The following is a 61,368-nucleotide window of genomic DNA, read 5'->3' as shown; positions in this document are numbered from 1 at the left end:
ACAGGCAGACAGTATTGCCTGCGCTCACTACAACACAATAGCAATAAAAAATGGAACTTCCAGAAATATCCACTGACAGGAAAATGTATACACATATTAACCTGGATTCCGGTATGGCATCTAAAAGGAAGCAAGTTCATCTGTATCAACAGGGTTAGGTCTCAAAGGGTAATGTTGAGAAAAGAAGGAAGTTAAGAAAGATGTGATGATAGCTTTATACAGTCCACAGGATAAACAATGTTTTATAGAGACGGTATAGTATAATGCCATCTATGGACATTTTTACAGACACAAAACCATATTAAGTCTTAAGAGTATGTAGAAAATTTTTTTAATTGACTACAATGATATAGGCTGAATTCGAGGCTGTTGTTTCGAGAGGCAGTAGGGAGTGGTGTGATGGGAATAGGCAGAATGGTCAAAGAAGGCTATCAAGGTTCCCTTTCTTCTGTTAAAAGAAGGTAATTGAAGCAAATAGGACAACATATTAGCCGCTGTAAAACTCTAGGATGGTGAGAACACCAGTGTTTCTACCTTTTGGCATTTTTGAAAATACTTCTTCCCGCAAGAAAAGCCAAGTTGAACCAAGGGTATCCGTTGTTCTCACATAGCGTTCCAGGAGCTCCTGGTGGTTTGGTTTCTTTTCTTTCTTTCTTTCTTTCTTTTTTTTTTTTTTAAGATTTTATTTATTTATTTGACAGAGGTCACAAGTAGGCAGAGAGGCAGGCAGAGAAAGGGGGAAGGAAGCAGGCTCCCTGCAGAGCAGAGAGCCTGACGTGGGGCTCGATCCCAGGACCCTGGGACCATGACTCAGGGACCATGACCCTGGGACCATGACCTGAGCTGAAGGCAGAGGCTTTAACCCACTGAGCCACCCAGGCGCCCCTCCTGGTGGTTTGGTTTCTTTACGTTAGTTGCAGATGGCTTTCCCTGGCCCTGTCCCAGAACTTCCGAAGAGGATCATCTCAAAGAACACAGACTGAAAATGGGAAAACGTACCCTGGTTGGCACAGATAACACATTTCCCCAGTGAGACTGCCCAAGCTCTTCCATTCACCACTGGCTTTGCAGGGTACGGGGGTAGTTACTTGTCTTCCCCACCCAGCATGGATTGCAAACCCATGCTTGCCCTGTGGTTTCAAACATGGCAATCACATGCTCAGAGAGGCAACAGAATTACAAAAAGGTTGCAGCAACAGTACAAGGAATTTCAGCAGTTGCCTCTAATTTCCTCAAACATCAGCACTCCTCATTTCATAGGTCCTCCTCTCCTTCCCTCAGTGTCGATCTCACCGTATATATGATTTTAACATATATATATAGGATTTTTGTCCTCTGGGATGTTTGAGAATAAGCAGCAAGCGGGATGTCCCTTGGTATGTATTTCTTAAAACCAAGGACATTCTGTTACGTAACCACGGCTCAGTTATCAGGAAATGAACCCGGCTGCAGTCCGATGGTCTCATCTACAGACCAGAATGCCGTCTCACCGCCGTCCTACAGCTAGTGCAGGATCTGTTCAGGATGACATGTTACCTTCAGCTGTTTGGTCTGTGTAGTCACACTCCTAGATCCAGAGCAGTAACTTCAGATTCCATGACCTTGATGCTTGTGCAGCAGACTCTGCAGGACCGGTCTTCTGTGGATTTGTCTGATATTTCCTCTGGATGGGTTTTGGGTTACACAGTTTGGGTTGGGATACCTCAGAAATGGTGATGTCCTTCTCAGTGCATCTTTTTTTTAGGAGTATAAACTGACCTTCATAGAATACTTCAGACCCTCCTTGGGCTATCTAACACTGCAGTGGTTTGCCAGCTCACTTACATACATGACACCTGTGGCTGGCCAGGCCCCACGTGAGCTAAGTTGTGTCTCCTTTTCCACCCCATCTCCAGCTTCTTTCCCTGTAACTGTGTAGCCACATGAGCCTTTCTGAATTGTACCTCTGCCAAATTTGTCCCTGCCTGAGGGCCTTTGCACTTACTGGTCCCTTTGCCTAAAATGCTTTTCTCCACATTCTTGCCTGACTGCCTCCTTCTCACCCTTCAGATCGCAGCTCAAATGTCACCTCCTCAGGAAAGCCCACCCTGACTGCCCTCTCTACAATGGTGTCACTGTACCAGCCCATTTTCCATCTCAGCCCCCACTTGATTTTCTCCAAAACACTTACCTCTAACTGAATATAGCTTGCTTAATAATCCATATGTTTACCTTTCTGTTTTTCTTTCTCTCACTAGAATAAAGAAAGCACATTGCCTGGCATGAGTGCCTGGCTTGTAATGGGTGCTCAGTAAATACATGTTGAATCATTGAGTGAATTACTCTTAACACCATCTGAATACAGTAACAGCACCATCATATGCTAATAAAATAACAGTGACTTACATACAGAAGCTTATTAGAATTTTAATATGCTATTTCTCGTCAAAAACTAATCATTAGGGCACCTGGGTGGCTCAGTGGGTTAAAGCCTCTGCTTTTGGTTCAGGTCATGATCCCAGGGTCCTGGGATCGAGTCCCGCATCAGGCTCTCTGCTCAGCAGGGAGCCTGCTTTCCTTCCTCTCTCTCTGCCTGCCTCTCTGCCTACTTGTGATCTCTGTCAAATAAATTAAAAAACAAAACTAATCATTAAGCAAATAACAAACATTTAGCAAAAACATTGCCGATCTTTCCTATTTGTGCACTTTCCATCAACTTCCTTGACTTTGCAAACCAATAAGGAAGGAATTCTTCAAGATTCCATGATCTACTTCATTCATCAATCCAGCTGGATATCAATAATTTGTCAAATGAAATATTTCCTTTATTAGACACTCAGTTTTGTACACCGGGAGCACGCTGATGCACAGATTACATGTTTCTCCTTAGCATTAGCGTGGAAATTATTTTCCCTGACTGCAAAATCAAGAGCCTCGTCATATTCTCATGCCAGAGACCCATCCACTCCTCCACGCAATGATCAGGCAGTGAATGAACTCAGTCCCACCCTCCGTGGTATTTGTCCTCTCCTGGGGTGGGTCACCATGTGATTTGTATCTAAACTAGTTTCAGCCCTTCAAAATGTGATGGCTTTTAAAGTGAGCCCACCGATTCCTTGAAACTTCTCTCTTGAAAAAGGCTGAGCCTCCTTCTTGTGTGTGGGCGGGGCGGAGCGACTCACTTCCAGCAATGGGAGTGTGTTGGAAAGGACAGCATGTGATTTTGGAGACTGAAGTCCTGGAGGTTCCGGTGACTTCCACCATGCTCTCTCTGGGCACTCACTGGGAGAGTCAGCGTACTGCAGGGACGAGCGCAGCCCCATGGACAGGTTCTAGTGAGGAGAAGTTGAGAGGCCTGTAAAGAGCCCAGGGGGACTTGCTGGCCTGCGAGGGAGCCTTCTAGAAAGTCATCTCGCAGCACCCGTGCCTCTTCCCTGGCTGCGGTCTCCTGCACACATCTTACCTGCAGTTTCCGGAGACTGAGTCACAGCCTCCCAGTGAAGCCAGTCCTGGATCCCGACTCCTGGAAAGCACATGAGATTTATTGTTTGCTGCTGTTTCAAAACTAACTTTTGACGTGATCTGTCCTGCAGAGTGGTAAGGTCTACAGCACAAAGAACAAGGGTAGTTCACGTAAAAATCCAGGCGTCTGGTTTCTTTTGAGAATCAAGATGGGCAGTCACTGAGCCTGCTTTCTTGTGTGGCCACCAGCACCTGGATTCGCCCCTGTCTCCCAGGGACGGGCGAACCCTGCTATTGGTCTAAGGCTCTGCCAGTCCCTACTGTGTCTCAGTCCCAAGGCCTGCCGTTGGCCCTTGTCACCTGGCACTGATCCTGCTCTACTCACTCACCCCCCTGAGCCCTGCAGGACCTGCGCTCAAAGCCTCTGGTTTCGTGAGTCTGAGATGAAAAAATATACCATTCATTCATTCATTCAGCGAATACTTAGTGAACATCTACCGTGTACCAGCCATTCCCTAAGGACTGGAGTAGTTAACGAAATAGACTCCAGAGGTCTTGGACTCCTAGAGCTTCCATCGTAGAAAGAAGAAACAGGGGAAAGACTTGGTAAGGAAGTAATACATATATAACATAGTGATGATTGCTAAGTGAAAAACGAAGCAGGTAAAGAAGATATGGAATGTCAGAGGAAAGGGAGAGGGACCAACAGGCCTTCCCTAAGATAGTGACATGTGAGTAAAGGCCTGTAGAAGGTGAGGGAAAAAGTCACACAGATATTGGAGGAAAGATAATTCTGGGGACAGGGAATGGCCAGTGCAAAGGCCCTGAGGTGGAAGGCTGCCTGGAGCTGTCAGGGACAGCATGGAGGCATGTGTCTGGAACGGAGGAGCAGCGGTGACGTGGGATCCCCGTGATGACCATGTTTCTGCGTGAACTCAGATCTCAGAACTCGAGCAAGGAGCCTCTTGTCTTAAGAACAATGATTGCTTCTTTATTGCAAAAGGAACCTTCAAAATAGGCCGTTGACAGTCCACGGTAGGACAGAATGCTCTCTGTGAAAGAAACTTTCATTCTGTGTCCCATGTCACTTTAGGGGAGTCTGTTCCAAGAAAGAGGCTAAAAAAGGCTTTAAAAAAGCACAGACATGGGGCACCTGGGTGGCCCAGTCATTAAGTGTTTGCCTTCAGCTCCAATCATGATCCCAGCTTCCTGGGAGCGAGCCCCGTATCGAGCTCTGCTCAGCGGGAAGCCTGCTTCTCCCTCTGCCTGGGGTTCCCCCTGCTTGTGTTCCCTCTCTCGCGGTGTCTCTCTGTCATAATAAATAAAATCTTGGAAACAACAACAACAACAACACAGGTATATAACAGAAGAAAACAGTTCTCAGAGGCTGACACAGGCCTGGGACCCTCCAGCCCACCATAGACCTACACATCTGCATCTCTATCTAGACATCAGGCATCTACACTCCACATGTTGTCATGTGCTTTCAGATGGTGAGACTGAGATCTAGCATCTACATACCTGGTGGCCTAGTAGCTAGGCAGCATCTCTGTCCATATAGAGACAGTACCTGGTACCTATATCCGTAAGATATATCAGTATTTATATATGGATACCTATATCTGCACCTTTTAAAGTATATACATGAAAAATTCTAGTATAGATTTGTCACAGTGTTATCTTTAAATGCGTACCTCTATTTAAATTTTCAGTATATATGTTTTTCAGGGTTTCAAAAATTGTGGCACTTTTTTTTTAAAAGATTTTATTTATTTATTTGACAGAAATCACAAGTAGGCAGAGAAGCAGGCAGAGAGAGAGGAGGAAGCAGGCTCCCTGCTGAGCAGAGAGCCCAATGCGGGGCTCAATCCCAGGACCCTGAGATCATGACCCTAGCCACCCAGCCACCCCTGTGGCACATTTTAAATGCTGATTCTGAACTAACCAGCTCTTCTAAGATGTGGAAATCTCTGACACATAACGGTACTATTTATAAGGTAATGACAGGGTGTACTGGGTTCTGGGGCTCCCATAACAAAAGACCAGAAACGAGGTGCCTTGAAATCACAGAATCAGACTCTCTCACACTTATGGAAGCTTGAAATCGAGGTGTGGGTTGGGCCACGCTCTCTTTGAAGGCTCTAGGGGCGAGTTTATTCCAGTCTTTTCTCTTAGCTTCTGATATTGGTGGCAATCCCTGGCCATCCTTGGCTTTTGATGCCATCAGCCTGCGGTCCCCAGGGCTATCACACAGCTTCCTACAGTCTTCCCTCTGTGGGTCTGTGTCTTATTCCCTCCTCCTCCTCCTCCTTCTCCTCCTCCTCCTTCTTCTTTTAGAGATTACTTATTTACTTATTAGAGAGAGAGAGAGAGAGCATGAGCAGGGAGGGGATGAAGCTGGCTCTGGGACCCTGACCAGAGCTGCAGGCGGTCCCCTAATCAATTGAGCCACTCAGGCTCTTCCTCCTAATCTCTTCTGATGCCTCCCCCTCCCGCCCCATCAAAACACCCCTTCACTTGCTGATGTCTATAAAGACCGGTTTCCAAATAAGTTCCCAGGTATGGGGGTGAGGACTTCAGAGTATTTTTCTGGGGGACACAATTCAACCCTAACGCAGGGCTTATAAAAATTTTGTAGAATCACAGTCTGTTTCAGTAGAATGCTCAGAACTGGGGCACAAGCCTCGGTTGCATGATGTTTTCTTCGCTGGAGTCTTGAGACCGTGTCTAAGAGCTGCCCGGGTGTATCAGGTCACTCACACGGAGGCCGGGGAAGTGGTGGGACTAGGTGTCTTCCCGAATTAGTGTCTGATTCACATAATAAGTAACCTTCCAGCCTTAAGAGATGTTGAGGTGTGTTTTAGCTTTTTTATTTTTATTTTTTTAAAGATTTTATTTATTTATCTGACCGGCAGAGATCACAAGTAGGCAGAGACGCCACTTTCCTTCTTTTTTAAAAGATTTTATGTATTTATTTGACAAAGATCACAAGTTGACGGAGAGGCAGGCAGAGAGAGAGGGGGAAGCAGGCTCCCTGCTGAGCAGAGAACCCGACATGGGGCTCCATCCCAGGACCCTGGGATCATGACCTGAGTGAAAGGCAGAGACTTTAACCCACTGAGCCACCCAGGTACCCCATGTGTTTTAGCTTTTTTTGCCACTAAAACCATGCGGCAGTTACTATCACTCTATTCATCTATGCATCCTGGGGCTTTTATAGCAAGTTTAGATTTCTCAAGAGGGATCAGTGGGTCAGGGATGCCTGGGTGGCTCAGTTGTTAAGCATCTACCTTTGATTCAGCTTAAGATGCCGGAGTCCTGGCTCAGGTCATGTCCCGGGGTTCCAGGATTGAGCCCCGCGTCAGGCTCCTTGCTCATAGGGGAGCCTGCTTCTCCCTCACCCACTCCCCCTGCTTGTGTTTTCTCTCTCTGTCAAATAAATAAATAAAAATCTTTTAAAAAAAAAAGAGGAGTTAGTAGGTCAAACGGATGTGTACGTCTGTTTCTGCTTTCCCTAGGCACTGGGAAAATAGTGTCACACAGTAGTTTTTTTTTTTTTTTTGGTTCGGTTTTCTTTAAAAGATTTTATTTTTCAGTCGTCTCTCCCTGCAAGGTGGGGCTTAAACTCACAACCCCGAGATCAAGAGTTGTTGGCTCTTCCGACCCGGCCCGCCAGGCACCCGTTGCACTGCAGTTTTAATCAGCGTTTCCTGATGATCAGGGATATGTGCATCTTTTCCTCCCTGCGGACTGGTGTTTCAGCCCACAGGTCAGAAGGGACTGGTCTGGTGATAGTAGCCCTTCTCTCGGAAGACATCAGTACCAAACAAAGTCATTAGTCATCAGCTAGGAGGCATTTCATCCTGTTTCCTTTCCATTCACAGAAAGGAATGCATCAAATAGTTCTCTGAAAAACAGGCCAAGTGTAAGTCATGACGGGCACTGTCACGTCCCCCAGGGATGTCTGCACTCCAGCCCCCTCACCTGTGACTCAGAGTCCCCGAAAGGGACCTTGCAGAGGTGACCAGCATCACAGACTCAGAGGGACACGAGGGGGATAACTGACCGTGGGCAAAACGTGGAAGGTGGGAGAGGCGTGATTGCCACGTGGAAGGGGAAAGAGCCGCCCCCCCGCCTCGGGCTAGTGGTGACCCTAGTAGGCGGGAAAGGGGCTGAAACAGACCCTCTCCCAGAGCCCCCAGGAATGTCCAAATTGAGCCCAGAGAGACATCTGGCCCTGCAAAAGTAAGATAATATATGTGTTTTTTTTTTTTTAAGATTTTGTTTATTTGATAGACAGAGATCACAAGCAGACAGAGAGGCAGGCAGAGAGAGGGAGGAGCAGGCTCCCTGCCGAGCAGAGAGCCCGATGTGGGGCTTGATCCCAGAACCCTGAGATCATGACCTGAGCCAAAGGCAGAGGACCAACCCACTGAGCCACCAAGGCACCCAAGGATAGCCTATTCTAAGTTTAGTATAATGATCAATTAAACAAGGCAACTGCATTTCCAAATACCTAAAAGCCTATCCTCTTTTCCAGTGACATTGCATTTGTAGGATCAAGCAGAGACAGTGAATTCTTCAACATATGACCAGAGCAAGCACTCTAGGGTCAACGGACAGCCCTTCTTCAGGAATCTGACTTGGAATCGTTTTTTAAATTTCCCCTCGTAGGTCATTAAGTCCAATAAGGCACATTAATTTAGAATCACAGAATTTTAAAACAGGCAGGAACCTTGCTGGTTCAAATCCAGACTCTTTGGCCTGAAGTTAGGTACCCCCCTGTACTTTGCCATAACTTGCCCACCACAGTAATGAAGTTTATAATGGGTATGTGCACTAAGCAAATTTTGTGGCATAATTTTTTCATTCACTTAACAAATATTCATTTAACAACTCATATGCTGGGCCCCATTCTTGGTGTTGGAGATAATTAGGGGGTAGCAGACAAAAATCCCTGACCTCAGTGGAGTGGACATTCCAGAGGAAAGAGACAGTTAATAAATAGCAAACAAAATACATATACACAAGATGTACCTCATTAGAGGGTTGTAGATGTTATGGTGGGGGGGGAGAAAGAGTAAGGGGGTTTGGAGTGTGAGATGGGGGGGTGTAGTTTTTAACAGGGTCATTGAAAAGACGTCATTGGATCAAAGTCTTGAAGGAAGTGAGGGACCAAGCTCCACAGATACCTAGGGAGAGAGCATTCAGATGGGAACAGGCAGTGCAAAGGTCCTGAGGTAAATGGGACTTGCTGGGAGTGAGTGGAGGGAAAGGCACTGGAAAAGGAGACCCTGGAGGTACTGCGGATGGTCAGATGGTGCAGGGCTTCCCAGGCCACTGGGAGGACTCTGGCTTTTACTCCAAGTGAGTCGATAATTTACATATAAAAATTATAAACTGTCCCATGAATCTGTTGTTACTGATGTACTGATGTACTGTAACCTTCTGAGTGTTGGCTTACATTTCAGTGTACTGAAAAATCAGACATGCTGCAAGCAACTTTTTTTTTTTTAAGATTTTTATTTATTTATTTGACAGACAGAGACCACAAGTAGGCAGAGAGGCAGGCAGAGAGAGAGGAAGGGAAGCAGTTTTCCCGCTGAGGAGACAGCTCAATGCGGGGCTCGGGACCTCGGGACAACGACCTGAGCCCAAGACAGAGGCTTTAACCCACTGAGATACCCAGGCGCCTCCAAGCAACCATTTCTAACGGAGGAGTGAGTCATGAAAAATAAAAGCAGTGGCTTAGAGGAAATTTCTAGGCTACAGAGAAGAAAGTTGGAGACTGTGTGTTAGGCTGTATTATATTGCCCTTACTGGGAGTCTGTGGTCTCTAGGATTCCTACCTTGATTTCAGGAGGCACTGAGTTCTGTTCTGGCTCTACAAAGACACTTCTCACTCCCTGGGGACTAAGCAGATTGATTCACTCAGTTCCCGTAAACCAGAGACATGTGGGTAGGGGAGGGAGGATACGAAGAACAGCAGTCTGCAAAGTTGTCCTACTCATTCTTTCATTCATTACCCATGACATTCCTTGAAAAGGGACACATGATACAGCATAGATGCCCCATCCAACAGGGACTAAAGTTCTGATTTTAGTCAATGACTATTAGATTCCTACTGTTGCCATGACAAATTATAAAAATCTAGAGCTTCTTTAAACAACACGTATTTATTGGCTTGCAGTTCTGGGGGTCAGAGGTCTGGGCTGCATTCTCTGCTTTGGGGTTCAGAAGGCTGAGACCAAAGTGTCAGGGGGTCACCTGTCATTGGGAGGCACCAGGAAGAATCTGCCGCTAACCTCAAGCAGCGTGTTGACACAGCACAGGTCCCTGTAGTTCAAGACCGAAGTCCCCATTTGCTTGATGGCTGTCAGGGGGCAGCTGGCATCCTCCCTTAGCTCCTAGAAGTCTGTCTTCAGTCCTTATATGTGAACCCAACATTTCAGAGCCAGCGATGGAGTAAAGACTCCATCCCACAGTGGGGGACTCTCTGTCGTCCTCTCTTCCCGCTGGAGAAAAGCCCTTCACTTGCAAGCGGTCAGGTGGTGAGACTAGGTCCACCGCCATAATCTGGTAAAGTCCATAACCTGTCACCATGGCCACGCTGCCTATCTTTGTACATGACAGAGACAACGATGACAGAGTATGTACTGTCCACACTTCATTCTTTCCCAGGTGGGGAAAAAAAGCTCTGCTTGACAATTCAACATTATCACATGAGTTGCTGCCCATGTTATGTGTTTAGGAGTAACAGAGGGCGGGGAGGAGACAGCAGGCAGGGCCAGCACTGGCTGGAGAGAGCGGTTAGCCCCCGGAGCCTGAGAGAGTACTGCTGACTCACCTGCAGGCCCAGGAGGCGGTGGTCCTGGAGGGGTGCAGAAACCACGGGGTTCTGGGAACCGCAGTGCATGAGACACCGAGCATGGGAAACCATACAAAGAGGATTTTAAGACTGATGATGTGAACACCTTTTATGGTCCTTTGGGATGCCTTGATCAGGATTGACCGTGGGCCTGCCTGTTTCTGAGGCAGCGCGCACGCCGGACGCTCCGGTGCCATACTGGGGATCCAGGGGCACTCGTTGTGGACATCCGCAGGTTTCCATGGAGGAGGTGCTTCCAGAAGAGTCTTTGTTAGGGTCATTCGGTGCCCCGGGCATGTGCGCATCACCGCCCCACAGGGCCCTCCTCCAGCGCCTTGTACATCCCCAGTGTGCGTCCTGGAGGAGACAGCCCCTCCAGGGTGCGCGCGTCCAAAGCTGCACCCAGCCCTCTTCCACAGCCTGGCTGAAATGCTCGACAAAATGTTCGCGATCTTTAAAAATAATGAGTGTGACGGGCGCCTGGGTGGCTCAGTGGGTTAAGCCGCTGCCTTCGGCTCAGGTCATGATCTCAGGGTCCTGGGATCGAGTCCTGCGAGCAGGGAGCCTGCTTCCTCCTCTCTCTCTCTGCCTGCCTCTCTGCCTATTTGTGATCTCTCTCTGTCAAATAAATAAATAAAATCTTTAAAAAAAAAATAATGAGTGTGAAAGCACAGAAACAAAGAAGCAAATCAAGAGGGGACAAAAGGCACATCTGGCTGACCGAAGACACGTCGGTGTACAACTCTGCCGGTCCCCAGGCCCCTGCCCCCCACAGACCCCCGCCCCGCCTCCCCAGGCCCCGGGCCCCCCTCCAGGCCCCCACCCCGCCCGCCCCCAGACCCCCGCCCTGCCCGCCCCCAGGCCCCACCGCTTCCTCACGCAGGCCGCGACCTCCCCTCAGGCCCGCCCCCTCCCCGCCAGGCCCAGTCTGTTCCCCACCATGCAGGCCCCGCCTTCCCCTCATGCCCCGCCCCCCACCCAGGCTCCGTCCCTCGCGGCCAGGCACCGTCAGCTCCCCGTTCCGCAGGCCCCGCCTTCTCTCCATGCCCCGCCCCTCGCGGCCCGGCCCCGCCCCTCCGGCTGCTGTCTCACCGCCAAGACTCCCGCAGGCTGCGTGGGCCAGGGTGCGGCGCGGCCGGGCATGCGCAGAGCGTGCAGGCGCGGTTGCCGTGGCAGCGCAGGCCGGTGGGGAGAGCAGTGGGAGGGCGCGGCGCGAAGCCGGCGACCCGCGGGCTGAGGCGGCGCGGCCACTGATAGTCCGCGGCTGCGGGAGGCGGCGCCGGACAGGCGTAGGCGGCGGGGCGAGGCGCCCGCCGGGCCCGTGGGGATGCGGGACCGGCTGCCGGACCTGAGGGCGGTGAGCGGCGGACGGGCGGCGGATAGCGGTTCGGGCCGGGCGGGGCGGGGAGGCGCGGGGCCCTGCGGGGCGGGTGGGGGTGGGGGCGCCGGGGAGGACCGGACTGCGCGGGGTGCCCCGGGGGAGCTCGGGACTGGCGGGAGGCGGGCGGGGGTCGCTGTCCCCACCGAGTCCTGGACGCTGCCCAGCGAGAGGCGGGAGCGCTTGTCCCCTCGCGGACAGATGGGGAAACTGAGTCTTTGAGAGCGCGGTTTGCCCCGGGGGCGCGGGGCAGTGGCCGGGCCTCGAAGCCGCTTTTCCGAGCCGCTCGCTGCTCGCCGAGGCTGAAGGCGCTTCAGGGCATCCAGCGTAGCACTTGGGACGACCAGAGCCCACCGAGCTGTAGTCGGTGCCCCCTCCGCGCCCCGTGGGTGGGTGTGAGCGCCCGAGAGCAGGGGCTTGTGCCCGTGCCCACTGTCTGAGACCCGGGGTCTAACACGGGACCTCGCCCGTGGAAGGAGGAAGGCACACGAGGCCACCTGCCTGCGGGCGCCTGGCAGCCCCGGACCCGGGGTGAGCCCAGGGACGGGTACTGAGTCCGCGGCTCCCCAGGGAGGAGCCGGCCTTCTGAGAACCAGGACCGGTGCTTGCCGTCTCTTAGCCACCGGCCTCCCAGCTCGGGGCAGTGTGGCGCCCCCAGCCAGGGGCCCTTGACTGAGTGAGACAGGGGAGCTCCCTCGGGAGCCGGGCGAGTTTTGATGCGTGTGTTCAGGACGATAGCTCGACTGCTCTGGGACTGAGAGGGCGGCAGTGGGACCAGATTGGGTGTTTGTAGAATGTGGGAGGCCAACAGTTAATTATGACCTTTTCTTCTTTAAAAATGCAAGTCATCAATGCCGAGTGGCTTATGTCTTGTATCCCACTGCACAGGGAGAGCCTCTGCCTTGTGCTGGGCCCCCTGCCCAAGACATCCATTGCACGCAGGGAATGAACTTCTCTCCTTTGCTTCTAGAGTGCTCCTGGTTATAGGTCGTGCCTAGGAAAGATCAGGGGATAGTCCCTTGAATCATTACCTATGTTCTGTGCATCCGATGAGGAAGCCTGGTTCGGGAAGGCAAAGGATGACTCTCCCTTGGGGTCATAGAAGTTACGCTTTATGTTGGTTCCTGGAGCCTTTCTTCATAGTGGTTTTCTCCTTCCCGATTCGTTAATGGCGGAATATTCTGATCTCTGCAATATTCTGATCTCTGCAGTCGAACATCCTGTTAAAAGTAGCAAATTACCACTATCTCACCGGGTAGAATGCCTTTTCTGTGCCATAAGGAGCTCAAATATTTGTTGAGTGAAGAAATGCTGAGTGCCTCTGAACAGGAAAATTGTAACAGTTTTAGCAAACAGAAGATCTCCGAATAAATGTAATACTGGGGAACAGTAAGAAAAATCTGTCAGTAGGCTATATATAAACAGCTTTTCTTGGCTTGATTAACCAAAAAATAATTCGGGCAATTATTTACCACTGTTGAAGCTTATGTATACACAGCTGTCTCTGCTGTAGGGTGTGGAACACACATGACCCGTTTTGATCTAGAATTTGAGCTAGCAGTGGCCTTCTCTAGTTCAGTACCATCCTGCTCCAGATCAAGACACTGAGTAATTGTAGAACAGATTGTTGGAAGTTTCTACTGGTGGAGTTGTCTAATCTTGGGCAAATTATTTTTAAAACTCTGAAAACCTTAATTTTCCTGTATATAAAATAGGGATAATAATATCTGTCTTGCTTACTAGTAGAAGGAGTTATGAAACATGAAATTATCTCCTGCGTGTGACACTCTGGGAGAAGATGGGAGAAAATGCCATGTAATTATAAGTGCTATTAATATTTATTAGCTTTTTAATGGTTATAGGAAGTTATAAAAAGCAATTTTTATATATTTAAAATTTAGTATAAAATATTAATTTAAAATCGTCATATTTAAAGTTTAATAACTTTTAATATTTAAGAGCTCATCTGAAAATTATCAGATCTAAAAGTCACACTTTTATTTTTCCTTAAGGAAATGTATCCTTTCCAAGTAGTTCTTGAAAGAAGACTTGAATGTCCATACATGACCGTGTTTCTAAACAGTTGGTGTTTTTTCCCTACCTAGGTGAATTTTAATTTGGTGGTTAACAATGCCTCATCAATGCTGTTCAAGCTGGTAAAATAGTTTTTTTGGGAAACCTCCAAAAAGTTTCCTTTATGAGCTGTTAGTGCTTTCCCTTGAGAAGATTATCACTGAAAACCCCTTGGAAAAGACTTAAATATTAGTGTGTTCAGTACAGTTCATCCAATTCAGGTTTAGCTGCTTCTAACCAATGTTTCTCTTCTTGAGCAGCCAATCTCTTTGGGTGCAGAAAGTTTAAGTGACTTATTCAGGATATCCTAGACTCTGACTCCAGAATGATGCGGTTTCTGATTTCTAGAAAGTAAAAGAACCATGTGTCCAAGAGACCCGTGAGTGCCGGGTCTCAGGGGGGGATGTGCAGGATGCAGAGAGGCGGGAGCACACAGGAGGGCAAGGCAGAGGCGGGAGGAACACCTGTTCTAGGAGACAGGGACCCCACATGTGTTATGATTGCCTTTTCAAAAAAGTTTGTGTACGCAAATGGACGCATTCTAGTGAAGAGTAGAGAAACTGTGATTTTAACTGTGGGTATTGTTTACAGGATAATAAACAAAAACACATGGTCATTCTGTGTCTTCATTAGTAGACCTAAGGGAAATGACAAAATGAGTATTTTTAATCCCTGATTTAGGGTGCAAATATAGTTTATTAAAGGGCAGGAAAAACTGCGCAGATATTTTGAAAGTTATTTTTGACAGCTCCGCTTGCACGTTATAAAAATTCAGATTCCCATTTGTAAAATAAAACATTTTTTCTTAAATACTTCACTGACACTTAAAATGCTAAGAATTTTATAGTGTATTTATATATATATATATAAACTATGTGTATGTTTATAGTTTAGAATTTTATGGCTCATTTAGTTCTGCTAACTTTTTGTATTTCATTTGTCAAAACCGTTCCCTCAGTTGAAATCTATGGGTTCTCTGTACTTAACTGTCATAAATATGTTCATTTGTAGGCATGATGTGTCCTTTTAAGCCAACAAAACTTCGATGTTTCCACGGGTTCATTCTTGTTTTTGACCTCAAGTATCTTGTGAATTTAAGGAATAGAAAACCTAAGAGAACCAGTTCATGAAAGCCAGTTCATAAAAGGGTTTCCTCTTTTGGTGCACGCTTTCCCTGGGCCGCCTTGGTCCGGTCACTGTCTGCAGGTGCCGAGGTGGCCTCCCTCTTCCCTACCTTTATGTGCGCTGCTCCCCACATCCCCCTTCTCTGCCTGCCTGTCCCGTCCTCGTAGTCTCAGCACATGCAGGCATCACCCCTGGGAAGTCTTCCTGCCCTGCTCTCTTCTTATGTCCCCAGAGGTGGCTGTCCTCCTGTCTCTGAGCACCGACAGTCCTGTTTTCTTCCAGACTTTTCACCCTTTCCAGGGCCGACTGATGTGGGCAGTTGTGCTGGGAACTGTCAGGTTGAACTGGTGTATTTCCGTTTCAAGATCCCACGGTGAGGAAAATGGAGATGACAGAGGAATGTGTTGTCCTCAAGGCTCTTTGGGGTGCAAAGGACAGAAACCCATTAGCTGCAGCAGAGAAGGGAGGAGATTTGCTCAAGGTAGGATGGTGGTGCCTGAGGACTGGAGGGCAGAACGTGCCGCCTGATCTCCGGCTGGGGGCCGGACCCGGGACCATGGGTAATGCCTCCGCCCAGGTTATACCTGCTTTGTCTCAGCGCTGTGTGCATCTCTGCCGCTTGTGGCCTCTGTCCTCCCCATCTGCCCCTCAGTCTCCTCCGTCTTCTGTTCGTTTGCTCAGCTGATCCCTCTGAATGGGACCCTGGTGCAGGAGCTGTGAGAAGGCAGGTGGTGTCCTTGCTGCCAGGCCACTTGTGGGGGACAGGCAGGAATGAGTGAATTCCTGCTCTGAGGGAAATAGAGCAGGAAGGATGGCTGTGGCTGGGCTCCCTGGGGCTGGAATGAGAAGGAGAAGCCCCCGGGGTGCGGGCCAGCCGAAGGCACAGCAGGCCCCGAGGCTTCAAGGTGGGGACAAGTTAGTGTGAAGGACAGAAGGAGGGCTAGTTTGTCAGAGTTGAGGTGAGAGATAAGGAGAAACCTTTAAACGGGTGATGGGGAGAAAAGAGTCAAATTGCAGAAACGTCTCTGCAGTAGGGTTCTGTTGATGTCAAGTCTAAGTACCTGTGAAAGGTCTGTGTAGTATTCAGAGTGGAGACAAGCGCTCAAGCAAATACACCAACGTGAACCGCGGTGACATTCTGCTGCAGGGCGTCAGCCCCGGTCATGTAAACGCAGCAGGAAGGCATGTCTCATACAGACACCAGTAGACGGCTTTCCCTGTATTCAGTTACAGGCGTTCTTTGCTTGTACTTAAGTGATCTGAGTTAATGTTTTCTAGCATCAAAGGTACCACTGTTGTATGTGTTTCAAGAAAATGTAACTTACGTGACCACAGTTACTATCTATGCAAGGCCCTCGTGTCTCTGCACTGGAGAAAGGAGCCAGTGTTTAATCCAAGTCCGGATTCTGCTAACTTGGGATAGTTCAGCTTCTGTTGAAATCTAAACAGCATTCAGTGGCGGATTATTCGTGTCTGTTGAGGAGCCCTTGAGCGTGGGCACTGCTCCGTGTCTGCTCCTGACAGTGGCCACTCATGGAGAATTTTTTTTTTTTAAAGATTTTATTTATTTGACAGAGAGAGAGAAATCACAAGTAGGCAGAGAGGCAGGCAGAGAGAGAGAGAGGAGGAAGCAGGCTCCTCGCGAAGCAGAGAGCCCGACGTGGGGCTCGATCCCAGGACCCCGGGATCATGACCTGAGCCACCCAGGCGCCCCGAGAATTTTGTTTTTTATACGCCGCTTTGAGGGAGGCCTCTTTTAAAATTTAACAGAAATGGAATGTTGATGTTTGAGTGTTTATCTTGCACTTTGACACTTTGGAAATCAAGCCTGTCACACTGGAGAGTATTCCCACTGCTTTTATTTTTATTTATTTATTTATTTTTAAAGATTTTATTTATTTATTTGACAGAGAGACATCACAAGTAGGCAGAGAGGCAGGCAGAGAGAGAGGAGGAAGCAGGCTCCTCGCTGAGCAGAGAGCCTGATGCGGGACTCGATCCCAGGACCCTGAGATCATGACCTGAGCCAAAGGCAGCGGCTTAACCCACTGAGCCACCCAGGCACCCCTCCCACTGCTTTTAGTAAGTGCTTTGCCACGATTTGTTTCGTTATTCAGGGTAAAGCTGTGGCCAGGGCTGGATCAGGGCTCGGACTCCACTGTCCTGGCGGGAGGGACTAGAGGAGGCCCTCCAGTGAGTAGCAGTGTTCTGTCTGCGGGGTCTCGCTTTCCCCTTTCCCTTCCTTAGGAATGGAGGACCTAAGGCAGCAATGGAGCCCATCTCCAACTACCTGATAGCTTTGTGAATTCCCCTTAGAGATAAGAAGTAGAGGTAAAGGTTGTAAATTAAGGATAAAGAAAAGAGACGGTAGAGAAAATGCATTCCAAGTCCTCTGGCTCTTTTGTGGTTGCAGGCAGAGAGAGCATCCCCTTGCCTATAGGGCTGGCCAGAGATCAAGGATGCGGCGCGGGTCGGAGGGTGGAGGCAGCATTGGGCTTCCTCCATCTGGTTTGCTGGTGGGCGCTGTGCATGGGGTGCAGTCAGCACCCAGCGTGGAAGTGTGGTGGCAATGTGACGTGCTCCCCACAGCGGCGTGAGGTCGGGAACTGTGTCCCTGAGCACCACAGTGGGCTGCTGTGTCTTCTGGAGTGGCAGCTGGAGTTTTCTGCAGCGTGGAGCCACTGGCAGGCATGTTCTCTGTGGGATTCACCTGGGGTGACCTAGTGCCGTGGGGGTGGGGGGTGCAGGTGAAGCAGGACCGGTTTCAGGGAGGTGGTGGTTGAACCATGTGGTGGATGCACCCAAGGCTCATTGTCGCATTCCTTCTCCTTGCCCGGCTTTGCAGCCTTCCCCAGCAGTCCCCAGCGTTCCCCAGCATTCCCCAGCGTTCCCCAGCGTTCCCCAACGTTCCCCAGCAGGCAAAACCAAAGCGCCCTGTGTGAGTCTGCAGTGACTTTCAGAGCCGAGAGATGGGAGCGGCCCTGTGAGAGTCGGGTTTGGCGGACGCCTTTCTCATCTCTCTGGCCCCGGGCCACAGTTGGAACCGCTGCGCTCACTCCTAAGTCAAGTTCATGTCCGTTCACAGGAAGCCAGCTGCTTGCGTGATGCTGTTTCACTCTTGCTCCTGACTCGAGGGGGACGTGACATAACTGTTTCCTGCTGAGACCCCGCCTTGGAGAAGGGAAGACGGATAGCCACCGTAGGGCGGTATAGGGCCAAGTCAGGATGAGTGGGGTGCGGAGTACACTCTAGGAAGCCAGGGGCAAGGCTGCCACCAGGAGTCTGGAGGAGGGCCTGGTAGCTGACAGAGGACCTCTGGGGAAGCTCCTTCCTCTGAGGCGTGGATGGAGAATTTTTAAGAGCGAGGGTATTTGGAGTCAAATCGACAAGGGCAGCCCCTCTGTCCTTGGCGCCTCGGCCTCTTCCTGGTAGCATGGGGACAGCAGAGTGAATGGGACCATTGGCCAAGTGTTGGAGCTGGCGGTGAAGGACAGCTCTTTGTGGCCAGAGTTAGCGTGGGGGAATTGTTGATGGTGAGCTTTGTAAAGTGGGACAGATGGGGGCACATGCTGGCCCAGGACTGCTCAGCTCTGAGGACCTGAGCACAGCCCTTCACCGTGTGGTTTGTGTTCCAGTGTGTGACGCAGCGATGCGGACCCGGGCCGTGGGTGGTGGTTGGTGAGGGTGCTTCCCGCAGCCCTGGGTGCCCCCGCAGCAGCGCTCTGTCTCCGCGAGCCGGGCCCGCCTGGTGGGGTTGAAGTACCCGTGGCTGCCCTTGACATCCGTTGCGGTGGCGTGCTTGCCGGTGCCCGGCTCAAGTGCGGCTCTGCTCACAGCTGAGACTAGAATGAACTGATGGCACAGCCCTGTGACACAGAGACCCCTTCGGTCACACAGGGGGACGGAGGTGCTTACAACCTGTCTCTGAAGGAGGTGGGGCCAGGGGAGCCCATGGTTCACAGACCAGGAGGCAGACCTCAGAGGTTCAGATGCTGATGGGGAGCAGTCTGGAGCCCACATCTGGGGGACACTGCTTTCCTGCTGTGTCCCTCATTCCCACCAAGGTTCACAGGCAGAGGTCTGGGGTTAGGCCTTCTATGTCTGCTTTCCTAGGGACACATTTCAACTCGTAACATTTGTCCTGTTAATGCAGACGAACCCAGCATTGTCAGCAGCCATCATCCAGGTGTCTTTCTCAACAGCTGTCGTCATGTGAGAGCAAGGTGGTGGTTCAGTGTGACTCAGGACACTAAGGGGAGTCAAGGCACAGGGAACAAATAGGGTCATCAGAGTGTGTGGCCACGCCTGTCTGAGAGGTGCCAGTGGGTTCCTCCAGTGAGAGAGTATGTGCAGGCTTGTGCTGGTGGTGCTTCTGCTTCCCCTTGCCCACTACCCCCTGGTCCTGTCATGCTGGTCCTGCCCCACTCCTCTGGTCCCCAGCACTGTGTCATCCTGCGATTAGGGCTTCCTCCCATTCTCCTCCTGCAAGCTGCTGCTCTGAGCGAGCTCTTCCTCTCTATCGTAGAGAAACCTCTCTTTTCCTTTTGCCTCTGCCAACAGATGTGGCTTATCTTTGCCCAGAAGAGGCCCCAGGCTGAGCTAGGTGACCTCCAGAGATCTCCTCAGGGCGGTGGGAGAGTATTGGTGACTGTTAGGCCAAATCTCCTGGCTTTTGTGAGGGCTCCAGATGGTGCAGAGGGAAGGCCTCCTATGTTTTCTTAAACATTTATGAACTTTTCAGATGTTTCTTAGCTAAATTCTAGTAGAATTTTGTCTGCAAGTTATTCGTAGGCTGTAGATCAGTAAAGCTGCAGTGCAGACTTGGAGTGGATAATGACTTCCACTTTGCTAAGGTTCTGAGAATTCCCGAAACCCACGCCTCCTTGGCTTCTGCAGGGCTCATCTGCTGTGTCCTCAGGCACATGGTTCAGAGCTGTTCCCCCCCACCGTGGACTTCCTGGCTGGTTTTCTTTCCTTGTCCTGCAGTCCCGCCAGCCCCACTAGGGGATGCTGCAGACATGACTTTGATGCCCGCAGTGAGCCACGGAGCAGTCTCCTGGGCTGGCGGTGCTCTGCGCATGTGCCGTGCACGGCTGCCTTTCCAGGGCTGGCTTCCGCTGTACAGGCTTCGCCTCCCTGAAAAGTGGTTCTTCACACAGGGTCCCGGGTCCAGCAGCAGCAGGAAACCGTGTCTGACATACTAGAGTGCTCAGAATGCTTCACCCTGAGCTGCCGAGTCAGAGACACAGCCTTCCCATGACTCTTCTGCACCTCAAGTTTGAGAACTGCCCTAGAATGTTCTTGGATGGGATTTAAACATTCAGAGCCTGGTTGCTGGTGTAGCATCCCCAGCTCTTTCCAGTGGTCAGGACAGTTGCTTTCCTTCTTTGTAGTAAGTGTTTTCTTATTAGAGTGCCCACTGAGTGTTTGTGGGCGCCCCTGGGAGTCACTCACGTAGGGAACAGTGAGGACCGCTGGCTGCTACAGGTGCAAGTTCCTTGAAAACTGTGTGCTTTAGAAAAGTTAGCCCGTGCTGTCAGCATTTTTCATCTTTATAGAAAATACGCGGTACGAGGGGTTTGCTTCTTGAGGATAAAACTTGGGGTGTCATGTTGACTTCCGTGGTGCATGAGCAGCTACTTGTCGCCAAGTTCTGGGAAGCCCCGCCATTGCTTCCAGGAGTGGCCGTGCTGCCCCCAGGGCTGTCCGCTGCCTCCGCCCCGTCCCAACAGCCAGTCCTCAGTCCGTTGCAGACAGCGCGGGCTTGTGAGACCTCGCGCTCCAGCCGGTCGCTTTTCTCTTTGACCTTGTGGGCCTACATGAACATCTCTAAAATCTGAATTTTCCTTTTTATATTTTCTATTTTAGTGTAGAAAAGATGACGATGGGGACACAAGTGTTGTTGTTGAAAAGGACCATTTCATGGATGATTTCTTCCACCAGGTAAGAGCCATTCGATGAAGCCCAGCTAGACTTTCTTCTTTAGACACAGTTAGTGTAACTGTGTGTGTGTGATACTTGAAATAATACTAAATGTAACGTTTGCAAAAGTTGTTTCTGTTGACGTAGGTTCCCTAGAATTTTTCATGCCCTGAACATACCTGGTTGTATTGAGCCATTCTTCCTGGTAAGAGGCTTGGGGAGGGGCTGCTGGGAGTGGTGGTTTGCAGCCGTGGAGCCCCAGGTCCCCTGTCCTCCCCAAGGAGGAGCTCTACACTCCCGCCTTGGGTGGCGCTTCTCTCAGTGTGGAGCTGGGGCCGGGAGATAGCTCCTCTGTGGCTAGGCTGCCTCTGGGAGACCTGCCACGCCCTGTGGTAGGCCTGTGTCTCACAGGTCCTCACCCCAGGACCGCTGGTGCTCTCCAGACTGAGGGCCCTCTCGTCCTTAGAGAATGGCATGCCAGACCTGGGGGCAGGGGTGCCCCTTGGCTGACACACGCACAGGATGCTACTTCTCTTGTTTCTCCCAGAACAGCAGTGGGTCCCTGGATGATGACCGTATGTGTCCAAGAGCTCATAACTCAGAAATATTTCTGAGATCGTTGAATGCATCTTCAGTTCCTCTTCTGAAAAGTGTAACGTGTGAACAGGCATATAACTGTGGGAACAACTGCCGTCCATCAGCTTGGCCTTTCTTCGAGGTGTCTGCCCTGGCCCAGCAGCCTGGGACTGTGTTCCCTGGGGCTGACGGCGACCCTTGTCTGCTCTCACGGGCTTGCTGCAGGATCTTTCCTCTCCCTCGTAGCTCCTCAAGGCTGGTTCTGGGCTTAAACCTAAGTCATATTTGACCAAATTTTCCATGATTTCACGTTTTTGAATTTGAGTCACAGAACAAATATTTTGACTTTGTTAAACATGAAGAAACATGTCCATTATCGTTATTTAATGATAAAAACTGCCCTTTCATGGTTTGTTGTGGTTGTGTGAACCTGGTCTAATAGTGTCATTGACTCTTGAATGCACGGACAGTCTGAACGGGCCTATAAATGTGCAGATTTGATTTAAAAAAAAGGTAATATATTGGGGTGCTTATGTGGCTCACTCAGTGAAGTGTCTGCCTTTGGCTCAGGTCCTGATCCCAGGGTCCTGGGATCCCGTCCCGCTTCGGGTTCTTTGCTCAGCGGGGAGCCTGCTTCTCCCTCTGCCTCTGCTCCTGCTCACACGCATGCTTTTGTGCTCGTTTTCTCTCAAATAAATATGAATAAAGTCCTAAGAGTGTACTGTTTTAATACAAATATATGAAAAGTTAGCAGTTTTGAGAGTTTGCTGAATACTCGGGATTAGCGTAGCCATGGGGTTTCCGGTATTTATGATGTTAGCTCCTGATGGTACCTAGTGGGAAGAGCATGGAAGTCATTGTTTGATACAGGGACTCACTTGAGAGTGCGAAGCAGTTACGATATTGCATGTCCTGGTTTCCCTTTGGAAATAAGATCCTCTGTATTGTCTTGACTTTACCTACTCACTCTGTGAAATTATTTTTTTTTATATTTTACCCCTTTATCTGCTTAATTTTTCCATGCCAGTTTCTTGTGAAAATGTAGTTCTTAAAGACTCTCCTGGTGTTAATGAAATGCTGCTGTTATGTCTGACAGAAGACTCGTGTATCGCAGACCCGGCTCTTGGTTTCTGGGAGCCGTGTGCTGACCCAGCTTGGCTGTGGCACCCCAGAAGTGTGAGAATGGTGTGTGGGCTCGGGGGCAGCAGAACCCAGCGGAAGTCAGGTTCTCACTTGTTAAATAGTTGTTTCATTTCACAGTTAAGCTTTGTGGAGTGACTTCTTAGACATATAGACAACGATATTGTTAATACAAACTTGTTTTTAGAGAACGGCATTCAGATCTTAAACATCATACAGAATGTTGTAAAAGATAGGATTTCGCACCTGGCTGGTGTTTGGTGAAGGACTTAGGATGGTGCCCTACTGGGTGGCCAGGAAACATCCCCTTTGTGAAGGTGATTTGTAAGGGACAGAAAGAGACCCCACGCTGTGTCCTTCCTGGCTGTCGGTGGGAGTGGGCACCACAGTGACTGCGGTGCTGCCCCCTGGCACTGTGCGGGGAGCATCACAGCCTCCTTTCCTTTCTGGGCTACACTAGAGCCGCTGTTGGAGAGGCTGAGGGGGTGTCTACTGCAGAACTCTGTGGGGGGGCCAAACGGTGTTTTTTCTCCTGATGACTGTAGTTTCTGGCAGAAACGGCACTTTCAGGGCTGCTGGTGGGGCTGCCAGCCTGTGCACTGAACCCAGAGCATCGCCGCATGTGTTTACACCTTCATGATGAACTAGCAGACGTTTAAAAGAATCAGCTTTTATTTTATTAATTGCTTTCACGCATGAAGTCCGTAAAGTCCTACAGAAATTATGTGTGGCTGGAAATCACCTCCAGGCCCCACAGTATGGCCATTCACCCTTCTCAGGAGGCAACGTTCTGTGTTACCCTCTCCTCCAACACTTGGGTTTTCCAGATGTGCTTTGCAGCTGGGCCCTGGGGCCTCTGGGGAAGCCAAGACCCCTTCACGGAGTCCATGTGGTCAAGACCATCTTTATAGTGATACAAAGTCCTCCTTTCCTCTTACTCTCTCATCAGTATGTGTGCGGACTTAGTCTCTCTCCGCTGCTGTCACAAATTAGCATGACCGAGTGGCTTCCCCACATGCATTCATCATCCAGCGGTCCCTGCCGGACCTGAAACGAGTCTGCCGGCGGGGCTGGCTTCTTCCGGAGGCTCTAGGGAAGAGGCCGCTCAAGTTGGTACACCCTCGTCTTCTAGATTTGACCCTCCGCCTCCTTTTTTTGAGGAGTCCTGTGGCTGCTTGGGGGCGACTCAGACAGTCCAGGATAATTTCCCATCTTAGACTCTTGGCCCCATCTGCAGAGTCCCCTGTAAGGGGACACTCACGGGACTGGGATGTGGGCTACTGCCACAACATGGAGTGGTTTTGTAATTACTGTTTTAAAAGAATCAGTAAACATGTAAGCTATTTTTCCGGTGTGCTAATTATGGATGCGTGGATCCATTGGGATAAATCTCACCGGTGAGTACCTTACATTTTGAAATAAGCGTTGACTAGTTGAGATCATGAGGGGTGAAAACGTGACTATGAAGGCTTGGCCCTGTCGACCACAAACACCTCCCCACACGGAGGCGTGGCTGCCTCCTCCTCTGCTGCTCGGAGCGCTGGGCGCGTGGCCGTGTGCCTCCAGTGACTGGCACCTGTGCAGATGCTTGGCTGTTGATCGTTGAGGTTTTTCCCACCTGGTAGTTATGTTAGTGAATGTTAGTTGATATCGCCTTAGTCATGGGAGTATGGATCTTAACACAGTAATTTTCTTTATCTTTAAAATAAATAATTATCAATGTGAGAATTGAAAAAGGCTGGTATTTCTTGATGTGATTGTTCATTATCTTCCTTCTTTTTTCCTTCCCTTTCTAGGTAATAGGAAGGGGTAGCAAGTTGGAATTGGCCACAACAGTGACAGCTGCTTTTATCTGTCCTAGGTTGAGGAGATCAGGAACAGTACAGCTAAAATAGCTCAGTATGTTGAAGAAGTAAAGAAAAACCACAGCATCATACTTTCTGCACCAAACCCAGAAGGAAGTAAGTCACTGGCTTTAAAAACTGTGCCCCCCTCTCTCTCACTGCCTGTGAACCAGGCCTCAGCCCTGACTGCACGTGCGGTGGCGCAGGGAACTTGTCCGGATCCTGGAAGTTGGCAGGCCGCCCCTCCATTCGGACGCACTTTCTCGCCCTCTGCTCTTCTCCCTGCTCACGCTCACTCTCTCTAAGATAAAGTAGATCTTTAAACAAAATAAAAGAAAGTTAATAAGAGACTGAGCTGGAAAACAGCATTTGTTAGGGCAGGTTTACGGGTGATCTTAAGTGTTCAGGAAAGGCTTTTTTGTATGGAGTATGCTGTTCTGGATGTCTGTTAAGAAATGATTTTAAGTTAACCTGGAATGAGGACCTTGGTAATTATAAGGGAGTGTTTGCTTGATCTGGAGAGATAAATCCTGAAAACTTTAAAGGTACAATGGATGGGGCACCTGGGTGTTTCAGTTGGTTAAGCATCTGCTGTTGGCTCGGGTCATGATCCCGGGGTCCTAGCGGAGTTTCCGTAGTGTAGTGGTTATCACGTTCGCCTAACATGATCCCGGGGTCCTGGGATCGAGCCCTGCATCGGACTGCCTGTTCAGCTGGGGGTCTGCTGCTCCCTCTACCTCTGCTGCTCCTCCTGTTTGTGTGCGCGCTCTCTCTGACAAATAAATAAGATCTTAAAAAAAAATAAAGGTAAGATGGATTGGAATAAGCCAGAGATTGTGACTTGAAATCCATCCATCATTTTGGGGAAGAAGTGGTATTTTTACAATATTATATCTTTTAATCCGTAAAAGGGTCTGTCCCTCTACAATTTTCATTTCTTTGATCTCGCTCAGTCGTGCTCACAGGGTGTGGTGTAGGGACCGCACACAGCCTGCACTGTTTCTTACGAGGCGACTAGTGTGAACATGTGACCGTACCTGCCGCAGGTTGTGTTCGCTGTTTCTTTTTTTTTTTTTTTTTAAAGATTTTATTTATTTATTTGACAGATAGAGACCACAAGTAGGCAGAGAGGCAGGCAGAGAGAGAGGAGGAAGCAGGCTTCCTGCTGAGCAGAGAGCCTGATGCAGGGCTCGATCCCAGGACCCCGAGATCATGACCCGAGCCGAAGGCAGCGGCTCAACCCACTGAGCCACCCAGGCTGTTTGTTTCTGTGCCTAGAAGTATGGTGGGTTCTTAGACATTGACCATTATCTCGCCTAATTACCTATTAACGCCGTTAATTTCTGTGTAGATTGTGTTGGGTTGGCTCTGCGCCCCGTCATGTGATCTGCAAATAATGACACTTTTCCCTTTGCTTTGTGTGATTTTTAGTGGACTTACTTCAGTGACCTCTGATACGGGTGGACTTATTTCAGTGACCTCTGATATGGGGTTAAGTATCCAATACGGGGTTAAGTGGAAGTGGTGGTCCCCACTTGTTCTCAACCTTGGAGGAAAGCTCAAAGCAACTTTTTGTTAGAGAATTATTTGGTATATAGCCTTATGTTGACAAAATAAAGATATTACACAGTAAATGAACATGTTCTTAATTTTTTTTTTAATTTTTTCATTTATTTATTTGACAGACAGAGATCACAAGTAGAGAGGCAGGCAGAGAGAGAGAGAGAGAGATCACAAGTAGGCAGAGAGGCAGGCAGAGGGACGGGAAAGCAGGCTCCCGGCCAAGCAGAGAGCCTGATTCGGGGCTCGATCCTAGAACCCTGAGATCAGGACCTGAGCCAAAGGCAGAGGCTTTAACCCACTGAGCCACCCAGGAACCCCAACATGTTCTTAATTTTAAGATTTTGCATGTCTTGTAAAATAATTATTTGATCCTCAGTAGGTGCCTTACCTTATGGTTTAGAAGGCCGTTTCCCGAATGTCATCACTAGCCTGTGAAACAGGAGCTATGGCACCTTGTCATGCCAGATACCCTCTTGGGAAGTTGATGTCCTCAATAATAAAGACCCTGACCAGTGTGGCTTAAATAAAGTCCTGTTTACCTTACTGTTGTGTTCCACACACTTATTTGCCCACAGAACTTTTTATGTAACATCTATTAATATCTTGATTCTTGGGGAAAATTAAATTTGAATGAATATTAGCATTTTTTTTTCTTTTTCTTTTGGATAATTTACCTCCAAAGAACTTACGCGGATAACACTACCCTTTGAATGCAGGCAGAGCTCTTTTTTTTTTTTTTATAATTTTATTTATTTATTTGATAGGCAGAGATCACAAGTAGGAAGAGAGGCAGGTAGAGAGAGGGTGGGGGAAGCAGGCTCTCCGCTGAGTAGAGATCAGCGATGCGGGGCTCGATCCCAGGCGCCCCACAGGCAGAACTCTTAATGCTTCCCAGTAGTTCCTACTGGGCTCTGAATAAAACTATCGCTCTGGTCTTTTATCTGTTTCATGACAGAGTGTGAACCAAAATGTGGGAGGCACTGTCCTAGTGCCTACTTAGTTGACCCTTGAAAAGAGAAGTACAGTTCATGTCCTGTGGAACTGGGCCCTGGGAGGGGGGAGCCTGGGGCGATGCATAGGCTGCCGGCCCCTGGCAGGCGGGGGTGCCTCGGCGCTCTCCCTGCCTGGCTCTGGGGTGGGTTACATGATGGGTGGACGGGCTGTCCAGGCCCACCAGGCCACACCCTTTTGTCCTGTTCCTGGGTCTGTTTCTGCTGGATCAAGGGACTGGCACCATTAGACATGTTCTCCACAGTTTCAGTGTGAACATTTTCAAATCGACGGGAAGGTTGCAGTGACGGTCTATGGGCCTCAGCGGTTGTCCACATTGGCCACGCTGACCCGCGTGTGTGCCTGTACGGACACACAGTGTACGTGCTGTCGCATTCGATACCTGTGTTCCGTGTGTGCTGTGTTATTTGTGCTGACTCCTTTCAGAGTGACCTTTTTGGGGCTCATCTCCGAAGGACACTCTTGCTCGCTGGCACTATTCATCTGGCAGGGGACAGTAACGCCGACTCAGTGCTGTTGCCTGACGGGCAGCCCTGTTCCTGCCCCAAGCCTGGTCCCGTGTCACCCTCTGTAGCCAGCCGTTTCCCTCCTTCCAGGTCTGGGCCAGACGCATGTGTGCAGAAAGCTGGGGATTAAGGCCTTCACAACCGGAGGAGGGTCTGATGCTGCACTGGGCCTTTCATCATGGGGGGCGTCCCTCCCACTGCCACTAACGGACGCTCTCTGTGCCCTTGCAGCCACGTTGCCTGCGTGAACAGAGCTCCATGGTTTGCCCTGATTCGTGGCTGTGGGATCGCTTTCCCCACCACTTTCTTTCTTTCTTTTTAAAAAGATTTTATGTATTTATTTGACAAAGATCACAAGTAGGCGGAGAGGCAGGCAGAGAGAGAGGAGGAAGCAGGCTCCCTGCTGAGCAGAGAGCCCGATGTGGGGCTCCATCCCAGGACCCTGGGATCATGACCTGAGCCGAAGGCAGAGGTTTTAACCCACTGAGCCATCCAGGCACCCCTCCCCACCACTTTCTGATGACCTTCCCATAGCCGTGTGCCTAATGTGTTTCTCTCGTCTTTTATACGTACAGTATTATGGGGTTTGTCACTTTTCCAGTCTGGTCATTTTTGATCTCTACGTGCTTGTAGGCTGTTACTGAGCATTACTGACATATTGGGGTGGACATTCACAATCATGTTTGTTTTTCATTTTTCTTGCTTGTTCTCCATTACTTCTCTCTCTTTTCAGGCTTTCTTTTGGCTTAGGTTTTAAGAATTTTATCCCCTCCACCGCTGGCTTGTTTATGAGTCCCACTTTCTGTTGTTGCAGTGCTGTCCTCTGGAGTACGGCGTGCATTCTTGACTTAAGGTCCAACAGGAATCTGTGTTTTTACTACTTCCAGACACAGGGACCTCAGAAACTTTAACCACATCTGTTCTTGTACGCACATGTCATCGTATATACGTGATGCGTAAAAGTAATGTAAACGTTTGTACCATGAACGCCCATTCGGATCCCCCACGTGCATACCCCTACCAGTGCTCCTTATTTTTTCTTGAGTCTCACAACTTCCATCTGAGATCGTTTCTTTCTAAAAAGCACTCTTAGGGGCGCCTGGGTGGCTCAGTTGTTAAGTGTCTGCCTTCGGCTCAGTTCATGATCTCAGGGTCCTGGGACTGAATTCCGCATGTGGCTGTCTGCTCAGCCTGCATCTCCCTCTCCCACCCTCCCACTTGTGTTCCCTCTCTTGCTGTTTCTCTCTGTCAAATAAATAAAAATAAAAAATCTTTAAGAAAAAAAAAAGCACTCTTTGTTACTGCTTTTAGTAGGGAACATGCAGTTATCTGCAATTTTCCAACTATAATCTTGTTCTTGAAGGATGTTTTCACTGAGTGGTGAAAGTAATTTTCTTTGACCATCTTGAAGATTCTGAAGTAATCTTTACAGTGCCCTTTTTTTTTTTTTTTAAGTCAGCTGTTGAATTGTAGCTTTTAAGACACTTGGTCTTTGGTCTTTGGTTTAGCGATTTTGCTCTGCTGTTTCTGGATGCGGTTTTCTCTTGTTTGCGCTGCTTTTCCTGAGTTAGCCTCCTGGGCCCCTGGGTCTGCACCCCTGGCTGCCCGGGCCACTTTGTCCTCATGATCCGTCCCTGCTCTGTTTCCTGCGTTCCCTCTTTGGGAGACCTGCAGTCTGCGTGTTCAGGGTCTTTTCCCTGGGCCCGTGGTTCCCCTACCCCCCGTTCTGTTCTCGCCCCCGTCTCACCATCCCGTTGGGGAGTCTGTCTGTGGTTCATCTGCAGACCTCTCTTTACCCATTGAGAGATTTCTGGGTGAGAGATTTTCAGTCCTGGAATTTCACTTGTTTCCTTTCTTTACTGATTTTCTGACAAAATTCCTAATCTTGCATTTCACCCCTTTGGGCGTAATGATCCCACCGTGTCTGATGATCCACTCCCTGCTGCTCCTGGGGTCTGTGTGCCTCCACTGTGGTTCTTTGTGTGCCTGGCTCTTTGGGATTGGGCCCGGGTTTTGTGCATAAGAGCTGGTGGCAGTAATTTGAGTCCTCCTTTTCTAGAAGATGATTTTTAAACATTTCTGACAGACGGCCAGGGGCAGCAGCAGTTCTGGGTGTAGTTTGGGAGGCTTAGATGAGCTGCGTCACGGTTCCTCCTCCGGAGCTTTGCAGCTCTCCTCTCCTCTCCCCTGCCTCCAGCTTCAGGCTGCTCCAGTCGCTGGCTCCCCCTCCGGGTGTCTTCCTGGATCTCCTTACCTGCCTTGTTAGCTTTAAATGCCTTCAAGCAGATTAAAACACATTTTGTCCAGCTTTCCTGATGGTTCTCAGCAGGAGTGTTTATCGTGCCACATCCTTTCCCCAGCGGTTTGAAATGCCATCTTTGCCACGGATAAGCTTATGGCTCTTCTCTGTCCCTTGAAGGGATCATATCTGGTCATGCCTCTTCTATTTCCCTCACAAACACCTGAGCCCCTGACTGCCTGTATGAGCGGGGAGTCCGGGATCCGTCCTGGAACAGCCCAGGGCTTTTGTATCCAGAGTGGGGTGCTCCTGGGGAGTACCAGCTGGGGGATGGGGCTCTGATCCATCTGAGGCTCCAGGCTCCGTTCTCAGTTACAAAGGCTTTGGTGCCCCCTTTCCTCCCCCAGCGCGGCTCATAGCTGTTCCCCAAGTCTGCCATGCCGTGTCCTCAGCTGGGCTGTACGCCTGCACATGTTCTGCCCCGAGTGCATTTTCCTGTCGACTCCTGCACTGCTCTCCCTCTCCAGACACAGGGGCTATGTCTGGGGGCTTAACCGTAGCCTTCCCAGTGCAGGGACTGGCACTTCCGTGAGGAACCTGCTTCAATCAGGCAGGGATGAGCACAAAGGAAATCAAACACATGGGAGAACTTCTTTCCAGAATATGGTTAAATTTCTGCTTCCTTCCTTAGGTCTAGGTGTTAGCAACAGAGTCCGTTTCAGCAGTTAATTGCTATCACCCAGTTCTTCCCAAATGTTCACCCAGTTCCTCCCTCACAGTCACCTGTGGGCTGGTTAGGTCTGATTGCAGGTCCCACCTTGAGTCGGTCTGAGTGGGGCCCAGGAATGTGCATTTCTACCAGGACCCCACCTAGTGCTGAGGCTCCTTGGTCTGGGAGTCCCACTTTGAGACCCAAACACTTAAATATTTACCAGGAATGTTGTTCCATTTAAGTTAATTGTGTGTTATAGCTTAGATGTCCCCCCCCTTTTTTTTAATTTTAAAGAAATAAAAGAAGAACTTGAAGATCTGAACAAAGAAATCAAGAAAACTGCGAACAAAATCCGAGCCAAGTTGAAGTGTGAGTTTACAGCTTTGGCTGCATGTAATGGGTGATGGGGGCATGTGGGTAATCTGTGTTTCCTTTATAATCTCTGATTCTTGACATTTTTACAAGTCAGAAGTGTGAGTGCTTTAATTTGTATGAACTTGGGGTAGTGGCCTTTGCATTACTCATTGTTCTAGAATTCTTAGCTGCTGGCTCTAAGGACTGCATACAGGGAGCTAAAGCTAACAGTGTTAATTTGCAAATTCAGGATAGAACAACTAGTTTGTATTCATCAAGGTTAATTAAACATTTGCTTATAAATTGTTAATCTCTCATTGAGGCCTATTTTTATGACATTTTTTGCTGAATTACAGGTATTTCAGAAGGTGAGTAGCCTTCTATACGAATCTCTAGTTCTTAAATAGTTTCTTAACTTTGTAGGAGTTTAGCTTGTGGTGCTGGGGTTCAGCTCCAAGAGGTGGTTTCTGAGAGGTTTGGGCATAAACAGGGCTGCCAGGAAGACACTTTGTATCTGATTGTTACAAAGGAGCATTCAAACCCAGGAAATCTTCATAGATCAGAAAGAACTTTTGTTGGCACATTGTAGACAGGTTGGGGCAGGGAGATGACCGCCCCCAGCCTGTGGCCACACCCTTCAGCTCTGCACCCATAGGGCTCCACCTGCCCTGGTGGCTTCATCAGCACATATGTCAGTGTATTGAAGACCAGAAGGATTTTCACCCCCAAATACAACCATATGCCATGATCATATATATCCACACAGTTTTTTTTTTTTTTTTAAAGATTTTATTTATTTATTTGTCAGAGAGAGAGAGAGAGAGACCATGAGAGAGGGAACACAAGCAGGGGAAGTGGGAGAGGGAGAAGCAGGCTTCCTGCAGAGCAGGGAACCTGATGTGGGGCTGATCCCAGGATGCTGGGATCATGACCTGAGCCAAAGGCAGACGCTTAATGACTGAGCCACCCAGGCACTCCAAAACACATTTATTAGGAAATATCCCATCAGAATTTATGCTTCCCCAGTGTTCTTTGAGTTTCTTTTTACAGTGTGCTTGAACTGGGTTCCAGATGAGGGCCATACCCTGTGATTGGTGGCGTGTCACTTAAAAGTTTTTAAAACTCAGACTCTCCTTCCATCTTCCTCTCTTTTTTCTTTTGGTTGGAGAAACCAGGACATTTGTCCATCAGAGTTTCCATGCTTCAGGGTTTGAAAGCTCTGTATCTCCTGTAGACGGATGGTTAAGTTCTCCAAACTCCATCAGAGTCAGGTGATTTCTTTTGCTTGTTTTTCTTTTAAATGTTAAGATAGAATATGTGGTTTTATTTTGTGGTATTACCACTGACGGATGATTATTATTAAGACCCATACATCTATGAGGAATTGGAAAGATAAGAAAGAAAAGCAGCTAGAGGTTTGGCTTGAGAAACTTCTGTGTTTTAGTTTGAGAGGTGACTCTTTCCCTGTCTGTCTCCAGCGATTGAGCACAGTGTCAATCAGGATGAGAGCGGGAGCCGGGCTTCGGTGGATCTTCGCATCCGGAGAACCCAGGTTTGGCTGTCGGCCTCGCCCAGATGACAGCGATGTGTAGAATAGGTCTCTTTACTGCTTTCAGATTTGAACTCGTTCATCTTTATGTCCATTAATCCTTACAACATCTCTGCATACAAGGGGGTGATCTACAGATGACCTCCTTATTATGAAGGAAAAGGGTATTCCGTCCATCAGCAGGGTTCTGCTGTGAAGAGCAGTATTATCTGAATTATCTGAGTCCCTGGAGGGTGGGGGGTGGGGTCCACACCTTCTAAAGGTTTGTGGTGTGGATGGTGGTGTCCAGGCTGCTAGCTTCTGCTTGACGAGGGGGTGCCCGGTGTGCAGGCCTGGCAGCGTCCGGTGAGGTGGGAACCGTGGGTGAGTTCGAGTCCCAGCATCCACGTTCATGCAGTGGGGGTCCCAGAGGGTCCGGGCTGGTGGCGCACGGGAAGCTGTCGGTATGGGTTCTGTCCTAGAGTTGGCTGGTCCTCTCACTTTCTGTCTGAAGGACTCCAATGACGGCTTTCGTTTTCCTGGTGTCATATTTTGTATGTCACTTTCAGCAGAAGAAATGGTCGTTATATATTAATTTCTTCTATGTTAATAGCATTCCGTACTATCTCGGAAATTTGTGGAAGTTATGACAGAATATAATGAGGCACAGACTCTATTCCGGGAGCGGAGCAAAGGACGGATACAACGTCAGCTAGAAATAAGTGAGTAGAGGAAAATGCTATTTTTGTTAAAAACATATTATATTTAATGTCTGACATCAAAGTACTGTAATTCAGAAGAGTTATGCCATCTCTATTTTTGTCAATATTGCAAAACCTAAAACGTTTTCATGGCTTCCTGTTCATTGAATCACCAGAACTTTTTCTTTATTTACATCCTTTGGAAAATCCTTGGTGAGTGGACTTTAAATTATTTTCTAATCAGCTTTACTTTTAGAGTGTTAATCAGATTTGGAAAACTTCCAGCCGTTATCTCCCCGAGTACTTTTCTGTTGCCCCCAACCTTCTGTGCCCCATCTGGGGAGACAGTCTCAGAGGGCCTCACAGGGCTGTGTGTCTGGTGAGCAAGTGCGGGTGGCCCTTTGCTCCAGCCGACCTTGCAAGGATCCGTGCATTGCCATCAGCCTGGGATGGTGGGGCTCCGGTTTTCCTCCGGGCAGAAGGCACCTTGCTGACCACTTACAGGTCAGTCAGCTGTGCTCGCTCCCCGTTAGAGAAGTCCACCTCCTCAGCTGTGGCGCGAGCTCATGACGGGTGCGGCGGCCACCAGGGCTGTGGGCTTTGTGCACCTTCTCAGGGACTTGGGGAGCCCAGGATAGCCACTAGTGTGAACCTCGTCAAACAGCATTTCATCGTATTTAGAGACTCAGTTATATCCCACGCCAGTGATGTGCAGAGTGTACAGGTCTGTGGCTCTAGTGGGTCACAAGGCCAGTTGCACAACATCTTTGCCCCAAAGATGTGCACCTACTTCCGTCACTCCTCGGCCCTCTTCCCCTGAGCCCTAGGCAGCCACCGACCTCTACCAACTGGCCCGTTTTGGACACTTCATATACGTGCAGTCTCACAATATGTGCCCTTTTATGACTGGCCTCTTCCACTTAAAACAGATTTTTTGAGATGCAGCCATCTGCGGTCTGCTGGCTCAGGCACCATCGTGCAGATGGGCCATGCTGTGTCTCTCTGGGGCCCTGATGATGGATGTTTGGGTCATTTCCTGATGACAATATGGATAATGCTGTTGTCAACTTTCTCTTTAAATGAGATTTTCATTATTATCATGTTCATTTAATTTTGTCTTTCATGCCACAAATTGAAAAAAAAAAGAATTATCAGTTGCGTGTTTTCGAAAACCTGTGGATGTATTTCTTAGAGAGCATTAATACATTTAACTCAAGGAAAAAATACCATCAACTAACACATAGCGAGTATTAAAGCCCCTGCTTCTAATTGTTCAGTCTTTATTTGTGACCTTCTAGTCTATGCTGATAGCACACCCTTTATCTGTGAGCCAGAGGTAAGCTTTTAGAAAAACGTGTGGTTCCAGATACATATGACGTCCTCCTTAGAGTTGTTTCTCATTCTTACTAAAGTTAGATTTCATGATTCATTCCAGTTATGAGGTTCTTCTGAGAGTTTTCCAATTTTTCCTGTTTCTTAGTTTTAGGTCAGTTTCTCTCAACATTAACACTCATTTAACAAAATACATTTGAAAGGTCCAAAAAGCCTTTAAAAACGTAAACTCGGGTGGTAGTTGGTGACATATGGCTGAGAGGGTCGTTTACAAATGTGGGCGCATCCTGAGTGGAGTTTGTGTTCGTCTTGCAGCTGGAAGAGCCACGACGGATGACGAGCTGGAGGAGATGCTGGAGAGCGGGAGCCCTTCGGTCTTCACGGCGGACGTGAGCGCCCGGGAGGCCACGCGCCTACACGCGTCTGCCTGTGCCTCACTCCCGAAGCGGCCCTGAGTTCATCAGTATTTCTCTTTTGTGTTTGTTTTTCAAAGATTATATCAGATTCTCAAATTACTAGACAAGCGCTCAATGAAATTGAGTCTCGTCACAAGGACATCATGAAGCTGGAGACCAGCATCCGGGAGCTGCACGAGATGTTCACGGACATGGCCATGTTCGTGGAGACCCAGGTAACTGCACACAGCTCCCTGTCTCCCACACGGACAGCAGGCATCTGTGGAATCTCCTAGCAGAGTCCTGCGTGGCCGAGAAAGCCAGAGCTGTGGGTCCAGTCTCAAAAGTCAGAAGTGGCTTGCAGCATTACTGTGAGGTAGGAATGCTGGCGACCGCTTCAGCTTGCAACAGAGAGGGACTGGCTACGTACTCAAAGTCTGTGTGTGCATAGGACAGCCGGCGAAGCACACCCGGCAGACTTTGGTTCAGGAAGATTTTTAGTGAGACGTACAAATATCGAGCTGGGATTGTGAATGAAGAGGGAGATACAAAGTCTTACGTATGTACATACCCATCTGTGTAAGCATAATCCAGTAGCACGCATGCACGCCCGTGTGTGTACATGGCATGAACGCAGCTCTGCACAACAGTGTTCACAGAAGGAAAGAGATCTACCAAGTAAGGTAACATGGGACTGCAGGGATTTAGTTTTCTTCTCTAAAAAACGTGTATTTCTCAAGTGTTCTACAAGGAGCATGTATTAGCACGTAATGGAAGAAACGTTTAAAAGAATAAGCCCAGGGGCGCCTGGGTGGCTCAGTGGGTTAAGCCGCTGCCTTCGGCTCAGGTCATGATCTCAGGGTCCTGGGATTGAGCCCCACATCGGGCTCTCTGCTCAGCAGGGAGCCTGCTTCCCTCTCTCTCTCTCTGCCTGCCTCTCCATCTACTTGTGATTTCTCTCTGTAAGATAAATAAATAAAAAAATCTTTTTAAAAAAAAAAAAAACACTTTAAAAAAAAAGAATAAGCCCTAAATTTAGGGTACCGTCTGTGACACACGCAGAAGCCTGTGCCCACGGCATGGTGGTCTAATTCTTGGTTTGTCCAGGACACAGGTAGGGAGGGCAGGCCACCCCAGGGAAGAGGGTGGAAGGAGTGTAGACAGTTCCTTACAAAATGTAAAATCCAGTGTCAAATACAGGCTGGTGTGTTCTGACTCCTGGGACTGAATCAGGCCCTCCCTGATGTTTCCAGTATGGAGGGAGGCCTGTACGCGGCTGCTCGTTGATTCAGGGGTTAGGATTCTGGTGACACCCATTACCGTGGGAGGGTCCATGTCACCCATCTTCGGTAGATCGTGTACTCATGCCTTTGAAGGCTGGTTTCGGGGTCTGCTCTGGCAGGAGCAGTCTGGTGAGAGGTTTCGAACCCGACCAGCTTATTTTCTGGATTATGTGAGGGGTGATAGGAAGTCCATCCTTGTATGGGATTCATTCTCCATGTGTGTCCCTGACCTTTGGAAGAACACTGTTTATTTTGAGGACGTTTATCATAAAACGTGGAAAGCTCAGGTACTGTGTGATTGGCAGGAAAACCCAACAGCCCCGGGGAGGGGCGTTGAGGGTGGGGTGTGGGCTCACTCTTGTTTGGCTTGGGTGGGGCCCTTGCCTTCCCACACCAGAAGTTTCTGCCAGCTTCCTGTCTCCAGGGAGGATTCTGCAGTAAGGACACTACACTGTTTCTGTAATTACGGAAGGTTTCAGAGCACCTTCAACTAATTATGATGGTTTTACAGCAGATGTGTTGCATCAAGGTTTGTTAAGAAAGGGCTGTGTTCTCAGCTTTGTGTCATGGTCTCCTTGTAGAAGAGTGTTAGTAACACTTTACGTCGGCTCCTCGAGCTCAGACTATGTGGTAGTCAGAGATGCTAGTGAGCGTGGGAGGTAATGGTCGTCCTTTTCCACTGCTGCCGGCGTTGCTGCAGGTTGTCTGCCATGGACGGAGAGCAGGTACCGTCCCCTCTCCCCTCGCTCCTCCCTGCGCTCGCCTCGCCCCACACACTTCCTTAAGCTCATCAGCCTAGTGTCACACATATGCTGCTCTTGGTTTTCTGGTGTTCTAAGGAGACCACGGCAGTGTGCCACTCACTCAAACCATGTCATTACACATCGCGTGTGTGCGCGCTGGGCCGCGTGCACACGAGAGCACATCTCAGAGTGTCCTTGACGTGCCTTTCACCCTCAGCCTTGCTGCCCACCCCTCTTATCTGTGCTCATTCTTTTTAAAATATAAATTCTGATCATTTTGTATTGGCATGTATACAGTGGTTTCATCTGTCTGTAAACGTGGAAAACATTCGGTGTCTATTGCGTGCACATTACATCCCCGTGAAGCCTTTGTCTGTGCTTCGTGGCTGTTGTAAGATACGCGCTCAGGTGTTTCAGGGGTGTCCTCTGAGCCTGGAACTTTCTGTCTTAAGGGCGAAATGATCAACAACATAGAAAAGAATGTGATGAATGCCACAGACTACGTGGAGCGCGCGAAAGAAGAGACGAAGAGAGCCGTGAGGTACCGCAGCAAAGCTAGACGGGTGAGTCTGCCTCCTAAGACTTCGAGTGCACGTTTCTGTTGTGCTGGTTTTGAGGGTAGTGTGTTGAGGTAGCCCTCCTTAAAAGGGATTCCAGGAAATAAATGATGCCTTAAATTCTTATTTCACTCTCAAATGGAAGTGATTCTGTTTGCTAAACAGTGAAGGTTGTGTAGGGAAATGTGTTGACCATGAGCCTCTGTGTTCTTCGGCCCCAAGTTTCTCCAGAGACCTCTGTGTCTTGGGCGGTGTCTGGAGGGGGTGTAAATACAATGGGACCGGAATTCTAGAAGCTGTCAGTCACACATGTTGTGCTGCGAACCCTTGATTCCTCCCTCGGGTTACTTGCTGATTCTCTGGTTTGGAGGAAGAAGAGCATTGCTGAGGCCGGACTGTGGCGTTCTGTAGCCGCCGCCGTTCAGGCTCTGTGAAGGGATTGTCCGTACCCGAATCCTGCGTGAGTTGTGAGCAAAGCTCTTCCAAGAAAACAGTGACACGGTGGAATTAAGTTCTAACTCGGAGAAGAAAGCTTTCTCCGGGTTTCATGGGTGTCCTTGCCGGCTGTTCTTCCTGTCCTTGTCCCGGGTGTGGGGAGGGCCACACAGAGTCCCCACTGCTGCCTCCTGTCCCAGGAGAGGGCTGTGCAACTTCCCAGTGCCTTTCTGGTCGGGGGTTTCCATGCGCTGCACCCAGAGTGCAGACAAGAAAGGAAGGGCTGGGGTCTGTGCACGGAGGCCACAGTGCTCACTGTTCACGGGCCGCAGCTCTGGGGCCCTCTGGGCTCTCCTTGCAGCCTGCATCTCCCGGGCCTATCTGAGCATGCTCTTGTCCTTGAAGCATGACATCAGTCTGTGTCACCACTCTTTAAAATACTCCTGTGTGAAGGAGGTGGTACAGTCCACATGTGAGTTCTTAGTCTGCTTCCAGGCACACTGTGGACTAGTCTGACAAGGTCATTAGTCAAGGGCCGGTTCCTTTGCCTAACCAGCATAGCAGTGCAGTGAGAATTTTCATGAAAAGTTGGTTTTACAAAGATAGCAGGCCTCCTGTTAAGTACAGACTCTGCCGCTGAGGAGGCCTCCCTGTCTGGTGTCAGCTACTGTCCGGTACTGTCCCCACCTCTCCGGTGACACAGCTGACCCCTGACGTCACACGGCTTGTCCACACTGCTCACTCTGTTCCCAGACGCCCCACTGCCACATCTGCTCAGACCTCAGGGCCTCGGGGTGCTGTGCTTTCTGGGGTGGGGCAAGGGCAGCGGAGGGTCCCCTGCCGACAGCAGACAAACACGGAACAACAGGGCAGGGCTCGTTCTGGAGCTCGTGCTCCTGGAGCAGGGGTCGAGGCCTCCCTCCTCCCTGGCGCTGATGGAACCTGATAGCCCAAGTTCTAGAACCGTTTATCTCCAAACAGCCTCACCTCGTGCAATTAAATACCACACTTTTAAAGAACTAAAAGCTGTCAAACAATCAGGTGTCCTGTAATTTGGATTTTAAAGCAGCTTCCTGGGGATTGTTCTACTGTCAGAATGATGTCTTCTAACGTGGTGCCAGGAGAGCACCGTAATGTAATTGGCTTGCTTTTCTTTGACAGAAACAGTGGTTGATTGTAGCCGTGTCAGTGCCCTGGTTTCCGTAAATGCTCTGATTATCGGTTTATCAGTCGTCAGATGCCCACGCGGATCATGTCCGTGTGTGTGCCCCCGCTGGCATGGCAGAGAGGAACTGACCGCTCGTCCATGCAGTAACTGTCCTGATCAGCCATGCGGCTTGCCCAGTCCCGCCAGCCTGTCTGCGGGGTGGGGCCCAGCGTGTTGCCCGCAGTGCCCATGCCCGGCTGCGGAGGCCAGGCCGGCTACCACGTGCACTGGGCGTTAACAGGTGGCTCAGGGTCATCGTTCAAGGGAGGCCTTCTTACATGGCCCGTGAAAGCCCTGGTGTGCAGGTGTGGCAGAGGTCGCCTTCCTGCCTGCGGGGCGCCCGCAGCCCAGAGGCGCTCGCTCAGTGAACGGGCACTTCCTGCGTTCATGGACCTTTCCATGTTTCAGCTTTGGGAATAATTGCAACAACTGAAAGTTGCTTTGTGAGGTTTCCCCACTGGGGGGGTTCCCGAGGGTTGGGGGGAGTGGGAGCGGGGTCTCTGGGGACGTCCATCGTGTCACGTGCACCCGCTGCAGGTGCTTTCCCCATGCCCCCTCGCTGAAGTGAAGGCCATCGGATCAGCCTGCCCGCTTGTGAAGGGTCCTGAGTAGAACATATGGTTCTACTTCATGGTGATGGAGGTCCCTAGATTTCTGTTTGCCTCGTTTACCGCTCTCCAAGCTTCAGTACATTTTGTGTTTTCACTCTGGTCTCTGGTACACCTGGGATCCTCCTCCCCGAGGGGGTGCTTGGCTGGCATGTGGCTGGTGGGCTGCGGCATCCCGGGCCGGTCGGCCACCTCCTCCTGAGGGCCGCAATGCAGCGCCCGGCGGCGGGGTGATGGTGGGTGGTCCTGGGGAGCTCCTTCTCCGGCTGTGAGGGCGACTGCAGACACGGGATGGACATCAAGTGGAGAGGAGGCCCGCGCTGACGTTGGGGCCGGGGGTCCTGAGCCTGCGTTATCCACGTGCCCCAGGATCACATGGGATGTGGTTTCAGAAAAGGCTCTGGTCGTGGAGCTGGTCGTAGGTCATTCTTCAGAAGGAAGGAGGCTTAGCACTCTGTATTGAGACATTTATGTGATCTTCACGATGCTGTCCTGTTAGCTCTGCTGGAGCTAACACGGTGTCTGTGATTTTCTTTGCTAATATAATTGCATTTAAAAGTATTTTTATAATTGCTTTAAAAATACGTATTTTCTTAGTTTTTTTCCGGTGGTTGTAATATGGTTGTTTGAACATGGTTACGCTAAAGGTTAAAATAAATGTTTAGGTTGGACTTAGAGATGCTGTTTGGTCATGCTGTTGGGTAAAAGCAGGCTTTTCAGTGTGATTTTTGGGGGAGCAGTGGGCTTATCGTGGGCCTTGGGCCCAGTTTACTCTAGTGTCTTCAAATATGAATACAGAACAGTCCTCATTAATAAAAACACTCCAGAGTGCGTGTCAACAATTACTTCTTTTATACAAATGCACTGGTTGATGTCTATAATTATACTTCTGAAAATTTATGTTTTCAGCAGAGCCTTCCGGGGGGCCAGGCACCAGACTGTAGGCACTTTGTGGAAGTAACACTACAGCAAGAGGGGGGGGGCACTTGATTCCTGGTCCAAGGACACAGGCAGAAAGTGCCTGGCCCATGGTTTGTGTCTATGAGTTGGGAAAGCCAGGCCTAGAACTCAGAACAGGATTGGTGCCCTGGGTGTGCTCTGCCCACTGAGAGAAGGCCCACGTGTGATTTGAGCTGTTGGCGGGCTGTTAGACAAGAATGGTTGTTCCATCTGGAGTGCAGGAGTTCAGCTGTCATGGAATTCAGAGGAGCGCCACCTCGAGCCGGTGGGAAAGGAAGGACAGGTGCGCAGAGCCAGCCCCAGGTTACAGAAATTCTGAGCTCACGTGCAGGTTGGCCGGGTCTCCCAGGGGCTCCAGGTGGTGGCAGCAGGTGCTGGAGCTGAAGGGTGCCTGCCGATGGGAAGGAAGAAGGGACCGGAGGCCAGAGGAAAGGCTGTCATCAGATCATTGTGCTGAGCAGAGTTCACAGGTGTATGGTGGGATTTAGCTGGGGCTGCAGTCCTCGTGCCAGGAACATGGGGACCTGAGGTGACACTCTCTGCCCTCGGAGTGACTGAACGTTTCCTGTGGGCCTGGCATGCAGTGAGGACAGAGCTGCTACAGGCCGGTGCTGGCTCAGAGCCGTGCCATCTTCGCAGGCGGGTTTCTTAGGTGCCGGTGTGGCCTGTGGGCGCGAGCTGGTGGTACAGGTGATGAGTCTGCTGTTCACAAAGGGAACCCAGAGTCATGCAGGACCAGGTGCCTTTAATCTTGTGACTTCCTGCCTTCTCCCCCCATGAGTCCCCTGGATGAGACCAGATGCCCTAAGCCAAGGGTGGGCTAGCTTCCAGCTGTGCAGGAATGCTTGTTAGCTGAGAACAAAGCTGGCTGTGCTCATAGCCCAGCCTCTGCGCTGCAGATGCGGCGGGAGAAGGGTCAGCAGCTTCCAGTTTCTCACGCATGTGCACACACCTCAGTGTGAAAACACGGAGAGGTCAGAGGTTGGCAAAGGAGAGATTCATGTAAGGTTTGGAGAAGATGTGCAGTACGTCCAGGAATAACAGTTTGTTGTTTCTGTCTAACCACTAGGGAGTGTTCGTTAAGAACCCGCACAGTGCTGAGTAGACATTGCCTTTCCCTCCAGGAGCATGTGTCGTAACAACAACCGTTTTAGCTACATCCCCTTAATTTAATAGACGTGTGTGTAGCTCAGAGCTTCGCCCCTGGAGCTTTCCTTCCGCACTCCGTCCTTTTCTGTGACCTGTGGGATTCGTATTTTAAACTCTTTTAAATTTTGTTAAATGACATTAGTGATTTCTTTCTTTTGATACTTTGCAAATTAATTAATGTTTTTCTTTATCTTGCAGAAAATGATGTTCATTATTATTTGTGTAATTGTTTTGCTTGTGATCCTTGGAATTGTCCTAGCAACAACGTTGTCATAGCAACCATGTCCCGAGAGCCACTCTCCTCGGAGTCAGACCACACCTGCAGCAAGTCCGCCGCCTCCTGTTCCATGACTGAGCCCCAGATGCTGCGACCTGTGGCACTGGGTGCTGACCGTTTCTTAGTGAAGGAGAGGGCAAATCTCAACAGGATGCATCATTCAGGGAAAGTCTGAGTGGGACAGGTGTGACGAGTTACCTTGAACAGCCCTGGACTCTGAACAGCACATCACAACAATGTAACAATGTGAAACTTTCTTCAGTGGCCTTAAAATAAGGAATTATTGAAAAATTTCAATTTTTTTTTATATTTCAGTGTTAAAAATACATGGGAAGTTTAATTAGGAATACTTTGTATTAGGAAGCTAGTAGATTTGAGGTCTGAGCTTTCCTTCTCCACCCCTCCCAGCTAACCCTCTAATTAAGAGATGTTTTTGTACTGTGTTTAATTTGTGTTTGTTGTTTGCAACAAAAATGTTTATCATCACAGCTGTTTTGTAAGATATCTATAACTTTTAATGTTTATAAATTGTTTAATATATTAACATTTTAATTCGCTCCATTTTTATATATTTAATATCACCTTTTGAAAGAACGTTCACGACATCGCTAGAGCCGCCTTGACAACCGTTGTTTGCCTTCAGCAAAGTCCACGTCGGGTGCCAAGGCCCCTAAATGCCTTTAAGTGCCTTCTGTTGGTAGTGATGTGTAGGGCACCAGTGCCCTTGACACCCTCCAGGACAGTCCCCGTTACTGTGCTCGTCTCCACGGCTCAACATAATAAATCAGTTCCTGCACTGTGAAAGCCCACGGCCTCTTGCTTGTTCATTAGAAATAAACCTTTTGAGTCCCTGTTTACATTTCTAAGGCCTGAGCTTAGGATGCTGAGAAGACCAGGATTCAATACTTCCTAAACTCGTGGAAATTATTTCCAGATGTTAATTCTTCTAGATGTAACCTGTTGTACGGAGTCCTCAAATGCTCTTGTTAAGTACTTAATACTCTGCTGAACTGTAGAAGTGAATTCCCAGCGTTTACAGGGATCGCTCATTAAAGATTTTTATTGCTTATTCTTGTTTAGTATAATAATACGGTTGTTTTTTGACTTGTAAAGTGTATGCGGTCTCACTAGTGAGCGGACTTCTGGAAGGTAGCAGCTAGGCAAACTGTACATGAACGTGAAGGATGATCACAATGTCGCTAACTCTGGTGATGGCCGTCTGTGACTGTGTCAGCATGTCTGTGTTCTGACATTGGGCTGGAAGCAGATGGAGACGTTCTTGGTGTGAATGATGCTGAGCGATTCGGAACTGTGTTCTTTGTGTCCTACAATTATGAATCCCACCCGTTCCCAATTTATGCATGCAGTGGCTTAGCTTACACTCAGATCTGAATGCATTTGCATTTGCTGGCTGATTGCTGCCGCGTTCTTGGAATTACGAGAGGAACCTTCTGGCCATCACGTGTTTTTAAGAGTCTTGAAACCGCCGGTCAGTGGAGTGTGTTCACTGCTGTGTGCCTACGTCGAGACTCTCCTCGAGAGATATTTAAATACTTAGCGATCATGCTTGTATTCATATAGCTTTTGGGCACCTGTTTGTATAATTATGTCCGTGTGTCCATCTGTGTCGTCATGGTTCTGGTTCTGCTCATTCAGGTCATCCTCCCTCCTCTGAAGGCCTGACTGAATGTGTGCTGCTGTCATCAAAGTTATGGAAGTGCCTTTTGATTTCTGTTTAGATAAATAATCCAGTTATCACGTAGCACGTCTGTATGTATAAGCCTCAAGCACCTGTTTGATACGGGATTTTTAAAAATATATTTACAGATTCACTTGTTACTTTTATCATTTTTCCAAATATTTTATGTTTACATTAAAAAAAAATTGCCAGAGAACTGAAAATAAATTTACTTTTAGTCTTGTCACTTCTGGAAAGATTTTGGGGGACATACTTTATTGCATATCCATTAATAAATTGTTCTACTGAGAAAACTACTCTTACCTCTGTGGCCATTATTATGTATCATAATGTGAGTTAATGGTGTTAGGGGTTTTGATAGGTTTGGGTTATTTGTGTCATTATTACAAGCCTCTGTGACTCGTGTCTCAGGGCCCGTCTTTCTTGCTGCTCACAACAAATGCTAATTCAGGGGACTTAGGGTACATTTCAGAGTTACTGACTTCCAGTGCTTATGTCCATTCGACAGTCTCCTTTGTTAATGGGTGGACGGGGATATGTCCTTGTGCCCCCAGTGCTCTGAGCTGTTTATCCTCTCTTTTTTTTTTTTTTTTTTTTTTTTAAATTTTATTTATTTGTCAGAGAGAGAGCACAAGCAGGCAAGAGTGGCAGGCAGAGGCAGAGAGAGAAGCAGGCTCCCCACTGACCAAGGAGCCTGACGGGGGACTTGATCCAAGGACTCTAGGATCACAACCCGAGCCAAAGGCAGCGGCCTAACGCACTGAGCCACTCAGGCGTCCCTATCCTCTATTTCTTAATTCTCTTTCAGAATTTTTCTGTTTTTCTTTATTTAAAGGATTTTACTTATTTATTTGACAGAGATCACAAGTACGCAGAGAGGCAGGCAGGGAGAGAGAGAGGAGAAAGCAGGCTCCCCACTGAGCAGAAAGCCCAATGCAGGGCTTGATCCCAGGACCCTGAGATCATGTCCCCAAGCAGAGGCTTAACACACTGAGCCACTCAGGCGCCCCCAGAATTTTTAAGTGGGATAGTGGAATTTCCTAAATTCAGAACCCTTAAATTATTATTTTTTAAAGGTGTTATTTATTTGGTGGAGACACAGTGAGAGAGGAAACACAAGCCGGGGGAGTGGGAGAGGGAGAAGCGGGCTTCCCCCTGAGCAGGGAGCCAGATGCAGGACTCCATCCCAGGACGTTGGGATCATGACCCGAGCCGAAGGCATACGCTTAACGACTAAGCCACCCAGGCGCCCCACAACCCTTCAATTCTAACCATACTGGAAAGTGACATTCAACCCCAGCATTGTAAAGAAGCACGAGCACTCAGTCGTGGGAGGGCAGGTGGTGGAGCTTGGCTTCCACAGTCACTCTGTGTCCTGATGCCCCTTGCACAGCGGGTCTCCCCTCGAACTGCAGCCTTGATAGGCACACGCAGTAAGCTCCCAAGTTTATACTTTTCATGCGTACTTTAGATGATAAAGTAATGAATTTTGTTAGTTTGAGCCCTCGCGAGCCCGCGGAACCCGCGCGTCCCGACGGCAGGGAGAGGCCAAGAAGCAGGCAGAAGGCCCCAGGTGGGCAGCGGCTGGTGGGGCAGGGGGCAGCGCCCGCCCAGGCTTGTAGGGGCTGCAGCCCAGCACCTTAGGTGCCTGGAAACTTGCGGACGCCCGCCCCCTTCCTCCGCCCCTCACAGGCAGCCGAGCCCCGCCCCAAGCGCGGGAGCCTGAGGGGCCGCCCACAGCCCGGGGTCAGCCGGGGTCGCGTCCTCTCCGTGACCTCTGCCCACAGCGTCTAATCGCGTCCTCAGCTGAGGCCACGCACTCTCGCGAGCTTGAACCGCGATTGGCCGGGGCCGCGTGCACGCATGCGGGCTGCCCAGGCGAGGGACGCCACTGCCGGCGACGCCCGGGTGCAAGCGGGGCCCCAGGCCTGTGCGGAGGGAGCCGCGGCGGCCGGGGCCCCCTTCTGCGGCCGTCTACAGGCCAGCCTGCACCTGGCTGATCCCGCTCCTCCCGGGGTTAGCCCGGGCCGTGTGCCGGCGCGGAGGGGACGTGACCGGCTCAGGACTGAGCGCGGGGGGGCCCCTGTCTCCCAACACCTTGACTCAGGGCTGCGGACAGCCTGGCGGCCTCGTCCTCACCCTCGCACCCGGGCCACGGCCGGGACCAGGCGCGCTCGTACCACAGACGGCAGCTCGGCCTTGACTTCTTCACGGGGTCAGTTCCAGAGAAGGCTGCGGGGGGTCGGCCCCTCAGAGAGAGAGACAGAGAGAGCGTGCACGAGCAGCGGGGCGCTGAGGGGACGCACGCCCGCACGCACACATGCACGTGTGCGCATGCTTGCCCACACGCACACATGCACACGCACGCACGCTCGCGCACGTGCCCACAACCCGTTCCCCGCCCCCCCCAACCCCCAGCCCGCTAGCTCGCGGCCCGCTGGGCCCCACGGAGGGCACCGCGGGGCTCCCGGCAGGTGTGGGGGGTGGCGTGGAGCGGCCTCCGGGCCGCCTGTCCCCCGGTGCTGGGGCGTGTGGTCGGAGGGCTCCGAAGTTGTCGCTGCTCTCGGGGACGCGCCTGGCTCAGTGAACGTGTAACTCTACGGAACCGCTGAGCCTTCGGTCGCCGGCCCCCCATGCCACGTGCAGGGACCCCAGGCCGCACGTCCCCGGGGACACCCGGTGCCGGCCGTCTTTCCATCGCAGCTTCAGTCCCGGTGCCGCAGGCGGCCTCCCTGCGGCTCCGTTGGCATTTCGCGGCGGCTGCTGGAGGGGAACCCTCTTCGGGGCTCCCTTGCCGTCCTAGACCGTTCTTCACGTGCCGGCCACTCAGACCTGCGGCACGTTTAAAACTGGGGCGGCTGCTTATTTTTGAATCATGCGAGCTCTTTGTAGGACCTGGACGACACTGTGGGTGTGCAACGTGTGTCTTTCGGAGGCCTTAGGCGAAGAGAAGAGAAAGCTGCGCTGACCATGCCTTTGATGTCCGTGCTCCGATGGACATTTCTGGTGCTTCCTCCAGATCCGCGTCACTCCCGAGTCCCGTGGTTTCAGCTCAAAGGACTCCCTTCATGTTTCTTGGAAGACAGGTCTGGCAGGAGCACCTTCTCAGTCTTTACTACGAGGGAACGTCTCCGTTTCACCCCCAGTTTTGAAGGGTGGTGTGTGGACCGTCAACTCCTGGTTCCTGCTTTTCCGGTGCCCGTGGAGGACGTCACTCCCCTGCCACGTCCCTTGGCTGTTGTCCTGTGGCCGCTGATGGTCCCAGTGCTCCTCTGAACACGGTGAGTCCCTTCTCTCTTGCTGCCGTCGCAATTTTCTCCTTGTCTTGCGAGAGCTCGACCAGGTTGCATCTAGGTATGGGTTGGTTTCTGTGTATTTTGTTTTTCATCAAATTTGGGAAGTTTTTGACCATCGGTTCCATCTTCATATATTTTTTCCTGCTTCTCCTTTTCTCTCCTTCGGTGACTCCCCTTACAGGTATCTTGGTATTCTTGTTGCTGTCCTCCCCGTCTCTAATGTTCCGTTCATTCTCTTCCGTATTTTTTCCTTCTGTTCTGCATGTCAGATAACGTCTAATGATCTCTCTTTGCATGCTCTGATTCTTTCCTCTACTCCCTGAAATCCACCATGGAGCCAGTCTTTTTGTCATGATGCTGCACTTTTCAACTCTGGAATTTTCACTAGATCTTTTTTTTTTTTTTTAATCTGTATTTCCATCTACTTGATCTCTTGATTCATTACTAAGGATGGTTTCCCTTAGTTCTTTGGTTAGGTACACAGCAGCTGCTTCGAGTCTTTGCACATGGAACGTCTGAGGACACAGTCTGTATCCACTGCTTTTTTCCCCGCATGGGGACCTATCGACCTAAAGTGCATGAACCTAAAAAAAAAAAAAAGAAGAGAAGGGAAGGAAAAGCATTCTATTCAAGCGCTGGTTAGGGCAGCTGTCCAGGATATACAGTCTTCATCATTAAGGAGAGGGTGCTCTGGGGAAGGAGAATTTGGAGCAGGGTTATATATGTTTTGTTTTGCTTTTAACATAAAGTTACAAATCATCAAGGGGAGAGACATTCTGGAGGGTTACGGACATTCTTGTGCATTTAGTATGTGAGGCTGCCTGGCTCCATCTTTTGCAGATTTATGGAGGTTTTACATGTATCTCTATGTTTAAGATTTCTTTTTTTTTTTTAAGATTTTATTTACTTGACAGAGATCACAAGTAGGCAAAGAGGCAGGGAGAGAGAGGAGGAAGCAGGATCCCTGCTCAGCAGAGAGCCCAATGTGGGGCTCGTTCCCAGGATCCTGGGATCATGACCCAAGCTGAAGGTAGAGGCTTTAGCCCACTGAGCCACCCAGGCACCCCGAGGTTTCTTTTTAAGGTTATTTGCTAATGAAACAGATATTCAATGTGAGCTCTGTGATGGACGTGAATGTCCACCTTTCCCTGGGGGCAGGGGGCGCGCTGCAAAACCTAAAATTGAAAATTTCCTTTGGGGACACCTGGCCGGCTCAATCCAAGGAGCATTACTCTTGATCTTGGGGTCATGAGTTTGAGCCCCACGTTGGGTGTAGAGATAGTTAAAAATAAAATCTGAGAAAAAAGGAAAATTTATTTTATCGTAATGTACCTTTAACGTTGTGTTAAGCCTGGACATTTCGGATAACGCGTTCTCTCCGCATCCAGCTGCCCGAGACAAAGCTCTGTGTGTGACCCCTGCCGGAGGCTGAGGCTGCTTTGTTGGTTCCTTCCTCACTTTGTCTCTGTGTGGGCCGACTGGCATTGAGATTGGTGCGTCCTCCCTCTGGGCTGTGCCTGGCCTGGTATCGCTGGTCCATTTTGTTTTCTCACTTCCTGTTTGGATTTCCCACCTGCCTTTCTCAGGGTTGTCCCTTTGTTCATGTAGGTCAGGGTCAGCCAGTGATTTCGCAGAAGCGTCTGGAGCACCCCTGGCCAGGAGAGCTTCCCTTCTCCACTGAGGAGTCTGAAGGGGGGTGTGTTCCAGAATTTAGGCTGTTCTCAGCCCTCCATCCCCCGCCTGGGGCCCCCATGGCAGGTTCTGTGGCTGGCGAGGTGCCACGGCAGGCGGGGTGTATGTGGCTAGGTGCAGTCCCCGAGCTGCCTGTCCCCTTCTCTGCCCTCCTCCTCCCCTCGCCCCGGGGGCTGCGCCCTTGCACCATGGCACCCAGCCATTCGTGCTCAGGTTTGTGGCTGGGCTGATGGTTGGGGAGGGAGCACGAGGAGGAGGCAGGGGGTGTGTGTGTGCGCCGCGCCAACCTGTCTTCAGGACCACATCTCTGTTAGCGAGTTTGTTTGTAACAAAGGCCCATGGACACACACGCCCGACCCGTGTTGCCCCCAGCTTTGGGGTCTGGACGGCGGAGATCAGGCTGCTGGCACCGGAGCATCCTGGGGCAGACTTCTCCCTATGTCCTCATGTGGCAGGCGGGCTGGGAGCTCTGTGGGTCTCACGTGAGGGCACGGATCCCATTCACGGAGGCTCCACGGTCATGACCTCATCACCTCCCAAAGGCTCATCTCCAGGCACTGTCACCCCAGGTGTTAGGATTCCAAGATGGGAATTTGGGGGACACACTCCTTCAAACCACAGTGGCAGGGTCATCACGTCCGTCCTGGTCACAGTTCCTACCACACAGGGTCCCAGCTTCCCTGGCCTCCGAGGACTCCACGGTTCTCTGCCGTCTCTGTGCCCCTCGGCCCACAGTGTCTTTGTGCGCCCTGCCCTTATCTCTGAGAGGCGCTCTCTCCGAAACCTCTCCTCACGTCAGCTGTTAGAAGTTCTGTTTCTTGTGGGGGTCAGAGAAGCAGGGATCAGAGGGGCCATCTGCTCTGAGGGGCAGTGGGGAGGGGATGTTTCATGGCCAGTAACTGAGAGCTGGGCTTTGTCAGGAGCGTCCGAGGTCCCTGTTAGACACAGAATCAAGAGACTAAGCTGGCCTAGAGACTGGAGCTCTGGGGAGGGCGAGTGGCCTAAATTGGGAAGCCATCAGCACACAGGGTACTTAGGAGGAGGGAACAGGGCAGGACAGGATGGGGAGGGTCTGTCCATGTATCCCATAGTTTGTTCTGCAAACCCTGTGCCTGTGATCATCCATCATTTCTAGCCCAACAGGTGTTGGAGGCAGCTGGGAGCAGGACCTTAGGGCTAGATGTTTCCACTCGGCTTCTCTTTTGTCACTCACGCCAATGACCTTGTTGGTAGCCTGACACTTTGCACATCCGAAATTGCAATGTCCAGGGGGAGGCTCCTCACCAGGCCTTTGCCACTTACCCACTAGGTGATTAAGGGTGCATTCAAACCTCAAGGTCTGTCCTGTTCATTGGAAAATGTGGGGATTGGAAAAGTTGACCTCCGACCCCCTGCTCTGTTAGTTCTTGGAGTCGCCAGCAGGCGAGGCTCGGGAAGGCCTCGGGAAGGCCCTGGGAAGGCTCCCGTGGAAGGAGGCAGAACCGCTAGATTGTTCAGGACACTCACAGCTGCAGCGATAGAAAATGAGGCTGAAATGCCTTGAAGAAGGAAAATCTAGGATTCCACTGAATAAGAAATTTGGAGACAGGACCATTCCAGACGTAGTTAATTCTCTGAGTCTGTATCTCAGGCTGGTTATCCTCACGGCCATAAGATGGTTGCCAGGGATCCAGACATAGACTGATACCCAGCGTCCACACATCAGGAGAATGAGAGGGTTTTCCTCAATGTCTCTTTTTACTAAATGTCCAGGCCTCCCCAGCCCTGCCCCTGGAGACTTTGCCAGTGTTTCAGTGGCAGAATTGGACACATGCCCATTCCTACTCAGCCTAACGGGGAATGGTTGGCTTTGATGAAACACGACTGAACCGGGGACCGGCTGTCAGCACCCCATACCGGGTTGTGTTCTGACGGTGGCAGGGGAGCCGGCAGGGGCCTCTGTCCCATGGGGATTGCAGGAGTGAGGATATAGGAAGGACATGGGACAGGACCCTCTGTGCTCTAGCAAGCACTAGACCCTAGCAGCACAGATTCCTTGGTGACTTGTTGTCCTCGTTAAAATCTGATTTCTTCAATTTGTTGAGATATTCTTGGTAAGCTTTGTTTTGTCAGAGTCCATGTTTAGATTTTCTAAAAAAAAGAAAAAAAAATGATCTTCATTTGCAAATTGGTAGATTTTCATGCGGCCAGATTCCTCCTCCTCCCCGTCCACCCCTGAAGGTCTGGGCACGTGGGGCCGGCCGCTGGAGCTGAGCTTGGATGTGCTCGGGCTTTCCCGCAGGCCACACTCCCCCTGCTCCATGTGGTCCGTCGCCTTGCCTGCCTTACTGGGGCGCACGTCCCACTGGGCCCCCCAGGGACTGAATTTTGCAAATGCTGGATCTGGCCTTGGCTTCTGGGGGGCTGTGTGGGCCATGGGGTAGGTCCACACGGTAGCCACTCTGTTTCCCATGGTGCCGCCATTGTGGGGGCTCGTTTACCAATTGCCAGTGGAAGTGCCCTTGACCGTGGCCTAGGCAGTGCAGGCCCCCAATCCCAGGGGTGAGCCCAGTGATGTCCGTCCTCCCACAGTGAAGAGGAACTTTTTCCCACTTGCGAGCTAAAGGCTAATTCAGGGTCAACCTCAATATCTCGGACTTTGGAGCCAGACTTCCCAGGTCTGAATCCTCACTCTGCCGCTCACTTGCTGTGTGACCTGGAGCAAGTTACTTCCCTACTCTGTGCCTCCGCTTCCCTGTCTCTTAAATGGCATGGCTAGGAGGTGTAAATGAGTCATAAGGGTGCAGTGCTTGGATTTGTACCTGACACATAGTGAGTGTGTGTGCTAATTACATGTGGCTCTGCTCTGGTTAGTTGAACTTTCTCATCGTGGAGTAGGAATTTGGCTTTACCTTTGTATTTAAACAAAAGGCCTATTAAAGTCATTTCCCCCAGACAGGAAAAACAGAAAACAAAGCAAAAACATTCCCTCCAGTGATTAATTCCTAATGGGATCATCCATAACTAGAAAAGATTGTCTAGTGTCTAAGTGTGTAAACCCAACAGTTAGTCCCTGGTTCTGGTGAGCATACGCCTGGGAGCAGGTGTTCTGGCCCGTTGGCAGGCTGCTGTCAGGAGCTGGGGGGCGGAGACCCAGCAGATGGCAGATGGGGTGCGGCTGGGCAGGAGCAGGTGCCCTCTCTCCTCCTGCAGGGGCTGTCTTGTGCTCAGGGCCGAGCCCTCTGCTGTGCGGGCGCTGCATCAGGACCGTGAAGGGATACGGGCGGTGCCAGGCCCATGCTGCTCAGCCCAGCCTCTGCCCCAGGACAGTGAGCCCGCAGGTGTGCGCCGGGAGTGGAGCTGGGGGTGGCCCTGGGTTGGTGGACATTTGTGGCTGCTTCTGGTGTCGACCGTACTGGAGGGGATATCTGTGCTTGGTTTCCACTTGTGGAGAAGGGCAAGGGTCTGCTTGCCCCCGTCTGGGGCATCCTCGCAGTGCAGTGGGAGGACTTGGCAACATATCTTCCTGTGTCGCGGCCAAGAGGCAGAGTCATGGGGCTGTGGATGCATGTGCCTCTGGACTGGGGCCCCAGGCATGTGCCTTGCGATGCTGAGACATCCCGTAGGGGGTGGAGCTGGGGGCTCGAGGTGGGCAGCAGGATCCGGACTCTGAGGGCAGATTGGGGCATCCCTCCCTCACCCTTGCCCTCACTTTGATGCATCTTTAGGAGACACTTTTCTGGAGAAGATTTGGGGACATGTGTGCTTCTGAGCCATGTAGGGAACGTTCAGATGGTGATCTGCAGGGGGAGGGGAGGATGGGCTCCAAGCAGGCTACAGGGGAGGTGAGGGCAGGGCCCCTGCTCTTCCCCGCTCCCCCAGCTCATGCCTGGTGCTGTGCACATGGCGTTTGGGGTCCTTCCGTCCAAGCTTCAGCCTCTGATCCTCTGTCTCAACCCGTGTGTTTTGCTTACTGGCCCCTTAGCTTGTGTTCTGACGTGGGAAACGGGGCTGTTCCGCCTCCTCCCTCAACAAAGATGTGGGCACGCTCTCCCTTCCTTGTTTTCATGACACAAGCCACATGTTTGCTCCCAGTACCTAGAGGACCCCTGTGCGCCGGACAGCGTTCTGTGGGATGGGCACAGAGTGGTGAGCTGTCCTGGGAAAGGGCCGGCACCGACAGGGTCATCCTCTCGAGGAGTGGTGAGGTAGACAGTGTAGTGTGCTGGGTGTGGGGGACATCTCAGAGGGGGACAAAGGGGTGTGGGTGTGGACACCATGAGTTGGCATGTAGGTGGTCCCGAAGATCAGACTGGAAGGTGATACCCAGGTGGTGGCATGAAACAGGGGAGCATGGAATCCATGTGGATTCTGTGGGAGGAGTTTCGAAGCTGGGGAGGCAGCATGTGCAAAGGCCCTGTGACAGGTGGCTGCCCTGGGTGCCAGTGGCAGGAGGTGAATCAGAGACATTAGTGTATGTGCGCTGAGGGTGGGAGTGGGGACCTTATCACTCAGCGCCCTGTGGGCCTTTGCACGGACTCTGGCTCTCACTCTGCCAAAAACAGGAGCGTGGAAGGTCATGTGTAGATAGTTAGTTTGGCATATGTGCCAAAAGTGTGACGCTGACTCCGGTGTTGGGACCTATCAAAGGGCCAGTGAGGTGGTTAGGCAGTGCCCTTTATAGATGACAGGGGAGAGGGCCTGTGAGATCCCCATGCCGTGTATGGAGATCCTCAGACATGCAGTGCAGGCCGTGGGCCTGGGGTCTGAAGGCTGTGGTTCGGGGCACTTGCTGAGGCTGGGGCCCACACTGGACAGTTCCTTATAGTCACAGCGGCTGGCTGACCCAGGATGTGAGCCCCACACCCTCCTACCTGCCACCCATCTTGCTGGGAAATGGGATCCCAGTGAAATATTGTCTAACAGCAGACATGCAGGTGTCTCCTCCTGCTGGGGACCGTGTCCTGCGGACCAAGTGCCTCAGAGCTCCACGGTCTGGCTCCCGGGAACATACACAACAGCACGGAATCAGACAGTCCCTGGTTCCTGGGGTTAGTGGCTGGGCCCCCTCCGTGGACAGGCCCACCCTTGGCCACATGCATTGCCCCATTCCTGGGTTAGAGAGAGCCTAGTTCCCATGCTGCACCTGCAGAAGGAGATGGAGAAAGGCAGCCCCCACCTGCGGAGGGAAAGACAGGGAGTGAGGCTCAGGGAGATTGAGAGCCAGGGAAAGGGGACAGCAGGGGGACGGGAGGCGTGTCATTGGGACCATGGGCTGGGCGGGCCTTAGTGAAGTTTCTAAGGGCCCAGGAGCTGGGGTGTTAGGAAAGACCTGTAAAGCGATAGCCACGATGTCTCTGTAAATCTACAGTTCTTCCAAAATAAAAAGTAGATTATGAGTCAGATGTCCCAAAGCTTTTTTAAGAAGCCAGCCTGGAGACAGCGGCCAAGCATGCCCCAGGGTGGCTGGCCTCGAGGGGCCGATTAATGTGTTCTACTCTAGGAGTTTCCACATTCTGTTCTGTAGAATTCCTTTTTGGAGGAGAGTTCAAGCAGCTCCTACCGAATGAGCATGACCCAAACCACTGGTGACACAGCCAGGGTCCCTGGCCTTGGCCACCTCACTGGGGTACATGGACTCATCTCTTTACCTCCTGTGATGCCTGGGAGGTGGTCTGCACACCTGGTCCGAGCCACACAATGACGTCCCCACCTCCCGGCATCTGGGGAGAGTGATGGTTTACAGCTGTTCACCTGAACAGGGTGCACCAGGGTCCTCGTGACCTTCCTGGGGATAGGACGCACGTCTGCCAACAACAAGGGGACATGCAAGGCCCTCACGTTCCTGTCCTGGGGGCGTTTAAAATCCTGCTCCCTTGCTCTTTTCACATTTTCCTGATTAATTAAGGTCAATGCACCTGTAGGAAAAAGCCAGCAACAAAAAGACCCAAGAGAAATCTGAGCCAGATGCGTTGTGTGGACGGCATTGGGATCTTGGTCTGAACCAAACCCACTGGCGTGTTTCTGAGATAACAAGACACATGCGAATTTGGGCTGGGTATCATTGGTTGATAGTAAGGACTCGCGTGCTATCATGTTCATAAAAAGTCTGTGTGTGTTTTCAAAAACACATCCCGAATATCATCTCTATCACTTTTTTTTTTAAGATTTTATTTATTTATTTGACACAGAGAGAGAGATCACAAGTAGGCAGAGAGGCAGGCAGAGAGAAGGGGGGAAGCAGGCTCCCGGCTGAGCAGAGAGCGTGATGCGGGGCTCAATCCCAGGACCCTGGGATCATGACCTGAGCTGAGGGCAGTGGCTTAACCCACTGAGCCACCCAGGCGCCCCTCTATCATGTTTTCATAGAGCCTGAAGCGTCTTGCTGGTGTCAGAGGAAGAGGGAGAATCTCGGGCCTTAGTCTGAGTGGCGTGTTTGCATTTTGAGGAGGGGGAAGGAGGCCCGCAGGGGCTCAGGGATGGTTGGTAGCTGAGTTGGGGGCAGGAGGGGTGAGGGTCAGAGCATGGGGGGGGGCAGGTGTGCAGATTGGCCCCGGTGAGGTGTATTGGGGGATCATGTGGAACCCCCGTTAGGTTTGGGGGAAGGCAACCTAGACCAGGGAGGCAGGAAAGGTAGAGAAAGAAGGTGTCGTCTGGGAATTCCGGAGCGGAGAGGAGGAGCCTGAGTTGCCAGAGTCCAGGCCGGAGGCTAGGAACTGACTTTTACTTCTTGAAAAGTAGAGAAAGGATGAGGGCTCCCAGCTCCAGTGAACAAAAGGGTTTTGGCAGCCAAACTTTTTTTTTTTTTTAATTGTGGTAAAAGGGGAGCCTGGGTGGTTCAGTTGGTTGAGCTTCTGCCTTTGACTCAGGTCATGATCTCGGGGTCCTGGGATCGAGCCCTGTGTTGGGTTCTCTGCTCCATGGGGAGCCTGCTTTTCCCTCTCCCACTCCCCCTGCTTATGCTCTCTCTCTTGCTCTCACGCTCTTGAATAAATAAAATATTTTTTTAAAAATTGTGGTAAAATGCACACAAACATAAAACTTACCGTTATGATCATTGTTTTCAGTGCACAGTTTGGGGCACTGAACAGATTCCTGTTACTGTGCCTCCATTTCCCCATCATGTCCAGGATTTGCCAGCATCCCAAGCTGACTCTGTCCCACACACACCAGCCCCCCTACGCCCCTCACCTGCAGAGCAGGACCTGGGACACAGGCTCTGCAGTCTCCACAGTGAGGAGGCATCGTCTGGGGGGACCATGTGAGGATGTGGGACCCTCTGTTGACTCCAGACACGGGTCCCTGAGAAAACCTCAGGTTCTGGCAGATTCATCAAGAAGAAATCCTAGCTTTCCTTGCTTTGCTCGGTAGGACAGTTTTTAAAATATTTCACATTAAGTCTTGTTTATTTGTGATTTTTTTAAAAAAACTACTGGTTGTAGGAATTGCTTGTTCTTTGAATTCCTTCCATGGAATCTTCCATCTCAAGCTCTGCAGCCAAACAAAGCTTGTAGTAGCCCCTGAGACAGCTGTCCCGTGGGACAGAAGCAGCCCAGTGTTTTCTGGGAGAGGCTTGTACTGCTGCTCGACTTTCCTGGCTGGTCTGTGAGCATGTCAAGGGGGAGCCATGTCTTCCTTCCACACCGCAGCCCTTCTGTCCACGGGTCATACCCACCAGATGCCCAGCGGTGTCCCCTTTGTGTCCTCGATGCCCAGGGAGGGTGACAGCTCTCCGAGTGTTGGCTGGCAGTGCATGTGGAACCACAGAGAGCTCCCCCAGAGTATGTGTGGTGCCTGACCTGGGAGAGTCCCACTCTGGGGTGTGTGTTTTGGAAACATGGTGCAGGGAGTGGTCACGCAGGGCTGGCTTCCACTGTCCTTGCAGGGAGTCTGTCTCGGCCACAGGCCCCGAGGCTGAGGAGCTGGTGAGTGCCTGGGCTGGTCCCCAGAAGGGGCATTGAGCCCTTGCAGGAACACAACGGTAAGGGAAGAGAACCCACTGAACCCTTCTCGGGGTACATGGGGTTGGTGGTCTTCCCTGGGTTTGCTTCTGGTAGGTGCCATTTGAGCAAAGTGGTTTTCGGAAACTGCAGATGGCCACTGTGGGTGGAACTCCAGCCCCCACGGCCTCCTTTGGCCTCCTTCCACCCCAGCCTGTCTCCTTAGACAATGGACATAGGCTTAGAGACTGTTCGCTGGAACAGGTGCTAACGACCAACCCTCATGCCCCTCATGCCTTCCCCCCAGTGCCCTGTGCTTGCCCACCCCAGGGAGAGGCACCCTCTGCCCTGTTCCGTCATGGAGGAGCTGAGTGTGGCCTGACACCTGCGTCCCTGTGTCTTGAGGCTCCCATGGCCTCAAGAGGCACTGTGGCCAGACCCAGGCTTATGTGCAGTTCCCCACATCCCTCAAGAAGTGAAGGGCCTGGTGTATCCGTGAGTGTGCGGGGACTGGTGTCCCACGGCTGGTCTCACGGCTGGTCACATTTGTGGGGCTCAGGGGAGCAGCCCTAGGCTCTGAGTGGGGTGGGGACATTGCCAGGGTCCCTTTGCAGAATATCAGAAACCTGTGGGAAATGACACATTTATCTAAGAAAACCAGCAATGATTCATGCCTGTTTCTTTTAAGCTAAGAATTATCACATGTGTAGATAGGATTGTCTTCTGTCCCCTGGAGCCTCACCCTTGTTCGTTTCTAGATCATTTTTTCAGTTTTGACCATCTTGCTGACACGAGGGTCAGTAAGAAGGGGTCTAAGTACATGGGAAGGGATTGGTTTGCTTGTTTAAAAGAAAACCCAGATCTGACAGGGGACATAAGAGGACTTTTGAGTGGATGAAGATTAAATACCATCATTCTGGGCAGAAAGACAAATATCTTAGGAGCAATCTTTTTCTTCCCAATATTTTTGAAAATGTCACCCTGTGATTCTCAAATTCATCTAGGAAGAGCGAAAAGGAGATTTCTGATCAAAAAAGGCTAATAAGGAAGGCCCTCCCATAAGTAACATTGAAATGAGCTGTGAGGTAGTAATAAAGACAGTTCAGCGTGGGGTCAAATCCGCGAAGATCTGCCGCAGAGAATGGGAAGTGGTGAGGAGATCTCTGGAACTTTCCAGTGGTGGTGTGCGGACCCATGGGCCTCCCCTCCCGCGGCCGGCTTGTTCCCTGTACTGCCGTGCACCTGCTGGTCTGCATGGGCCACGGCTGCCCAAGTGGGTCCTGGGCTGAGTCCCCTGGATGCCCTGTGCCTCATTTTTCTTATCCATGAGTGGGGGCTGATAGGGACAGTGGTCCCCACCTCGGAGAGTCCTGCTGGAGTCACAGACACAGCACGCTGTTCACTTTGCGTGGGGACTCCGACTTATACAAACTTACTATTAGTCTATGTTTGTTTTTATTGGGGGGAGACTCACATCAATTAGACATTTTATTCACCATTGAAAAGTGACTAATTCCTCCGCACTCTGTGTTCACAGCCCTGTGCGGGGACCACGGCCCCCTGGGGAAGACCCCGCCCCTGGCAGGTGTGACCCCGCCCCAGCAAGTGTGAGCCCACCCCCTGGGGAGATCTTAGCCCCCGAAGCTGTCACCCTGCCTCTGGCTGCCTCTAATCTACTTTCCGAACCTGAGGGTTTTCGGGTGGCCGGTGTCGGCTCACACGCCCGTGTCCTTCGACACTGGCTTCCTTCACAGCATGAGACGTCCTCAAGGCCCATCCACGTGTAGCTTGTGTCGGTGCTGCACCCACTCCGTGGCCTAATATTCCCATCGTAGGGTGAGACCAGCATGCAGGGATTTCAGACTTCTGCAGCTGCTTCTCATTCCAGCCAGGAGTGCAAACAGTGTCCAGAGCTGGTTCCATGGTTGCTCATTGCTGTCGGAGACTCAGTACCCTTTGTAGCCTTTGGCCGTAAACTTGACATCGTCTTGGTCCATTGGCAGTTCTCTGCCCACCCGCTGGGGGAACTGTGTGGGCTTGGGTGGCCCTTGAAGGAGAACCGTGACCGTGCATTGGTGGGCTCGGCGCCCCGGCCAGCCCCTCTGGCGACTCGCTATCAGCCATTAGATTAAGGCTTCCCTGCCGTTCTCATGCCTGGAGGTCTAGCTCATTCATGTCTGGTTCTGTCTCATCCTTGGGGTCTTGCTTAAATGTCCTGCCCCCCGAGCAGCCCTCCTGACCACACTCTCCCCTCCTGCTGGTCACCAGGGTCTGCTTCCCAGTCAGAAGTCTGTGGCCCTCCCTTCCCCTCTGGAACCGAAGCCGCATGAGCAAGGTGGGTGCTGCTTCCGCCCCTTTTGCTGTGGTCCTCTAGCCCGGAGTGCAGGACCTGCTGGGGCCTGTCCGGGGGCCATGCTCTCGAAGATCTGGGACCATGGACGGACAGAAATAGTACGAAGCCTTCTCTTTGCATTTCCTAGTTTTTGTGTCTGTGTCCTCTCTCCAGCCCTGCACTTTGCCCATGGGAAGCTTTGTGCCGCGTGTGGCACGTGTGGTTGGTAAAGTAAAAATAGAGCCCTGCTTTCTAGTGGCACCAGCTGGCGGCCAGCTGCCTGTCGGACACTGCTTGTCCGCCGTCACAGCAGGTGCGGGTGGCTGTGTAGGGTCCGCTGGACAGGGTGGGCACAGCCTCTGTTCATTTTTCTGTCCCCTAGCGTGCCCACCCCTCCCACCAGGCATACCTCAGTGGCACATCAGGAGTGAAATGAGGAGTCCATGAAGGGGCAAACGTGGCACTGATGAAAGCACCTGCTTCTGTCTACCCTCCCCCGGGAGACAGTGCCCCCTGGTGGATCCTGCTTCTGACTGCAGTAGGATTGGACCGCTGGGTCTGTCGGCCACCCAGCAGGGGGATGTCGCTCACCAGCCACCTCCCAGGCCCAATGCTAGGCAGGAGGGTCCCGTGGACGGACAGGGCCAGACAGCGTTGCTCACAACCTGGGCTCTGGAGGTGCAGACAGACATTGAACAGTCATACACCCAGTGTGGTGCACTCACAGCCTCAGGGTACTTGTCTGGCGTGTCTCTATTTTCCCGGGCGAGGGGTGGGGACAGGGAGATGTGCCGACCCCTCCAGAGCCGGAGGGACCATCCGCTCACTCTTTCATTCACAAGATAAATGACTGGACCCAGGTGGAGATGGGCACCTGTTTCCCCTGGTCCATGGATGGGCTGCTCTCTGTGCAGACCCTGGAAGCCCCCTGCTCTCTTGGGGCTCAGAGCTGGGCAGGAGTTTCTGGGCCAGCAGGCAAGGTCAGGGTCTGTGCAGTCTCCTTTCTGGGGTGGGTCCTGCCCTTTGAATCCGGGCGGCCCTCTGTGTGGGCCGAGAGCAGCCGCTGGCTGTAGGGCCAGTGAGGACAATGAGTCCAGAGCAGCCCTTCACGTAGATGGCCACGTCCCCTGATCCAGTCTCGTCGTCTTGGTTGCGAGAGGGGCTGACATGGTTGGCAGGGACAGGCCATGTCCTGCCTTCCTTCTTGCTAGGGTCGGGCGGGTGGTGTTCCCAGCCGGTGAGAAGCTAGCGGGAGATGCCGGGTGGGCTTGGCTCCTGGTTCTTGGCCCGCAGGAAGTGAGGTGACTTTCTTGGAGCCCTGGAAGTGGGGCCATGTGCTGGGGTGGTAGGGCCAGGACACGGGGTCCCTGGGCCTCGCTGAGTCCCCACACCTGGCACTGGGCATGGGGCCTGTTTCACAAGGGGAAGAGCTGTGAGCCCGGGGGTTTCAATCCTGGTTCATACAACCAGGCCCTGTCCAAGCCGACGCTTCCTCTCCGAGGGGACAAGGAGAGGTCAGGGCGGCACGTCATTTCCGAAAGGGAAGGTGCAGCAGGGGAAACGAACAGGCTGGCATTCTGCAGCCAGATTGGGTTGGGGGCTCAGCTGTCCCCTAAAAAGTGAAGTCCAGGGTCTAGCTCCTGTAGCTCTACTGGGGCCTCATGTGGAAGTGGCGTCTTTGCAGGTGATGTTCAGCCCGGGTCCCTGGGGTGAGAGGCTCCTGAGGCAGAGACAGAGGAGATGCATCCCTGTGCCTGGGTTGCGGGGATGCCAGCAGCCGCCCACAGCCAGAGAGGAGCTGGGGGTGGGCCCCAAGTAGGAGCCTCTGGAGGAACTGGCCGGCCCATCCCCAGCTTGGGACCTGTGGCCTGCGGGACTGTGGGGTCGCTCCTCCGCTGTGCTCAGCCCCGGCATGTGGAGACTCCTCCAGCCACTCTCCAGTTTGCTCTGGGGCTGCCAACAGGCAGCTGGAGTGCCCTCTGTCATCTGGGGAGCTGGCTATCCGGGACCCTCTCCCCAGGGTCTTCCCCATGTGCTCCATGTCACTCAGAGTTCTGCGGGTGAAACACTGGGGTCAAAGGGCACGAGCCAGAGGAGGGAGGTTTTGGCTTGCATGACAGAGAGGCCCCAAGAGGAGCCCCTTTGATTTTGCCCTGGCTGGAGCTTAAGGCCAGCTCCATGCAGGGTGCAGACCCCCCGCCCACCCTGAGCCCTCTATGTTCTCTGGGGTCTCCTCCTGCTCACAGCTTCTCTGGGGCCCCAGCTGCTCAAGCAGGCATCCCCATCCGTGTAGATGCTCGTGGAGATCGCTCCTTTTCCAGATGGTGGCAGCAAATTCTGGGGCTGAATCCCACGGAAAGATTCCAGGGGGACGTGGGATCCTGTGCTCGGCGTGGTGCTGGGGCCAGGAGCTCTCCGGGGTCTGTTTAAGGAGGCACTAATCCCCCCATGGGACCGCACCTTCCCAACACCGTCACACGTGGGTGGGGTTGGGGTTCAGCAC

The 61,368-nt window shown here is 51.2% G+C and overlaps 1 protein-coding gene across 6 annotated transcripts; it reads left to right on the top strand.

The window, feature by feature from the left end:
• Window positions 1-11,547: 11,547 nt before the first annotated feature.
• Window positions 11,548-43,922, top strand: STX2 (syntaxin 2). 6 transcript variants are annotated; one of them, XM_044243553.1, is made up of 11 exons: window positions 11,548-11,666; window positions 20,754-20,828; window positions 24,385-24,484; window positions 30,693-30,767; window positions 32,231-32,304; window positions 32,894-33,002; window positions 34,629-34,702; window positions 34,807-34,944; window positions 36,692-36,716; window positions 37,187-37,297; window positions 41,910-41,997. In XM_044243553.1, the coding sequence occupies exons 1-10, from the start codon at window positions 11,637-11,639 to the stop codon at window positions 37,291-37,293; spliced, it is 807 nt and encodes a 268-aa protein (XP_044099488.1). In that variant the 5' UTR covers window positions 11,548-11,636; the 3' UTR covers window positions 37,294-37,297; window positions 41,910-41,997. The 6 variants fall into 6 exon arrangements, with proteins under 6 accessions (XP_044099488.1, XP_044099490.1, XP_044099487.1 ...); XM_044243552.1 differs by having other exon boundaries at window positions 11,550-11,666; window positions 41,849-41,936; XM_044243549.1 differs by lacking the exon at window positions 36,692-36,716 and having other exon boundaries at window positions 11,551-11,666; window positions 41,910-43,922.
• Window positions 43,923-61,368: the final 17,446 nt, after the last annotated feature.

Source organism: Neovison vison, chromosome 3, assembly GCF_020171115.1.
Source record: "Neovison vison isolate M4711 chromosome 3, ASM_NN_V1, whole genome shotgun sequence".
In the NCBI taxonomy this organism is placed as follows: Eukaryota; Metazoa; Chordata; class Mammalia; order Carnivora; family Mustelidae; genus Neogale; species Neogale vison.
This window is presented reverse-complemented; position numbering and strand designations above follow the sequence as displayed.

What these genes read in the sequence shown, in the direction of transcription:
- STX2 (XM_044243549.1), top strand. Translation starts at nt 11,637, where the DNA reads ATGCGGGACCGGCTGCCGGACCTGAGGGCG. An exon ending in CTTCGGTCTTCACGGCGGAC is followed by an intron (nt 34,703 to 34,806) that starts GTGAGCGCCCGG and finishes TGTTTTTCAAAG; the next exon opens with ATTATATCAGATTCTCAAAT. An exon ending in CCATGTTCGTGGAGACCCAG is followed by an intron (nt 34,945 to 37,186) that starts GTAACTGCACAC and finishes TTCTGTCTTAAG; the next exon opens with GGCGAAATGATCAACAACAT.